The sequence below is a fragment of the Tinamus guttatus genome, unplaced genomic scaffold (assembly GCF_059628265.1).
Source record: "Tinamus guttatus ecotype Peru unplaced genomic scaffold, ASM5962826v1 Tinamus_guttatus_pri_ptg000809l, whole genome shotgun sequence".
NCBI classification, from domain to species: Eukaryota; Metazoa; Chordata; class Aves; order Tinamiformes; family Tinamidae; genus Tinamus; species Tinamus guttatus.
Genome location: NW_028289343.1, coordinates 735 through 72823, shown reverse-complemented (window position 1 = coordinate 72823; position 72089 = coordinate 735). Strand labels below are relative to the sequence as shown.

The window sequence follows — 72089 nt, the reverse complement described above, 5'->3', positions numbered from 1 at the left end:
TGCTGTGTTGTCAGAAAATATTTGATTTGATGTGAAAATGGATGAAACATTTTATTGCATTAAATTACAAGAACATTTCAATTCCTGTGATTTGATTCTGGTCTCCTCCTGGAGGCTGTAATTCATGATTCATTAACTATCAAGCTTCCTATAAACTACTCATTTCAAATAATCTGCTTATGTGTGATCTTATTGCTTTTGGAAGATAACATAAGGTGTCACATGTAGCACTTTGCAGGCTTAAGCCTCATTTTTTTTAAAAGATCTACAGACATATATTAAATGTATTTGGCCAGTTTGGGGGCAGTAGGTGGGTTTATCAGTATCTGAAATTGAATTGTTCCAAGGTGGCAACATTGATCTGAGAAAGCTGTATTTCTTTAAAGCATATAAACAATTAAGTAAGAAAAAGAAAAGCAATGTGAATTAGTAGCATTGTAGTTCTTTCATTGACATCATAAATGTCTCCTTTGAATGTTTTGATGTTGTTTTGACATAGGAATTTTACTACACATTGACACATTTTTCTATTTGCAGTTGCTTTGTGTAGTATTCTTTGTGTGCCAAATCATGGTAAAAGGTTGACATTATAAAAGCTAAAAATTTGTATCTTCTCTTGCTATTACCTATCCATATCCATTAGGGCCTGGTGTTACAGATGCTTTCAAATAAGAACTACTCTGTTATTCTCTGGCTCACATATGTAAATGTAAGTGACTGGGGATTGAAGACTGAGCCTGAATATTAATGATAAAATTGGCTTCCAATTTTTAAGGTCTGACATCTACCAAATACTGTAAATTAATTATGATTTATTTGGCTTATAAATTATCTTTCTTAATTGAAAACACTTCACATGAAAAATTCATCCTTTTACATATGTATATCATGTAACAACATTACAATTCTGAATTGCTAAAGAAGGAGTGATAATTACAGCACTAGAGCTCTATTGCCAAGTTTTCGTATTCAATGCGATTCAATTCGATACTTAATATTTAGTATTTGGACACAGTTTTACTAAAAAGAAAACTAGACTTCAGTCTTCAATTATTTATAAGTATTCCCACAAACTATGATATATTTGTGGCTGTACATCACCTATTTAGAGCAGTACTACATTAATGCCTGATATTTTACTCTCCTGCTTTGAATACCATCAGGCAATCCCTCAGATATCAGATTTTCAAAGAAAAGATAAATCAATCACATAAATGTAGCTTAGAAAGAACAGCTGAAGGTTCAGCCTCCAATGTGGAGAAGGACTCCTGCCAATGGTAGATCAGATCAGTCACAGTTTTCTCTAGCTGAGGCTTGAGAAGCTTCAGGAGGGAGATGTCACTACCTATCTGGGTAATCTTGCTGAAAAATTTTTACTGAATGTCAATTTTAAACCTCCTAAACTGCAGCTTTATCATTTGTTCTGCTAGCTGCTGCTACAAAAGATCTTAGTTCCTTCATTCTTGTTAATCTCCTTCAGATAACTAAATCTATTAGATTTTTCCCTTATAGAACTGGATACTCTATTTTCTTGACATCCTTCTTGAACTGGGAGGTCCAAAACTGGAAGCAGTATTACAGCCATGTCCTCATCAGTGTTGGGCAGACAGGGACAACAACTTCCTTCAGTTTGCTAACCACACTCCTAGTAAAACCCAGTAAGCAGTTTTCCTTTTGTGCATAGTTTGCATGTGATTATAGGACAATAGAGATTTGTACTATCAGACCTGTGGAAAGGGGTTCCAAGAACTACCTAACAATTTCTCCTGACTTCACATTTTAGGCCTAATTTAAATTAATTAACTGACTAAAACCCCCAAAGGATCAGGAAAAGTATGAAAGCTTGAGGCTTATTGAGGCTTATTTATAATTTGTGTTAAAATAATAGACTTATAAACCTTAATTCCAGGGGGACTGGAATCATTTGGACTGACCTGTATGTCGGAGGCTAATAATTTTCATTCTGGTATTTCATCTCCAGCCACTACTACAGAAATTTCCCTGTTGTCAGGGAATGGCACCCTTGCAAGCCTATAGCTGGCTAATGAAGAAGGGTTAAAAAATATGCACTTAGAAACAGGAAAGAAATGCTGCTGGGAAAAGGAAAAAGCTAAAAAGAATAGGAGGATCAGTGGGGAAGTGAAGTCTCTCAAGTAGACAGCCAAAATTTCTGCTGAGAGAGACTTGGAGACTTTTTCCTTTCCTTGCTCTCCCTCTGAGGAAAGAGGATCTGGAGAGGATAAAGAGCAACTGTAAGGTCAGAAAGTTGCAAAGTAGAAACTGAGTGGAAAACTCAGCTGATGGCTGGAGAATGCAAAAGGAGTAATTATCCCTGTTTGCTGTGATACTAGATATTAGCCTAAAATTTTTATTCAGCCGAAGCATAAATTTTAATTTACAATTGCTTATACCAGTGAAAAGGAAATGAAAGGAATTGTATGTTATTTCGTTAAAACTGCAGCAAGATAACAGGGTCAAAATCAAGGAGAAATTCTACAGAGAAGTAAAAAAAAATGGTATGGTTTATTTCTATTTCTAGAAATAATACTGATTTCCTTGTTCTTAATAGAAAAGCTCTATTTTGTTACCAGAAATAGGTATTTTCCATCTCTGCCATGTGGTAGAATGCCCACTGGGGGAAGTCCAATTGTAGAACTAAAAAGTGTCAGAAATGATAAGGAATGCTCATTTAACTGGACTCAGGTGAATTTATAATAAAGCATGTTCCTAGCTTATAAATATAGCTTTATTTTCCTCTAAATTGAAACGCCACTTGGTGCAAAAGACAGAAAATCATGCAGGAAGGACCGAGAGAGGTGACAAAATAAATGTTACCTGTCTCTTTTTCCAACCCCACTTTATGAAATAACTTTTCATCATTATCTTAAAATGACTAAATTTCACACAACCACTTTCCTTCCCCATTTCAGGTGCATAGTATATAACAAACTATAACTGCTTTCTTATATTGATATTTGCCTGAGTCCAAATCTCACCTTGGTTGAGAGCTGCCCTGAGTATCTAAGGTGCACTTGCTGTCAGCACATTTTACAAAAAATAAACTATTCTGAAAGATCAAATTTGTGATCTTTTAATATATATCAGTTTTTTAGAACAACACTTGTGTCTTTGAACAGAAGTGTCTTTGAACTTGTGTCCTAGAATATTCTCTTTTTTTCCCATGTTCTAAGTATAAATATATTTGCTAGAACGTGTGTCTGTCTCTAAAGATACACACAACTCTATGCACGAATTCTTAAAGCAAATAGATGCACTTATTATCTTTTCCATGCACAGACTAATCAGCTTGGCTGTTCTAAGAGACTGGCAGTGTTGGGTCCGGTTTTCGAATCGACAGAGAAAGAGGCAAGCACCATCGATATTTTGTGCTTTTAATAATAGAAGAAAGATAATAAGTATTACCAGCTAGCTGGGGTCCGGGCTTTCCCACGCAGGGGTCACACCACGGACCCCGACTACTTCGGTCGTCCCTCTTTTATACCGTTTTCACCCCAAAAATGTTCCCCCCTCCCGTTTCTCTGTTCTTCTTTCATGTTAATGTTATCTATATTTTATTGCTGACTGGGACCCCTCTGGATAAGCAACCCCTCCATGGAGATCATCCCCTCTTGCCATATATCAGGAGTCCTTGTAGATAGGCAACCCCTTCATGCAGAACGTCCTGACCTGCCATATATCAGGAGTCCTTGTAGATAGGCAACCCCTTCATGCAGAACGTCCTGACCTGCCATATATCAGGAGTCCTTGCAGATAGGCAACCCCTCCATGCAGAGCCACCTGTCTTGCCATTTATCAAGAATTCTTGCACTCTGAGACTAAGTATCGACTAACTTATTAGTACACTCTACATTAACTATTTAACCCCTACATTCCCTACACTCTACATTAACTATTTAATCCCTACAGCAGTCCTTACAACCAGTCGTGGTACTGCCTTGATTTTCACTGGTGCACAGCTGTCTTTAAAAAGTGATTGTGATGCAGTATGACATGTCGCAGTCGCTGCACTCCTCCATGCTGGTTGCGCTGCAGATCTTCTCCTGCGCTTCCTCGCGCTGCAGCTTCTGATCTCGGCCAGAACCCTCAGGGCCACGTCCACCAGCTCCGCCTCGGTCATGCAGTAAATGGTTGCTGCCCTAGCCAGCACCTGCCCCTGCCTCCGGCGCCGCCGGGCTGCCGTGGGGGGAGGCCCGGCCGGTGCTGCAGGCTGTTCCGCCGCTGCCATCCAGGCGGGCCGCAGCCGCCGGCTGCCGGCCGCCATCTTGTGTACCCGCCCGGAGAGAGGGGGCGGTCTGCGCAGGGCTCCGGGCATGCGCTCCGCCCCGCAGAGGTCATGGCCGCCTCCGGGGACGCCAGCCCCCGAGCCCACCGGCAGACCAGCCGCAATCCCCGACAATGACAGATTTGAAAGCTTGAAGGAAGATATTCTAATTGAAATTTCCTGAAAATTTAAAGCTTAAAAGAGAGAAAGGGAAAGATAGCTCTGTGATTCAACACTGGTAATGGACAGATGTACTATTCTGGCTACAGCTTCAGCTTTTGTTAGAAGGCTATTGGTAGAAAAACGGCTAGTGACTACAGTGTTAGATTGCCAGGTGAATATTTTCCTCTTTTAATGAACTATTGTACTGAAAAGAAATAAAATTCTTCAAGTCAGAAAACAGTCGTTTTCATTGAGAAACCAAGTATTTTGTATTTAAGAATACTACTTAGTGATCAGAAGACTGGAAATGGGTCATCCCTTAAGGACAAGACTGAAAGGTTGTTCACTCCAAACTCATTGTGATCCTAAATTCCTAAGAATATTGTTATCACTCAAGGAAGAGGCAGCAAAGAAATACAAGTGTCCACACTTCACTCATTTATAAATTATGGTTGACAATGCATGTCTAAACTGTAAGGTTCAGAGTTTAAGTTTCCACATTTTATATATAGTTTAATGGCCACAGAACAGATATTCCATGTAGATCATAAGTTCATAAGGTGCACCAACATTTTCACACTGCCTTACTTTGGGAACCATCAGAAGGACTGATCCTTATGCATCAGTCAAATGCAGATGTCTGCTTCCAGCCTGGCAGATGTAAATTAGCATTTCCAGAGCGGTTAGGGCAATTAATAGTCAAACAGCTCTTGGGTACTTGAACAATGACCTTTTTGGGGTGAGCAGGGGAAAAAAAAGGGGAGATTTTCACATGAATAACTTCCTACTGCCAAAATACCACAAATGAGCATAAAGGCTTATATCTAGCCAGTGCCTGTCAGAAATGACCTCAAGATGTCAGCTGCATGCCAAGACAGAGTTGTGAATGGTAGGGCAGGGAGGCAGATAAATCCTCTAAATTTTGCATAAGCAGATGGAATGCAATTTCCTTCTTCTGCCACCTGTGTTTATCTGAACATGGTAAGAGTAATCTGTTTTGGATGTTGTAAGTTAACAGGTTAGTTTATTTTTGCATTGGTGTTAAAAGTAAACTTAAGGTAGCTAAGAGGTCAGTGCTTAGTAATGAATGCTATTTCCAGTCCACAGTTCTCTGGAATGTGGATTCAGACATTGGAGTGTATCTCTAGCTCTTCATGTCTCGAAAGGTGGTAATGTAGGCATCAGAAAGTGTGTTTTTCTACAACTTTTGCCTTACACGTAAATGTACCATAGGTCTGTTTTGGAGTTCTGTCTCTCAAGCATTACTTTGTAGGATTTTAAAATTTCAGAAATTCCTTTCTGATAATTGTCAAAATGATATGTCAAACCAAATATTTGAGAATGTTATAAATGCACTAAATAACATTAGCCCTGTAATTCTTTCAGACAAGATTACATTTTATCTGTATCAAAATAATAAAGTTTACTTTTGTCTTTGTCATTGTCTTTGTCTTTTGTCATTGTCACTATGGCAAGTCACTACAAGAACTCTACAATTCTGCACATCCTGAACAGCTTCAAATGATTCTTGAATATTTTGAATCAACTTAAAAAAAAAAAAGAAATTAATTTCTCTCCCTTTCTTCAGCTATGAAATCCTCTTTTATTCCCTAAATGAAAAAATCTAAGAAATACTAACCCATCTCTTCCACTAATTCATTTGAGAGACATATTTCAGAGATGGTCAAAAAGTTTTTTTTTTTCCCTGCTTTTATGAATTATGATATGAATCAACATTGGACTTTCAGTAAAATTCCATAAAATTAGAATTTTAGGAGACTCAGCAAATGGTAGTTATAATCCAAAATAGATTTCCTATAGTAATCAATCTGCAGCTTTGGCAAAGTCTGAGTGGCAGATCTGCTTTAAAATCCCTGATCTCAGAAATGCTGGATATTTGGTCTGGACAGAACTGCCAATAGCATTGCTTGAGAACCATGCTTGAGATTTGGAAAATGATCAGTGAACCCAAGATAAGAGCAGAGCATCAGTGTATCCCCTTTATTTGATTAATTATTTCAAAAGGAAACTTCTGATAAGCTTTACATTTATATCATTACAATGAAAAATATTCTTGCTTTAAGCAAATGAACTTATAGCAAAAATCAACCCATAACACAACAGTATGTTTTTATGTGTAGCAAAGCTATTTTTGGCCATGCATCCACTTTAAAACATTTCTTTTTATTTTTCTTTTCCTCAGTCTCTGCATAGCTACATTCATGACAATTAATGCACTTGACATTACAGATGGAGACAAACAAAAATAGGCATATTAACATTATAGTATTTCCCTGAAATATTTCTGAGAGGATCACAATAATACATGTCAATACATATATAAAATACATGATTGCATGGGGTGCTAGAAAGGTTTTCCTGCCATGAGTATGCAGTGACCTACATAATTCATGAATGGTAAAGAATAGGACCATTATGTGCAGCAAAATGAAGACAGCAATGAATGCTACCAAACATCATAATGTGTCTGTATCAAGCTTAGCTTTTCAGTGAGTCAAATAGATTTTATTCAAAGCTCAGAAAGTACAAGGTCAACCAGATTATTAAAATGAATTTGCAGTAAACGGATTCATATCCTGTACTGAAATTCATACAAAGCTTCATAGGGTTAAGTGGTAGGTCCAGCTGTGTAAAAAATGTCAACGTTTGGCCCCTTGCCACAAATGATTTTGGAAACATCTCTATTATTTTTCCAAAGTCTGCCAGGGTAGTCCACAATAAAGCGTCAAATGATCCATCTTTTCCACTCAATGTTGTGCACCAAATGTTGATACTTTTACGGACACTAAGTACCCTTTATTCCATAAGGATATAGTTTCACTGCCATGTGGCCCTTAGTGATCTTTCCTCTTGTTCATCCAAATAATGTCTAAAGAATCGAACTTTCTAATTAACTTCTCAAATAACAAATTGCTGTATTTTGATGTCTGTAACTGAAGAATATGCTTGTTCTAAGGCCATAGTAATATATCAGTAAAGAACCTAAATTGATTACTTTTTTAAAAAAAGAACAAGGTCCAGCTATATTTCTGTTTAGTGCATCTTTATTGTGTCTTAGAAAGAAGGTGATTATTACAGCATGTCTCTGAAGAAAATTTGAGGATCAACCATCCCAAGCCAGGTGTCACCCCAAGGTTTTTGACTGTCAACATGTATGGTCTCAACTTAAAATCATGATAAACTATATTAAATTAGTTCGTTTAGAGGTTTGTCTCACATATGATTTTAATGTACAGGTTACTGTAATAGTTATATATATTTAGTGATACCTATATTATAAACCAAAGAATGCCAAGATGCCATTCTTGGAGGATAGGGTTTTTTTTATTTTTACAATTTTACTATGTTTTACACGTTGTCTAAATACTGACATTACACGTTGTCTAAATACTAACGTTGTCTAAATACTGACATTACTAACTGGTTAAGTACAGTAAGAGACAGCTACCCAACTATGGAAAGGAAAGAACCTTTATTATAATTAAGAGACTGTCTCCTAAAGTGAATTCAGAGGAAAAGATAAAACAGGCCTTACACATCCTAACAAAACTGAAAAGATCTAAGATGCTCTGCTAAGTCACTTTGCCAAGGTGGACAGGCTGCACAAAGGTTATTGCCATGCTTGTCAGAAAGAAAGCAGCAAGTCAGCCGAGAGATGGAAAAAAAGGACCTTTCTGATCTAATCTTTGTGTAAGTAGTTTATGCGCAATTTCCCTTTTATACCTTCACTTATATAATTGAAATATATTTTAAGCCTATTCGGAATATGATGGATAGTTTTATCTTTAACTGGAATTCAAGGTAAATGAATAGCAGCAAGGCATTCTTTGACAAAAATGCATCAAATTCAGGTTCTGGGATACCTGAAACACCATAGCAAGAGCCCAAGTCCTCTGTACACAATGCACTCGGAGATTAGCAAGAGTGCCTCTTGAGATGCATGGCCAAGCGAAGGGAATGTATTACCAAAATTAGACGAAAAGCAGAAATGTCTTCCAGCGATTGCTGGTGAAATTAAAGGCTCTTTGGCATGTAGTTAGATACTGGGATACATGATTGAAGAGTCACAGGGAGAATATCACAATAACAACATTTACAATAATTTTACCATTTCTAAACAATGCATGTTTTGTTTCACTAGTAATATGATCAAGGTTCATTCAAAATCTAAGGCAATCAATAGAAGGTTTGCCATTGACTGTACTGTACTTTAATCCACACCAATAGAAGTAGTAAAATGTATGACATAAAATGAGAGATAACTTCACAAGGTAATAGATAGCAAGACATGAGAGAGCAAAAATATTACTTAATCTAATGATATACCACAGAATGCTCACAGAGTTGAACTGTGAGCGGTTCAGCAGAAAAATGGATCTTCTGGAATGGAAGATGTCAAGAGATGGAGATTTTGCCATGAGTTAGTGAAGGTAATAATCACTACTGAATTTATCTAATTTACCATTCACCTTGTGAGCAGTTCATGGCAACTTCCATAAAGATCTTTCTCAGTAATGTCAAAATCATCATCAAAAATAAATATTTATTTTAGAAATATGGGTCTTAATTTAGAAATGTGCCCCCTGTTCATAGGCACACGAACAAAGCATATACTTCATACCTTTGGAAATAGGGTTTCCCAGCTTATAAACTTGCTGCACTTATTAGTTTAAGCAAAATGACAGTTAAGTATAGTTTGTGAGTAGAAATAAAATGTTCCCTATTAATAATGAAAATATCTGTCCCTGAATAGTGAATGGTATCTTAGATTCTTTAATAAAATGCTCCATTATTACATGGATGCATAGAGATGATTTTTTAAAGTGATGAGGTCAGAAGATCCTACATTCTAAAGGTGATACATGTTTAACAAGCCTTCTAACATGATCACAAGACTATTTTCTTTCTAACCCAAACTTGTTTTGTTTATTATCAAAGCAGGTATTTTATAACAATTAGAGCTCCTGATGCAACCTTATCTTAGAGAGGTAAGCAAATAGAGCAAGTACACTATCAATTCACAGAGGATATTTTTTTCTCTCTTAGGAGGACTATCTGGTAACATAGCTGAGTGCTTCATATTTTTCTCTGAATAGAGTGGCAGAATTATTGCCAGCCCTCTGGAAGTATTAGTGTCTGATTAAGTGGTTTTTCTGTACCTTTGTTTCTTTTGTGAATCTGGAAGAGCACTTTGACATTTCACCATATGCACAGTGTATTATGTATCAAGGAACCAGTGGATATTACTGAAGGGCTTTAGTTGGTTTTGTTTTTGGAAAGAGAAGGTAGTTTTGCTGATGTTGGTTCCTTTCACACAGATTTACCAATATGTTCTTTTATTCTCTTGTCTGGGAACTAAATCTTAATTTCATATTTCAGTGTGAATTAATTCTTTGGCTTCACTAGCCTAGAAAGCCCTCTGGGGCCAACTATTCACAGCAGTGCCATTTTATAAGCATTGCACTCATGGATATATGAGTAGATAAGCTGATGGTGATAGCTGTAAGAAGATTGACATTTTTTACTGTTTACCTGGCACATATGTTTTTGCACAAACATTGCCTTACTTTTCTCTATTTTTACTGTTTTTAATCTCAGAACCAATTAATTAACTGATTGACTTGTGCCAATTCAGAACAGTTTTAGGAAACATATGCCTAGTTTACTGCACTCTCCTACCAGAAACAAGCAGAAGTCTAAAAGTAAGAAATTCAGTCAGGTACTTTGTGCAGAATTCTTGAGATACTGGTGGGTGCCTTTGTGGGATTTCTTTGTGGGAAGATGGCAGAGTTGTAAAATCTTTCAGGCTGGAAAGGACCTTGGGAGGAGATCTGACATAGCCTCTTGCCTAAAGCAGGGTCAGCACTGAATTCAGACCAGGTTATTTAGGGCTACGCATAATCTGGTACTGAACATTGCAAGGATGGAGCAAGGATAGTTCAACAGCCTTCCTGTCAGAATTTATTCCAATGTGAAAGGTGGTAGGACATGAACATGATCTTCCATGGTGGGATTCCTCTAGAAATACAAATTCATCCATTCAGACATCATTTGCTGTCTCTTGGAAAGCAGGCACTCCAGGAGACTGATTAAGACCGGTAAGTTACACTCCTATGACACTCCATAAGAATAACAGTGAACTCTACAGGGATGAGCAGTTTCATCCTTAAAATTATACTGATTTTCTATTATATGATATCAGGACTTCCAAAAAGAATAATTGTTTTTGTTTGTTTTTGTTTTTCATACAGACCTATTTCTTCCTCATATAGAAAATAGTATATATTTACAAGTTTAAATAATTTCTCTTTCCTACCCTTAAAGAATATATGATCTCAGAATTTACTCATACCAGATCGGTCTTTCTCTATCCCTCTGAAAAATATGTGTGCCTTATAACTGAGCTTGAACAGACATTATCCTCTGTGTCTGAACATCCAGGTGATTCTGCCGACCTCGATTTTATTTAGTCTTTATGCAGGTGGAACACAATTCAGCTAGAATTTATCTTGAAAGGAGACAAGAATAGAAAACAGTGAAAACTTCAGGATTTGCATGTGCAATCCTGATTCATTCCACATTATGCTAGGAATTAGCTGTCTGACTAAAGAACCTGCACATCCTGATCTCCATCTATAGGCGATGGAGAGATGTGAAAACCACTAGAGGATGATTCACGTTATATGCAGGTTTAAAAACACCATACGGAAGGTAAAGATTATTACTGTTCTAAACTACGCACTCCTGTTAAGTGTGTTGAATGTATATTGCCTTTTGAATAAGTTTGAACCTTGTGCTCTCAACTCAAAAGTTGTCTCCTATGAGGCACCTACAGGGACATGAGCAGAAAATGCATACTCATTATTCAGAAGAAAACCTGCTTTTGGCAGAAGATATAAGAAAAGAACTCAGCCTGTAAACTCAGCCTACAATTTCCTTAACACCATGTGCTCAGTTAACTGTGAAGTTAATATCCTATCGTCAATATCCTATTGACAGTAAACAAAAATGATTGATTTATTTAGACACCTGATTGAAAAAGCCTTCAGCTTGTTCTTGGAGCAATGTTATGTCTTCTGTTCTATTGTAAGCCCTCCTCACTGTTATAAGCCAGATCTAAGTCTCTATCTAACAAATCTCAGGTACATACAGAAAAACAAGGGTATGCCCAGCAGCCAGACATGACCATGTGCCTGCTTCCTGCACAGTACAGCTACCTGCCAGCAACAGCAACTGGCTACAGCTATCCGGAGGAGCGTTTACCTCAAAGACCATCCTTTCTCTGTGTCACGGAACGAGTGGTGGTGGGGGGTGAGTGACACAATGCACTTCACTCGTGGGAAAGAAATAGGAATAGGTTTTATTGGTAATGACAATGCTTTCACGAGATTCTATGGCAAGGTCACTTATTAGTTACTGCATGGAGGTTCAAGATATACACAGAATTATCAAGGACACCCTCCCGTTGGGTCACGAGGTTCAGACTGGACCCCCTTGCTTTCCAAACTCCTTCTGAGAGGAGTCTGGGTGCGGCTGAATCCAGTCCTAGTCCCAGACCTGGTCAACGGTTTATGTCTAAGGGATTTGTGCACAAAGTAAGGTTTACAAGTTCAAAAAGAGAAAGGCGTGCTATAGTCACTTACCACGAATCTGTAGTGGGAAGGATCTCTTAACCTCGAGGAGTATCCTTGAGAGGCGTCCCTGCTCAAGGGGAGATCCCAGCGTGCGGCCCGCTGCCGTGCAAGGAGAGCTCAATGGGCTCTTGGGCTGTCTCCGTATTTATGGGATAAGATGATTGACTGATAGTCATTCTTTCAATTCAGAAATGACTGTTGGCTGATGTACTCACAGTTAGCCTTATCTCCCCATCAGGATAGGGCCATCAGGACTGTTATTGATGGTTGATGTCTGGGTGGGGGAAGAAATCAGGGAGGCAACTACCAGGATCAGATAATGTGGTAGTTAATACCTGAACAGGGCTACGTGTGAGAAGTCAGGATGAGCTGGGGAAGGAGCATATCCGTCACACTCTGCTATATTTCTCTATCTCCTTTATAACATAACTTCCAAGCTGTATAACAGAAGTGGTGGTCTAAAGGCAGCAGCTTTATTTCACTGAAAGCCTACTCTGTGGCATATATGCCAGAAGTCCTTTGCAATGTGTGCTCAGTATATGATCATGTATAATAAACTGCAGAGCAGAACAAAGGAAGGGAAGGGAAGGGAAGGGAAGGGGAGGGGAGGGGAGGGGAGGGGAGGGGAGGGGAGGAGATATTGCTGTTGTTGGCATTTGTCTAATATGATGAGAAAAGTTAGGAGCATATTTAAGCAAAGATGGGGCAGAAATTCTCAAGGGAAAACTGTCATATATGTCTTGATATTGGGTTCTTTTCCTGGAAGATAAACCAGTAAAATTAAGATTACATATTCCTTTTTGCAACACTTGTGAGTCTGGTCCTCTCTAACTTGGTGTTCTTAATGTACAAAATGGTGCAAATTAATTTCTTATTCCTTTTTACAGCCAGAGATGTAGTGGTCTTTATTTTTATCATAAATGTATAATTTTGTCTTGTTAAAATAGTTGTTTAAAAGAGGACAAGTCAGATTTTAACCAGAATTAAAAAGAAATCTCTCTCACATTTTGCAAGAAAAAAGAGGAAAAGGGGTCTTAGAAGCCCCAACCTAGTAAATTCCCTTTCCTTAACTATGATGCACTGCTGGTTTTCTGTATTGTGATTCTCCTGAAAATAGAAATTTTATGTTTAATCAATTTATTTGTAATGATTCTGGCTTAGGGAAGAGACTCTTTGAAGCTGATTGATTACCGCAACAAGCTTAAGATTTCATACCACAACAAACCTTTTTGTACTGATAAACAGGGGGATAATAAAGCTCTGGGGCATGGTGTTTCCCTTCACATTAAAGTGAGGATTTGCAACATAAGTATATGAGGGACATAGTTTATGTGCTCCCAAGAAGCAGACATAATGAACTATTTCTTTTAATGGCAGATTATCCCTGTTTCTATTTCCTGGAGTAAAGATCTCGCAAATTGATGTATCTGTCCTCTGAGATTTTCAGAGAGGCATTATGGCATTTTAAATTATTAATATGAGAGTACATTTAGCTGAAAGTAGCTAGTCTGGTAGTCTCTTGTGGCTGCCATACAGGTCACCAGAGACCTCCTGTCTCTCAAGGCAAATGATTTACTCTAAGTGTATCATTAAGATATACTTTTTTGGAATTTATGATGGAGCTTTCTTACAAAGTTATACCTTTTCTATAAAAACTTAAGCATTTTTATGCTATTTTCTATCTTCACTCACTGTTCCTTAAAAACCTGGTCAGTGTCACGGGCAAATTGAAAGTGCTAATGTTTGTTTTGTGTTTTCTTCCAGATGACAGATGATATCAAGGGTTAGCCTGTGACCTTCAGATCTTCAAGAGGAGTGTCATCAGCTCAGCTAAGTATTATTCAAAAAGTCAAGAAGGGAGACAGATCTCATTTCTATCTACTGAACAGTATTGGATTTGGCACTTTGATTCATATTCAAGCACATGCACATTGTCTTTTACTTCTTTTCAGAGTGCATGGTTCTTTCTGCAGATATGATATTTGGAAATCATGGAAATAGTTAAAAAGAGGAAGTCTTCTCAATCAGCTTGTTTTCTGGAGGCCAAACTTCACCAGTGCAGGATCATGGAAGGCTGAAGGAGCTGGCTTAAATGCTAGTCTTGTTTTCTATCTTGAATTATTTAAGTATAAACAGATCTAAAGCAAAATAGTACTACAAGTTTCAACTGAAGTGCCATCTTTTATATTTATAGTACAATGTTTGAAGCATACCTGGCAGATTTGACCTTCATTTCATTAGTCCATTTTGGTTTAGTCGTACACAGAAAGACAGAAGGAGACAGTTTACAGCAACAAACTGAAGCCTCAGAGATGATGCAGAGTTCAGTGGTACATAGGAGCATTTGCACTTATAATGCATCTCCAAGAAAATCATCAAAATATTAATTAAATATATATATTTTTAATCTTTCCATGTCTACTATATTTTAAAACCATGTTCATAGCCTGGGACAGATCCTAAAATGGTGAGAGAGACCACAGTCCTTTTAGCTCTAACTGGTTTCTGTCACCTGGTATTTTGGCCCCAAGTATGTGTTTCATGGTTTTATTGCCCATTTCGTTAAGCACTAGTATCCTCTTCAGCATGTGCAGTGGAGAGCAGCAGATGGGCCTGTTTTAAAGTCAGAAGACCCTGGGGTGTCTGTGCAGGAGAAATGCATCCATGTGGCTTCATAGCAAGGCATTAGACAGCTGCCACCTGCTCCTTTGTACCAGCACAAGGGTTAGCGATACGCTGGAAAAGATGGTGGGCAGGCAAATGGGGAATAGTGAAAGATAGCCATTCTAGATGATGTTTTCTCTTCAAAAGCTGCGGGATTTTAGATAGCTGTACAGTTCATGCCAAGTCAACACTAACTTCAAAAGCATCGAACCACACTGGGGATACTCATGGTGGGCACAGCTGTAGCCATACATCCGTCAGCAGTGCAGCACCAGTGACAGCCGCAGCCACCGAGTGAGCCGCCCGACGTCTCTCAGAAGGGCAGCGTGGGGAGCTACTACTGGCTTCCCTTTTGTTTTCTCAAGCAGAAAACCCACTTGTACTCAGTTTTGTGCTCTTTCTCCTGGATACATAAGACAGAGTATGTGGCCTTTCACATCTGTGGAGGGAACTTCAATAAAATGTTTATACTAACTGTTTTGAGATTTAAAATGATGTTGATCTTAAGCTGATCTACAGTTAATTAATTCCTATTATCAGTTATCAACTTTACATGTGAGAAAGATGAGCCATAGTTCACACACTTCAAATAATTAACTAGATTTTTTTCCTTAATAACTTTAAACTTGGTGGTGTCAAAATGTTTATGAGAAATGGAATAGCATCTAAAACATGGATGTCCATGGATGAAGAGAGAAAATGAGTATGATATTTGAAAACTAGGCTTTAGGTCTGAGGTTTTAAATTTATGAGATTTTCTAATTTTTAAGGAGCCTGGATGGTCTTTTTACTTTTAGCTTTCCTTTACACTGACCTTTCTATCTTTCTAAGAAGCAATGATATTCATTTTTTTCTGCAACAAAGCATATTAAAAGAGAAAAAATAACTTTGAAGAAATAAAGGGGAAAAAGAGAAAGACAAAAAATATAAAAGTTGCAAAAACTCAAAAAAGGCTGGTAAACTGTATAATGACCAACACCACAGTGAACATAGGCAAAATTTTCACAGTAACAATCAGATAAAACAAAAACAATGAACTCAGTAAACTTGGAAGAAATGATTTGTCATCTTTCTAATTTTTGAGCAATTCCATTGATACAAAAGTATTTCAGGTGACTAAATAGCATTTCACGCAATAGTGTTTTAGAATGTCTTTTTAGGAGCAGTAAGAGACAGAGTATTTAATTTCTAAGGTTATTTTATTCTTAATATCATTTGCATAGACACATCTGTACTTCTGAGTTAAGTCAAATGGCTGCAAGAGACCAGGAAGCACTGTAATTGTAGTAGAAAATCCTGAAAAATATAGACATCTCCACTCATTCATTTACCCTTGTTCAGTTGTATGTCAGCTTCATTTATGAAAATAACATTATTAAATATTTTCTAAGCATAATTTCTAAGTATAATTCCATTCTCTATGTCCACATCCTAAAAAGCATAAAGGCTGTCAGGTGATTGTGATTCTTTTCTTGCAATGTTCATGTGTATGTATTTTTCACAAGCATTTTGGATTATGGAAAGGAATGTTCTATTGCAAATTTGCTAATGTCACATATAGTGAGTATATAAAACCTGGTGGTAGTGTTACTGTGAAGCACATGGCAAAGAGGTTCCTGAAACAAACATTACAAATCATTTTATCTTTCTCTACTTTCTCTATATCACTTTTGCATACAAATAACCACATTTAACTCCCCATTTAAATTGGGGTGAGGGTAGGAGAAGGATATCTTAAGTTGTCGTCTTAAACATGATATGGGGGAAAGTAACAGTGTCAGCTCCTGCAATGATAAGTGTGAGTGCTCCACTTATGGAATAGATAATACAGGGATCTTGTCAACTGTAGCGTGTGGGACAGCAATATCAGAATGCGTTCAGCCCCTTCATGGTACAGTGAGGGAGTACTTGTATCTTCCCCTGCTCATCAAATGTTTAGAGTTCATACTAAGTGATGTTGAAGGGATTGTTATCAGAAATCAGTTTGAATAAGTACTTTACTTTCCTAAAAACTAATCTTAAATCCATCTTTAAATTTAACTTTAAGAGAAAGTTGAACACCAGCCTTTAAAAAAAGTAAATACTACAGAGCTATGAGAATTAAAGGGACTCTTAAAACTTCTTTTGTTGTTGTTGTTGTTGTTGATTTTCATTAGATTCCCTGTATATTAGCAATAAAATTAGTTATACCTGAGGATAATTTTCTTTTCTTTAGGACCATATCTGTTATTCAATAAGTAACAGTAAGCAAATAACTTTTTATTTACTTATAGTGTAAACTATGCCCATGTACATATCGAAACTGTTTGGTCTTCATTAAATCCTTGTCAGTGACTATGGTAAATCTAGAGAAGGGAGGTGTTTAACACCTTTAAAAACATCAGTCCTGTCTTACATATGCCTCTGCAGACCTGGTACTTGTTTAGTCAAAAAAGGATGGTGTGGCTGCAGGAATGGGAGCGTGGGTTGTCGGAGAGAGGGAGACTGCAGACACCCGTTGGTCATCAACAGAACTCGTTTATTGTCCCACAAGCAAGTATATTTATACAGTAGATAATTAGCCTCATACATATTGCAAAACTTGAGCTCATGATTGGTTGCTAACGGTATTTGATTGTTTATTCGACGGTATTTGGTTGTTTATTCGAAAGATAACTTCTGTCTGGCCAGCCCAGATTACGATCGATAAGCAAGCAGCTTCTTCATTCTTCCTGCCTTATCCCCTCAGGGTTGTTTACGAAACTCGCCAAGGACAGAGTGTCCTTGCCTTACCAGCACGTAGTCAGCACTTCTCTCCTGAGGCCTAATCTCCCAGAAGCCCCTGCTTGCTCAGTTGCAGGCCTGAACCAAAGTCAGTAGAACCATACTCATGTCCACGCTCTCGTAGCCAATTCCCAACAATTCCCCCTTTTTCTTTTTGCGCGAGCAGGACATCCCCCATGCTCTTATTTATCATGCGTTTTACATAGGATAAGATACAGCTTAAACATAACAATACAATTATAGCTACTACTAAAAACATTAGCAAGCTCTGCAAAACATTGCGGGGCCCTCCAGTAACTCCCATTACAGCAAAGCAGGTCGTCAGGTGACAGATTACATGGACTACCTTTTTCCCCGCCTGGGGAGTTGCCCATATGAAGTGGCTGAATGTGTCAATAGTGACATGAAGGTACTTCAAGTGGCCAAACTCTGGAACATGGGTAACATCCATTTGCCAGAGCCCACAAGGGCCTTGACCACGCGGATTTACCCCAATGCCCAACCCCGGTCCATGATGGCTACATTCGGGGCAGGCGCGCACGATTCCCCTGGCCTCTTTCATTGTTATATTAAACTGACTTTTAAGGCCTTTAGCATTCTGGTGGAACATGTGATGGGCTTCCCTAGCCTTAATGAAGTCATTGAGAGGTACAGCCGCGGCCACCAATTGATCAGCCCTGTGATTACCCTCGCCCAGACCCTGAGTCCACATGTGACTCCTGATGTGTATCACAGCATACGGGCACAACCGTTGTTGCAAAGCGGTTTGCAACCTGCGTAAGAGCTCATTCAACCGCGGATTTTTAACATCCCGGACCCTCGCCCCCTCTATGCGCGTAACAATTCCAGCAACATATAAAGAGTCCGTGACCAGATTGAGCCGCTCATTTTGCCATCTAAGTACCGCCCAAACCACCGCAGCCAGTTCCAGCGTTTGTAGTGAGTCCCCTGCTGCTGCTTCTAGCAGGTGGTGATGCCATTCCACTCCTTCCATCCAGGTGATAGCTGCTCGTCGTGATTTCTTCCCTGCATCCATGAAGGCGGTGACTGCGTCCGCTAATGGTACTTCACTTCTTTTATGTGGCATAATCCACTCATTTCGGCTCACCCATTGTAGTTTCGGTGACTTTATAGAGTCTACTTTGATATCAGCAGCTGTTGATAATAGACTCGTTTGTAATTCTCCAGAATGCTGCAGGTACCATTCAAGCAGATCTCTTTTTATTGGAATTCTAATTACACCTGGTTCCATTCCCGTGATCTGCACCACTCGTGTTTTCCCTTTCATAATCAGTTCCGCCAAATTTTCTACTTTCTGCTGAATAGTTGTGTGTGGTTGCAGTGATGTATACAACCATTCGAGATGGCATTTCAGCGTTTGGTTCTTCATTCTTACTTCCTGTGCTGAAGTATTTCCCTAGTCTCTTTCCAGGGATACAAGTCAGAGTACAACTCCCAGTCCTCCACTGGTGGGGGTGGGGTGGAGTACACCGTAGTCTGAGTTACTCCTGGCTTTCCCGCTTTCAAATTCTGCACTTTCTTGTTGTACTTAGTCAGCCCTCTCTGCTGATATATATTATACAATAAAGATCTAAAGACTACACACACAAACAGCAAAAACATAGTTTCTATCTAGTGGCACGACCACGTAGCTGTGCACTTCACTAGTGAGTTCCACTGTCTCAATTGCCAAAGCCCATCCTTGTCGCCAATTAGGTGCGAATGGGCTTGGGATTTGGCAATAATCACCCAAAACAATGTGGCTACTGCGAGCCTCTATTCAGGTGAAAGCACCTTTAATAAGCAATGTATGAATAACTACTCTTGAGGTAATACTTGTCGGCAGGATACTGAGACTGAACATCTTCTCGAGTTGGCAGATTAGAGGGTTGCTGACAGGCTCCCAACTCAGCGGGCGTCCCCGCAGAGACAACGTGGGTCTCAGTGCTAGGAGTCTCACCCCCCCCTCTCTCTGCACTGTCTGTTTAAGCCCGGTGCATCCTGCCACGTAGGGCCAGTACGTGCCAGCAGGCAGACCGGGGGGCGGACAAACTCCGCCTCCAGTCACATAACCTTCCCTCCTGGGTGCGCAAGTGCACATACCAGTAAGTGGTCTCAGCCATCAGTCTGAGGCTCCTGCCTTCCTCATCTTCCTCCCGCTCGGATGTTTGACCTTCAAACTAGTTTAGAGGATGTTTGCAGTTCCCGGGCAGGCAAACATCTTCTTTCTCAAGATCCCATTATGACTCTACAGATCATACAAATTTCCTCCTTTCAACCATACCTCGTGTCAGCATCATTATACAAAGGACACAACACATAATACAGACGAACATAGCAAACAGAAATAATAGCCCTAATAACAGTTTCTGCCCTTACTTAAAGCATTACAATTCTTCAACCCCCACTTTAAAAGACAGATCAAATTCCCCTGCACCTCCCCCCTGGCTGTTGTCAAGCCATCAGCAACGTAAGTTTCCTTGATCTCATTCGCCTTCTCTTCCCCGGCCCCCCTTTCTCCCTTTTTTTTTTTCAAGGCGATCTAACAAGTCCTGGACGTAGCCGGGCCGTTCTTCAGGTGCCACGGGGTGGGGTCCGGAAGCGGGGGCGCAGACGTTGTAGGCGCCGCAGGTGCAGGCACAGAGGCAGGCACGGGCAGGGGGGTTAGCGATGGATCTCCAAACACCAGCCGTTGTCGGTGGCGTGGCGGTCCCGGTCCTGAAGTGCTCGCAAAGGCTGCCGTGACTCCGGCGGCCACTTTGCTTTTTGTTTTCACATCGGATTTGAATACTAGGTGGGGCTCGGCTTTGAACCCATTCTCTCTGCACCAGATCAAAAGCTTGCAGAGGGCCTGTTCATCAGTAGCTTGCTCCAGGGATTGCACGAGCCTATTCACCAAATTTCCGTAGGACTTCCACAATCCCGGCTTCACCATGAAGCAACCTTTTGCGTACCCCCATGCTAATAATCCTGGTAATTCTTTCTTTAAGTCAATTCCCTGTACGTTACATTCTTGTAAGGTACGGGTAAATAATTCATACGCCACTTGCCTATCCATTCCTTATCGCTAGCAGTTACTTTTTCTCCAGGCTTCGGTGGCGCGTACGGCCCCTTACTCACCGATGTGGCCAAGGGGGGTGTCGTTCCTCTCCGCTCCAATGGCGGCTTCGGCACCGTCCCGGCTGCGCTGCGGAACCCGACTCTCTAATACTTCTCTCCTTCGTGGTGCGTCCTTCTCCCGATTTCTTTTCTGTCCGAGAGAGGATTGCCCTTCGTTGCATCACGTCGGGGTCACCATTTGGCGGAGAGAGGGAGACTGCAGACACCCGTTGGTCATCAACAGAACTCGTTTATTGTCCCACAAGCAAGTATATTTATACAGTAGATAATTAGCCTCATACATATTGCAAAACTTGAGCTCATGATTGGTTGCTAACGGTATTTGATTGTTTATTCGACGGTATTTGGTTGTTTATTCGAAAGATAACTTCTGTCTGGCCAGCCCAGATTACGATCGATAAGCAAGCAGCTTCTTCATTCTTCCTGCCTTATCCCCTCAGGGTTGTTTACGAAACTCGCCAAGGACAGAGTGTCCTTGCCTTACCAGCACGTAGTCAGCACTTCTCTCCTGAGGCCTAATCTCCCAGAAGCCCCTGCTTGCTCAGTTGCAGGCCTGAACCAAAGTCAGTAGAACCATACTCATGTCCACGCTCTCGTAGCCAATTCCCAACAGTGGGTCACTCCTCAGACAGAGTGGACAATTTCCTCTGGGCTTGAAAGGAGTTCTGCACATCTACTTATCAATGATGAGGGCTGGTTTTCAGATGAGATCAAAGAATCAAATCTTTATTTCTAGACTTAGAGTTTTATAATGGAAATATTGTGATGTTTGAAAAGTTGTCTTTAGTTGAACCACAAGTTATGGGTTAATGCTCACTCATCTAAGAGAAAAATTCCCTCCACTGGAAGAATAAATGTGTGAAATTTCAGAGATTTAGTATTCAAGACCTCAGAGTGGGGCATTCAGTTACCTTAAAGGGTAGATAATTAGTCTAAAATATCTTGTACATATCTTGGGAGAGATTCAAGCATCCAGAGGATAGTCCATCCCACCTCCCATCTTTGTCACTGATCTATCTGAGCATGCTGGTTTCTATGGTGACTATAGTAGAAAGCTGGAGACTTAGTTACTGTCCAGCAATTCAAGTTAGGTGAGATTAATTTCAGGCTTGGCAATGGTCATGATGTCTTTTGACTTTACACCTCTGCTAATGGGTTTTTATCAGTACAATTTGGCTGTCAGTTTTGCTTCCTTAGAAAAATCCCTCTGAAATATAAATTAACAGTCCATATTCAGGTGAGACTCCTATTGACTTCAATAAAGAGAAGGCTATGACTATGTATGATTTACTGTTGCAATAGTCAACAGATGAATTTTAAAAACTATGCATTGAAACATCCTTTAAGAATAAGGAGATATTAAATATATGGCTTATGAGGCCTTTCCAAAAATATATATGGTCTTGGAAATCAATTTTCAAATGCTGAGTCTTACATTTCAAATATATCAGTCATCTAAACTCAGTTGTGGTTAGTTCAATTACTTTTATTGTACACCAAAACATCACATAAGAACCAGTCAATCTAGCTGTTATATGCCTGCATTTTTTTACATTGTACAGCGTGGAATTTTCCAGTACAGCTACTTAAACTTGGTTCTTATTTATAACATGAGCATTTTTCTCATTATATATTGAAAAATATTTTTAATATTATAATGTAATCTGTGATGTGAACTGAATACAGATACCTTCACACTTTTGCACTTGACATATCTTTTCTATGTAAAATGCCTGAAAGGGACATAAGTCTTTTTTAATAAATCTGGGGTAAAGGTCTGAGGTGAAATGAGGTTGGTGATCCGAACTCAGATTCTAATAAGATAAATTAATGCTACCTACTCAGCTAGTTGCCTGTACCCACTCGGTGCAGTTGTCAGCAGTCTTAGATTTAAAAAGAAAGGAAGATCAAAGATTTAAAGATGAACAAAACATGTAGGCTAAAATACTCTCTTCTTTCAGTAGGCAGATATTCTACTGGATCAACGTTGAGGAGTGATGAGAAAAGAATAAAGAAACGGCAGTTTAAAATTTAGATATTTGCTCACTGGCATCTTTGGAAGATATAAACTGTCATTTGAAAGGGCTACTTTTGTGGATTTTAGCTTTAGCCTGATTTCTCAACTCAATTATGAATTTTCACAATTTTCAATTTTCAAATTTCCAATCAGTTTCTAAGTTTCTGTAGAGGGCAATTATTCTTTAGAACCCTGTAATCTCTTCTCACACAGACCTCCACATCACCTCGGAGACTTACATGTGTGAAAGGACCACAGAATTGGGGCTTTAATTTTCAGACAGCATATTTGATAAATTATGCTGCTTGAATCCATAGTGTTAATTCTCAACAACGATGTTTATAGAATAGCTGTTATCACATACATAGAGAACTGTAAATAGGTCAGGTTTTATTGTTTATTTTAACAAATGGATAGGGTTGCATTAGCATTGGGGAAAATGTATAAATATTGATTTGAAAACTTGGTGTACACAATAAAAGTGCAACCTTTGTAACCCTTTTAGAGAAACTCAGCCATAAATAAAGTTCATCTCCAGTTTTCACCAAAACAATTAATACATAATTCATCCAGAAAGTATTATCATCACTATCATTACCAATAGCAACTGAGGAATTGTAACACTGCTAACACTACGCTGTGAAGATTATATTTATTTCTACATTTGAAAGGGGGATGTAATGATATATACTGCAACAACATTTTATTTGTGGTGGAATCTATAGGGCAATTTTTAATAGTTCTATGTGAGCTGAATGCTAAAGGGTGCAGCTGACATGTTTGTATATTCTGGCCATGTTGAAAACAAAATCAATAAATGCATTTTTGGAACTAAGGAAACAGTTATGTATCGTCTTAGGTCATGTCTTGTTCATTTACTTTATATCTTCCTGTATGCAGAAAGCTTTGTCCAAGAATATTAACGGTATACAGCTGTATATAATTAAAGCCTTTTTTTTTATTAAGTAAACTTTGTTTAAGAAGGATATTAACTGGTTGACTATGGCACATTTATATTCACTATGAACAAAGCTATTCAAAGCTTTAGGAGATTCATTTCATTCTGGATGGACACCAGATGTTATCTAGCCTTTCTGCTCTGGGAATCAGGTTTGAAATCTCACAAGTAAGGCTTCTAGTTAAATCCCCAATACTGCTCCAGTTGGATTGGAGGCAAGAAAAAAACAGCTAGCACCACATCATATACATGGAAGGTAAATATACCCAGAAGAAAAAGGGCTCGTGGAATTTTTTCCAACGACCACCTCAACCACAAACAGCAAATTGTTTAGATGGGTCATGGGTAGCTGATGTCTCACAGACCAAGGAACAATGACTACATGAAGGACAGCAACTACATTTAATATGTCTTCAGGCCATCAGCTGATTATTACATAGATGGCAGTAAATGCTGGCTGGAAGACAAGAAGCCAATGAAGGGATACCTAAGATAAAAAGATAAATGGGAGATAAAGATAAGCTAAAGGCAAAGCTTTGCAATGATTAGCTGCTCTAACATAATTTGAGTAGTTGATAATATTTTTAAAATAGTAAACTGTTGATGAAAAAAGTTACTAAAGCTTATGAATGTAAAAGGAAAAGCTTCTTCTCTAAAAGCCTTTTGTTGTTGTTTTAATGAAATATATTTGGAAAATAGTTCTTTGGCAAAACCTTTCAGCTTCAGTAGGTGATTGAATTTTATCTTCTGGTTATTTTATAACTAGAAGTTCAGATTCAAAACAAATAAATTTGCTTCTCAGCTGTCACAAAACAGATGAGAGCAACATTTGCTACTCAGTGAACCTCAAAATGTCAAACAAGGTATAATAGGAGGTTTTCCATCTATGCATTCACCAAACTAAAAACAGATGATTCCCTTGGGAAAAGCTTTACATTTAATAAAACAAGTAACATTTTGACATTTTAGGGTGAGGAATTGCTAGCACACTTCTGTGAAAGCACATATCTCAATATCTCAAATTCTCAATAGTTGACTAAAAAGAAGTAACCATTAAGGGTGTTAACAACAAATGTGATAAACTTATAGCTTTAATAAGATCTCTTCTTAAACTTTACCATAACAGCACAATTGGAATGTTGAAAAATTGGCGCAGAAATGTGCATTAATGTTTGGAACTCAACCTTGACTGCATTCCTTTCAATTGCAACCTCTTTCATGGTTCTATAAATATAAACATAAGACTTGACTTGTTTTACAGAATTCTGCATATCTGAAGAATATTATTTCAATAGAACAATCTGTGTGAATATTTTAAATATAGCTGTCTGAAGTCAGAGATAATCCTAAGTCCAGGTAATAAAAACTTTTAAGTGACACAGGGGATTTTATTTTAAATTAGTTTGTTTATTCTTATCTCTAATACTTGAAGTTAAGTGGTTTGTAGCATAAAATAAATAGTGCATTTCCTGGCATATGTATCCCATATCCTAAGCAAAGATAAAAAAAATCCTGAAAGTTCTACTTTTATTAATGTTATAATTTAATTTTTGAGCTATTTTGAACAGAATACTGAATGGAATATAGAAAGCAAATACTTTTTTTACCTGCAATCAGGTTATGCATCTAGTTCCAATTCATGCTTTTGAAAATCACCTCTGGAGTGGAATTACATTGTTTGTCTCTTAGCTTATGGGGAAATTAATATTAAATAAAACATCCTTCTGAAACATGGAAAAAAAGTCTTTTTTATGTACATTAAGATTGCAGAATGTCACCCAAAATTACTTTATTTCAGAAAGAAATGAACTAAGACAGAACTGAAAATTGAAATGCCCATAAAATCCATGATAAAATAGAGTACTTGAATCAAGATGAATGGATTTCAAGAGTTTGAAAGATTCTTTTTTATCTCAAGCATCTGAAGAAGACTGCTTATAAACATGAGAGCTCTTAAAGAGATACCTGAACTCTCACCACCCCATATGCTTCTTGTTTTTGGAAGAGTTTTCTGCAGTCATGTTTTAAAGGAAAGATATGTAAGTAAAATACAATACCATCCTTCTTACCACCATGTGATCTTTCCTCTAAAAAATTCTCCTTTTATTTTTTTTAAAGTTTTTATTTTCCATTAAAACAAAGTAATTCTCTATGAGGTCCTGTACTTGCAGCCTTATGACCTTTGCTGGCTAAACAGTGATATGAGAGACATACTTTTAAAAAACTGTATTTCTTCCCTACCAGGACACAAGGTATCTCCATGATCATTTTGCATCTTCATCTTCCTTCTATCTAGAGCAACGTAGTAACCATGTTCTCTATCCTTCTTTTGGTTGTATATGGAGGACTTGAACATTCCCCACCAAAAATGCCCAGTTAAGGCAATCTCATGCCTTAGACAAAGGGAAGAATACATATTCTCCACCAAAGCTTTAATATCAGCGCCATGATTCATCTTCCTTGAAATGGCTGGATAGTCTTCTCTCTGAAAAAAGTGTAATTCCTCCATACCCTTTGCAGAAAAGTTCAGTAAACTTAGGTGAAATCTCAGAGCGTTGCATTTACCTTCCCACTGCAATTTTACTTCTCTTTAGTTCGCTGCATTTTTTTGTACTTAAATTTCTAATTTTTAGACGTATTTTTAAGAAGAAGCCAAATATTCAGAATTGCTTTTTCCTTCTTATTGGGATGCCATACTGCACACATCTCCAGAATATTCTGCAAGTATTCTTTATTTAGTCTTGTATGTTTGAATAATATGCACAGTTTGCACCAGAAGAAAACGTGATCCTCTCCCTGCTTTTGTAACAGAAATATTGTTATAAATTCAGTTGAAAAGGAGAAGGATAGAACTGGGGAAAATATAATTACAACATAGAGACATGCTTAGGATGCAAGATCTGTCAAATACAAAAAAAATCTCTCGAGTTATATGATGAAATCATCTGAATCATTTAAAGCCGATCTGGAGGCCACATTGGAAAATTATAACACAGAAAATGATGCAAGGAGATAGCTAAATGATATTATACATCTTCTCATTTCAGATTTCATATTAATTGAGCAATTCTTATAAAATCATTTCTGTGAGAATTTTGCATGATTAAAGTCAAAATTTATCCCTGTATTAAAAAAAAAAAAATGAAAGAGAAACTGAAACTGAAAGTTAGTTAGAAATTTTCATAGGTAAATTTGACTGATCTAGCACATGGAAGAACCAAAACTAAATATGAACGCTATAGTAATTATGCATACAATTATAATTAGATACCAACTCTTCAGGAAATTTCATACTACAGTTTGACTTCAATTTTGAAGATTTTTGTAAGCAAATGATCTGCTTCCTCCACTCCCTTATTTTTTATTGTTGGTGTTCTATAGCAATAAATAATAAAAGGTATTTTTTAACATAACTGTGTTTATTCATATCAGTATGTATGTGATTTCTTTGAGCAATCTTAGCTTTTCCAAAGCAGGAAATTGAAAGAAATAAATCAAAAAATCCTAAAGCTACAATAGTTAGATGTATCACATGAAACCATCAAACATTAAAGAAATGTTAATTTAATTGCTCGATGGTTCCTGTTCAGTCCTGTTCTGTCTCAGGACAGAAGACATTTTAAGTACTAGTCTTCTCTCTCAAAACATGTCTTGAATCGGAGTTAAAGCAACAGATGGTCCTGGTATCATTTGAGATATATTATTTAATACCTTGACCACCTACTTAAGAACAATTAACAAAGCTTTATTATATTATTCACATAAAATGAATATGTATATACACTAGCTGCATGATATAAATATCATATATATGGGAAAGTATGAAAGGAACAATCTATTTTTAATATTTTAACTCTCTGAAAAGTTTCTTAATTTTCACTGACTGCATTCTTTCATAATTTAGAAATTCCTAAAGATTTAGCCTGTCATCTTCAATGTTCCTTTTTAAGCATTGCCATCATAACCTAAGACAGCACTTCTTCAGCAATTTTCTCTAGCAGGAGACTATGTCCTTGTCAAATAAAATATGTCAAAGCAGTTTTCCATAGGATAAATACCAGTTGTTTTCAGGTTCTCAGAAAAGGTACTAATACCTGCTTTGCTTTTACTAATGTATTTCAGAAATGAAAATAGAAATAAGGCCATAAAGATCTTTTAAATGTTACACAAAACATGAACAAGAGAATGTATTTTTTCTTTCATAGAATCATAGAATGCTTAAGGTTGGAAGGGACCTCTAGAGGTCATCTAGTCCAACCCCCCTGCACACGCAGGGTCACCTAGAGCACGTGGCACAGGACTGTGTCCAAGAGGGTTTTGAAGATCTCCAGAGAAGGAGACTCCACAACCTCACTGGGCAGCCTGTTCCAGCGCTCTGTCACCCTCACTGTTAAAAAATTTTTCCTTAAGTTCATGCGGAACTTTTGATGCTTCAGTTTGTGGCCATTACTATAGAAGAATGGCTAGAGAGCCGAGGACATGCCCTCCCAGAAGGCCTGCACAATCCAGGCCTTGAGATGGAGGCGTGCCCTTGAGCTGTCCTTGACTAGGCAAGAATAGAGAACTTGGCTATCCGATTCAGGTAAACAGGATGCCCGAGGAGGAACTGGCCGACCACAAAGCAGGAGGAGCGCTGACGTAGTTAATAGTGCGCAGATATGACGGTGACCAACAGTAGCTATCGCAGCCGCGCATGTAGCCAATGAGAAGGCAATATGAGTGCATGGACACTGCATGGGAAGTGCTGCGCTGTATAAATGTAACACGTTTGAGCCAAATAAACGAGCAAGATTCTTAACTCACATTGAGTCTGTCTTGACTCCGGCTGACTTCCAACACATTACCTCTAGTTCTGCCGGTGGCCACCAGTGAAAAGAGGCCAGCACCATTCTCCTCACTGCCTCCCTTGAGGTACTTGTAGACACTGATTAGATCCCCTCTCAGCCTTCTCTTCTCCAGGCTGAACAGGCCCAGCTCCCTCAGCTTCTCCTCATAGGGCAGATGTTCCAGGCCCCTGATCATCCTTGTGGCCCTGCACTGGACTCTCTCCAGCAGCTCCACATCCCTCTTGTACTGTGGAGCCCAGACCTGGACACAATACTCCAGATGCGGCCTCACCAGGGCTGAGTAGAGGGGCAGGATCACCTCCCTCGACCTGCTGGAGATGCTCTTCTTAATGCAGCCCAGGATCCCATTGGCCTTCTTGGCCACGAGGGCACACTGCTGCCTCATGGTCAACTTGTCATCCACCATGACACCCAGATCTTTCTCCGCAGAGCTGCTCTCCAGAAGGTTGGTCCCCAGCCTGTACTGGTGTCTGGGGTTATTCCTCCCCAGGTGCAGGACCTTGCACTTGGCCTTGTTGAATTGCATGAGGTTTTTCACCGCCCAGTTGTCCAGTCTGTCCAGGTCCCTCTGGATGGCAGCGCAGCCCTCTGGGGCATCAGCTACTCCTCCCAGTTTCGTGTCATCAGCAAACTTGCTGAGGGAGCACTCTGTGCCTTCATCCAGGTCATTGATGAATAAATTGAACAGGACTGGACCGAGGACTGACCCCTGGGGGACACCACTAGCTACAGGCCTCCAACTAGACTCGGCGCCGCTGATCACCACCCTCTGAGCTCTGCCATCCAGCCAGTTCCTAATCCACCTCACTGTCCACTCATCTATCCCACACTTCCGAAGCTTGCCCAGGAGGATGTTGTGAGGGACGGTGTCAAAAGCCTTGGTGAAGTCGAGATAGATGACATCCACTGCTCTCCCCTCATCTATCCAGCCGGTCATTCCATCATAGAAGACTATCAGGTTAGTCAAGCAAGATTTCCCCTTGGTGAATGCATGCTGACTACTCTTGAGCATCTTCTTGTCCTCCATGTGCCTGGAGACAATGGCCAGTATGAGCCATTCCATCACTTTTCTGGGGACGGAGGTGAGGCTCACTGGCCTGTAGTTGCCTGGGTCCTCCTTCTTGCCTTTTTTGAGGACTGGCGTGACATTGGCCTTCTTCCAGTCCTCTGGCACCTCCCCCCTTCTCCAGGATCTTTCAAAGATGATGGAGAGCGGCTTAGCTATGACATCTGCCAGCTCTCGCAGCACTCTGGGGTGCATCCCATCAGGGCCCATGGATTTGCGGGTATCGAGTTTCCTTAGGTGCTCTCTGACCCAATCTTCCTCTACCCAGGGCGAGTCTTCCTCTCTCCAGCAGGCTTCTTCTCTTGTCCCTAGAGCCTGGGGACAAGGAAAAGTTTCATCTACACATACGGGTAGTGAGTGCAATGACTAGGTATTAATTTAGAAAACAACATTAATATCTTGAACACATAAAAGTTGGAATATATAATTAAACATCAAAAGAGTGGATGCTAGAAGTTAGAAGAAAAGAGAATTATTGCTACTTTAGGGAAGACTTAGCTGAATATATGAATTCAATCCTGCTCCAACGAAAGTCAATAGGGATTTCACCACTGACTTTCAAAGTCTCCAAATTAACCTGCAGTTTAGAAAAAGAAAGCAAGAAAAAGGAAATGAGCTAATTAAAATAATATACATTGGTAAATTTAAAAGGCAATTCACAAGTTAAGCATCAACCATTTGAATTTCTTCTGAAATTGTGATGATGCTCGAGCATAATTCTGAGCAAGAAAACCATTTTCATATCTTATTGCAAGCCCTCGCATTGTGTAGAGCAACACATATGCTGTTGCGTTATGCATTCCTGATCCTTTGCTTACTCCACTGAAAGTGTCTTTCATTGACTTTCCTAAATCATGACCGTTCCATGTAGAACTCAATATGTCTGAAGACTTCACTTCAAATCCTGAAACATAACCTAAAATGATCATAAATTTAAAATGTATAGTATAGACTTGAAAGTCTTCAGAAACAGTACTGAATAAAGTATTACTTGAAGGTTCTTGTGGAGCACAAAGCATATGATCTTCTGAGCTGTCTTGTTTCACAATGTGAATATTGAATAATCCGACTCTTCTTTGTTTGGGTCATGAAGTTTGAATAATTAAACAATGGGTCATTTGAGCTCTGTTGTATCATCAACTAATTACTACACTCATGTTTGTCAATAGCAAAGCCACAGTAGTATTTACATTTATTATGCTTTGGCTTAATGCTTATTGTTACTTTTCCTCTGCATTTTTTTCCCGTCATGAAAATTAACCCACAATATATCTTTCTGGAAAGAAAATAAACAGCTCCCTTGCCAAGCCTTTCATTACACTGCTTCTTTCCACCATGAATTGTAACATAACAGTAGCCTAGTAAAAAGCCAGGGCCTTTGAAGTGTTGTGCTAATTTGATTAATACGTAGTTACATCCTGTTATGATGCACTTTGCCTTATGCATTTTAAATGGAAAATGCAGAGTGCATTACATTTGTGTTAAAAACACAGCATACTAAATGAACAGCACTGAATGTGGGCTATAATAACAAGCACTACAACCACTTTAAACATGTAAAAGGTTATTGCTTGTGGGATTTCTGAAGGCCAGTGGTCATGTTGTGAGCAAGCCAGATAAGGGCAGAAGGGCGCCAGACCTAGATAAAAGGGCAGAAGGCCGCCAGGCCTAGCCGAAAGGGCAAAAGGACTGCTAACTAAGAGATAAGGAGATCAGCAGAGAGTCAGATAAGGAGTCAAAGAGTTGAGACAAACAGGAAGAGGGGGACGGTCGTTAAAAGTAAGGACACGTGGACACTGTTAGTTAGCCTATCACACTGTATAGTTAGACGCGTGGATGCGGGGTCTTAACCAATCATTGTAAAGAAGCGCTCGCGTGTTCGGGGAAGTCTTGCATATAAGCGCACTTGGAACCCTGAATAAACTGGCACTGCTTGATCACATTGATCATGTCCGTGGTGCCCGAGACCCCCGCGTCGACAATTGCTTGCAGGTTAATGGAAATTGTACCAAAATGCATATTTTTATAACAATTAAGAGGTCAATATAAATCCTAGTGAGATTCATACAGCTGGAATGGGAAATACCTGATTTCAACTCCTTGATCAAAAGCAAAACAAGGGAAATATTTAAATTCACGTTCTTGTACCCATTCCCACAAGTGCCTTGGGGCTCAAAATCACTTCTAACACAGCTTCCATGAAACTTGGAAAGAATTTAATGTGTTTTCCCTTTCTGTTTATATACAGAGTTAAACTTACATGTTTGCACTAAGTATAAGCCTTTCTGTGCATGGTGCAGAATGCATGATTATGCAGCAGATCATGTATAGATATATTTTGGATTCTTTTGTTCCCCCCTATTTCTTTTAATAAAATGCATTATTTTATTGCAATTGTTTGAGATATTATAACACTGCAGGATAAGAAATATATCACCATAGTATTTTATTTTTCAGGTTTACTGTGTGCAAAAAGATATAGCAAAATTGAAATTTGGGTATTAGTATGTTTCAAATTTGCTAGCAATAAAATTCAGTAAATTTATTCCCATTGACTTGTGCAAGCACTTGATCAGAACATAGTCTTTCCTTACTTGCACTTAAACAGTTCTCATTATTAATGGTGAACCCTAAATCCAAATATATATATATATATATTTATATATATTTCAGGTTTTGATCATGATTTGCACAGAAACAGCTCACTGATTGTGTTTTGCATCTTATAGCTCTGCTGGAAAACAGAAAGATGACATACTATTAGCAGATCAGATGTTCATATCTTTCAGTCTTTAGCGTCATTATGTTTCTGACTTGCGGTTAGCAGCTTATCTGATGCTGTTTTCACTTGATTTTAGCTGAAAAAAGATGGATTGGGCAATGTGGTATTATTTTATTGAAGTGGAAATACAGAAAAGGGAACATAAAATTAGGTTAAAAAGCATTATATTACTAAACAGCACAATAAAGTGTAAGACCTATTTCTGCCTATTGCATGAATTCATTGCCAAATTCAAGGTGGCAGAAGCTTGTTATTCCATCCATTTCCCTCCAGTGCAAGACAGCATGTCTGCATTTGTTTCTAATTTTAAACAACTCCATTAATAATGTTTCTAGCTATTCCTTTGCAAAACTACAACCATAGACTTTATTTTCATTTGTATTCCGGAAATTAAGTTTAAATGCTTTCTTTCCTCAGGAGAGACATCTTAGTTCTGCTTTTATTCATTCATTAAATAATGCATTCCAAACTTTTTGCTTATTCCTTTCACATGTTCACAGTTTACTTACAGTTTATTCTTACTCTTTTGTTAGTCAATAATAATATTAACTCTTAACTATTCTCAAGGTGTATCTTCACTGTCACTTTTTGTATCTTTCTCTAAAATATGTCCTTTTTAATATGTCAGTGATTTATCATTTAATGCTGGTGGAAATCCTTTTCTATGTGTTTGACCAAGGACATACTTCAATCATTGCGGGGGAAAAATCCTATAATTTCAATACTTTTGTATCAGATCACCATGATTGGATCATACTGCAGCAACTGCAGTAAAAGCACAGTGAGGTCAGTTATTAGATCTTTCCTTGGACCATCATGGTCTTTTGCATCAGAATCTCCAAGTTCTATTATTTCCTTCCTGAGCATCTACCATACAATACTGCACTGACTATGGCACATGAAAGAACAAACCCTCATCTGTCTTCTGAAAAGTTTGGATCAAATTCCACCTTGGGAAATTGAACTTTGTCATTTTTTCTAGACCTTCTTGTTGTATTACACTCCAAATTTATAGATGATTTAATGATCCAAATTTTTAGATGATTTTGTATACTGATGTTTTGATCATTTCTCTGAGGTGTTGGATGTTTCTATCAATAAATCTAATCTTTAATCCTCATTTTTCTTGATCTATTTTCTGATTAATATATTGACCCCATGTTTACAATTCTTGATATTTCTGTCTTTAAAAATAGCTACTCCTTCAGATATAGTCAGGTTTTAACCTACAGTTTTACATTTATATGATTCCACATTTTTTGTGGCTATTAGAATAGGCTTAACATGTGAAATGTTGCAGTCTGAAAGCCATAGTGGTGGGGGTCAGGGGGGAAGGAGATATCAAATCAGTATCGGATTCACAAACAGTCGGTGGACCGTAGGTCTGATCGCCTTCCTAGGAGCGAATCAAGTTCCCAGATAGTGTGATCAACTATAAGCTCGACTCTGGCAGTGTCGGATTCACAAACAGTCCGTCAACTGTAGGTCCGATCGCCTCTCCCCAAACAAGTAGTCGAGTTCACAAACAGCATGATTTATTCAAATGCAACATTTACAAAGCAGGTTTCGGATGTCAGTACAGGAAATTCTCTACTAGAGCGTGGGGTTTTTAGCTAGCTCTGATGTACAAATGTGCAATCATCACTCACCTCAGAAGATGGGAGAGGGCTCTCAGTTTTGAGTCTCCTCAGGTGGCGTCCCAGTCTTAGGGGAGGAAAGGCGCATCAGTCCGTCAACTGACCCAAGAGTTACGATGGTTTCTTCCCTCCACCTTTTCATCCTAAGTTCACCTTTTATGCTTTTCTTTACATTCAGGTGGAGCTTGAGTGACTAGAGTCATGCTTAATATTGTTATTGATTGGTGAAAAAGTTTCTTGCTTTCATTTAAAGGTACAGTCAATCGAAAATCTAGAGCGCATGCTCAGTGAGGAGTGGTCGTACCTCGGAGGCGGATGACTTTGGGGATGGAGGTGTGTTTTGACATTATAATGAGCTTATAATGAGCAAAGTTCAAGCAAAGTTCATCCAAAAGGAGTGATTTGTCACCCTTGCTGGCTCAGCACCGGACATGTTATTGTATATCTCCCATTGGACAGCTACTGTGCGGCTTATCAGCGGCCCAGCACAGGGAGTGCAACAGAGTTTGGCCGCGGTGTCTTCACTCCGCTCCAGCCTCCGCTACTCCCCTTTGCAACTGCGAGGAGGGCAGATTGTGTTGCCCAGGGAACCGTGGAGGAGCTGAGTCCGTGCGTACCAACCATCCTGGAAGTGGCAACTGTGTATCACCCCAAGCAAGCTTTTGCAATGCCAAAACTTCAGTTAGGCCCTAGTTTTTCTCTCAGTTCCTGCTTTCAAACAATTCTTCCACAACATGTCTTCCCTGTAGCTCCTGTAGTCTTCCCTCATAGCTATGTTGGCATCACACTTAAGAATTTATTTTATCATCACATAATAGCATCACCTAATGCTAATAACACTTACTGAAAATAAAGTGTGTCTGTCAGATTCCAGTCCTTAACAAGTAATTTTAAAAAGTAATACTCTGTGGAGACTCTGATTTTCAGTTTGAATGAATATCACACTTTTATAATAGATTAATACACTATAAATCACTGTAAGTCAAAGCCAGTGCATTTTAGAGTCTGAGTTTTTAATTTTTCATAGGACCTTCAAAAGTGATTTCAAGCAAGTTATCAAGAAAAATCATTCTAATAGGTGAAATATATGTTTAATTGTTATTATTACCAGAAAAGAGATCTTATCTGCAAGTGTTTATTGTTTTATAGGTTGAATCTTTATAATAGGAACTTAGCTTAGCAAAAGTAACACCGATTTTTGACCTTTAACCAGAGAGAATAATGAGCTGAATGTGACTTCTGTGCTGAGATAAGCCTCTTCTTCCCATGATCTCTTGTCCCTTCTCCAGCATGAATCAGAATATGCCTGAAGAAATAGATGCAGAGTTGCAAATAATCAGAGAATATTCAAAAATTGTCATTGAAAACCATGTTCTGAATTGGAGGAGGATGTTTCCCTGGACAATGAAATTTCCTACGCAGGGATCCTCATTCATTTCTTGACAAAACAGGTGAAAATTCACCCTGGAAGGACTTGATATCTTCTTTATTATTTGCCTATAGACAAAACTTACCAACTGACATGAGTCATTCCTATACTGAAGATCCTCAGAAACCCACACAGATTAGTGCAGCAATATTTTTCTCCCACCAATCAGACTCATCATGACTGTGTTTTCTTTTTTTTTTCAAGTTTTTAATTTTCCTCACGTTCTGAAAGACTTGAATGTCAGCTGGATCAGAATAATTTGTGTATCATGAGTGAACTGATGTAATTACAGTTGCTTACATATCAGAATTCCTCAGACCACAATCTTTAAGAACAAGTGACTTCTCTCTGCAAGGTTTGACCAATGAAAGCTTTTGATGAAGAGATATAATTATTCATTCTGAGACCAAACACAGACTTTTGTAACTAGATAAGATCTCAAAGGCAGGTTAATGTTATCCTTTCTAATCAGAGTGATCCTTATACAATGGAGCTTCCATTCTGAACTATTGAACTATTGAAACACAAACATAAACGGTGCACAAATGCATTACGTCCATTAAAGATTTATAGGCTCAGCCATCTCTGTCACCACACTAGCCATATATCTTAAGAGAAACTAAAACAAACCTGCACACATTGAAGTTTGCATATTATTTGATGCATCTGATGCATGGCCACCTTTGTCAGTGACTGTGTTCGATGCTGTTGCTGATATCCACACAACGGAGAAGGACTCTTGCATCCAACCTGAGTTGTGCTGCTTCAGTAAGGCTCTCCAGAGGTGATGCACAGGTGAAAGAGAGAGGTCTGGTTAGTTAGCTCAGTGTTTTGGGTTGGCAGTGCCCTGTGTGGAGTGCTCAGTACCAAATAGCACAACTAAACAGAAAGCATCAGAAAGGTAAACATGAAAAGGAACGGCTTTTTAAATCTGTTTAAAGACAGGAATATTTATAAGATGCATGGGAGCAATAAATGAATTATTGAATTTGATATCGAACATCTTCTGATCAGTTAAAATAATGGGGCAATACTGAAAGTTTTTTATTCCTATCATTGTAAGTACAAGCTTAACTATAATTATAACTGGCATTGCTAACAGGCAGGCTATGAAAGAACAAAGAATCGACCCTGCATATTGCTGATTTTATAAAGATTCCTTGGAAGTGGAAGCAGAAATCTTGTCAGCAGGACAAGAGACAAGAGGACATACTACTTGGTCTTCTAGTTTTTTCACTAGAGTGTAACAAGACTACTAACACAGTGCAAAATATCTGGAGAGGTCTACTGGATAAGAGTCTCCATCCAAGGCTATTTTGCTTTATCTCCATTATCTGTACCTGGAAAATAAACCTTGTCCTTACCAATGTCATGAGGTACCTCAGTGCTCAGCTGAACTATTCAGGGAGAGCACCATGGCATAAGATTTTAATCCAAAGCAGTAAACCCCTGACTATCTCTCTTATATATTCTTTGTGCCTGAATTTCTGACCTTGGTTCAAAGGAGGAAAAAATGCAGGATTGGGATCCTTTCATTTTAAGATTAATATTTGTAAATCATTAGACATACACTGTTGACTTACTTATTGCCATGAATATAGGAGAGGTTTATCCTGAACGTAAAATCAAATACATACCCTTAAATAATCTAATGTTTAAATCACACTGATTAATCACTAGAATACATTAGAAGATGTGGTTTCAGCATATTTTGAGCAGAAAAACATCTTTAGCCAAACTAGTTTCTATCTGGTCCATGTGTAATTCATGAACCTTTAAACATTATGGGATTATAGATAGCTAAACTGACATTTTTACTTTCACTTAGCAGCCTGAATAATTGGCACACTCCAAACATTTTAAATACTAAAGTAATAATTGCTTTGAATTCATCTTGTGATGTCATAGCAGCTGATGACTAACATAATAAATTTCAAGTATATGAAAGCTCCAAAAGAATGTTAGAAATATTTCTTATTTTAAATACATAACAATTAAATGATCTATAACTATCAGTACATTCTGATGTTATCTTTAATGAAATGCTCTTTAAATGTATGATATATTGTTATTGTTTTTTCACCTCTGGGCCAGAAGAGAATTCATTATTTTTTACTGCATTTTCCTCAATGTCAGAAAGAAATGTACCAGCAAAAATATGAAACCTATTCAATAACTTGAATAAAAGCGGAAGTTCAATTACGACATATAAAATTTCTACTTTCAGTGTAGGAAAGGGCAGGAATTGTGTTGTCTTTTCCTGCTCAGAAGATGTTCTGGAAGCCAAACATAGCCAAGTAAAAAGATGAAGACCATTACATTCTGCATTCGGTATAATTTTACCAATTATTTTTCTTTTACCTCCATTACCCCTTCTAACAGCAGTCAGAGAAGATCCACTGTGCTTGCCAGGATATACAATCTTGTAGTACATGCACTAATACTTCCAAAATGTAGAAAGACAGTATGTATGATCTTTGGGTATCATTCCCTCTTTACCTAGAGACTGCGCTGCCCTTCATATGGAAACAAGATATATACTGAATATTGACACATTTGGATGGGAAGAGAGGAGTCCCATTGCCTTACTCAATAAATCTTTAATTATTTTAGGAAAAAAAAAACACATCAAAGAGGCTACTTTTCCTAACTACATTACCACCTTCAGGTATGGATGGTCCAAACTGCTATTCCAGATCAGTGTTGTCACACGTTGGTCATTCTGGTGAATGTCAGAAATGACAATAGTTAGGGGTTTGGTTTGAGGGTTTTTTGCAGGTAAGAATGAAATCATAATGATTGTTTTGATTTAGTAGCCTTTCCTCGAGAGAGGATTTGTAGCTCTTAAAACCTCAGAAAGCTCAAAAAAAAAACTCAGAAGCTCAAACATCTTTTCAGTCTTTCTCTTGGCAGTTCATATTTCCTCCCTTCTTTCTGTGGATTCTTATATTTTAGGGCAGGAGCTCTATAAGATTAAGCAGGAGCTCTTTAAGATTACAAAGAATCTAAAAATTAAAAGTTAAAATATTTAGGATAGGACTACTACGATATCAAAAATCCCTTCCATCTAGCAATTTATCTGCATGTAAAGCAATTAATATATTGCTCACAATACATACACAATGATGGTAAAAGCTAATCAAATGTAATTAGTGTTTTTAGACAGAAAAAAAAAGCACAAGACATACCTGTGTGAGCAGCAGAATATATATTAATATGAAAATGAATTTCTCTTGCAGCAACACCTCACATCCAGAAGACTGGCACACTATTGGTTTAAACACATCATGTTCAATATTAACAGAAAGGACTTTCTTGGGAAATGGCATATTCCACGTTGGAAGAAATATTAATTTATCTCATAACTAAGGGTTAAGATAATCTGTAAAGCTTTTGAAGCTACATTACAGTAAGTAATGTAACTGTTGATCATGTAATGACCACAGTTTAGATTTTAACATAAAGAAACTAGGGTTAGTATTCCTCATAGATGATTCCAGCAGTCTAAAGTGAGGCATCTCTTTAAACTAGCTGTCTAACACCCTCTGCAGTCTGTGGAAAAACAAACCTTCACAGAACAATTCAATCTATCCCTAGGATAGATTCAATAAATCTCCCTCTAGAGATACTTGTATATGAATCTCTTAATTAAGAGTATCTGGAGACACTCTCTTTATTAACTACAGAACAAACTTTGACCACTGGTTTTGGTGGAAAAGTATCTCTTTTATGATGTATCAACAGCTCATGCAAATGCACTGCTTTTCATTGCTTGAGTTTTGCTTATCAAAATATAATCTTGGTCCAAATGCCTGTAATTTCACTTGTAACCCAGAAGAGGAAATGTTGGATATGAAAAGAAAGGAATTCAATGTCTGGAAAATTATTTAATACCCATGTTCACAACAAATACTTGACAAATGGACAAATTTATATCTTATTGGTTATATACCACATCTGTGTAGATGTGGTATACAGGCTCAGGCTTTAAAACATAGTAGCTGTCACAGTGAGAGGAAGAGATATAAGAGATTGAATGAGGTATGGTAAATATTCATGCCCATAGAGAGAATTCCAAATAAGTAAATCTGAGCTTATTTTGTTGAAGGAATTTTCTCTGAGACATCTGGTTGTTTAAGGTCTCAAATAATGGTTCTTGTTGCTCATAAAACATTGGAACCTGGATATGTAAACTTTACACGAAAATTTCTTCAACTACCAGTGAAATGAAAAGGATTACTCTGAAATGTATTTTAAGAATTCTCTTAGTCTCCCTAGAAGAACTGCAGTGAGGATTGTTCAGTGCACTTAATTAGCTGGTACTAAAAAATGGTTTTGTTCCATGTATTTCTCTTAGCTAACAAACTATACGGAAAACAGATCTGGTAAATATATGCCCAGTCCATAAGTACCCAGCAGTGATCAAGATCAAGAATGATGAAGCTGTAATGCTACGTAATCAGGGCAGTGACAAAAAATCCCATGACAATAGTCTATAAATGTCAAATTCTTTACTACAGAAGAAGCAGTCTTGCTTTTTCCATAATGACTGAATAAAGAATTCTATATGAATATTTGTCATATTTGTCATAGGGTTTATGCAAAATATATTGGTCAAATATTCATGCGACACTGTCAGATGAAAGACAACATGAAAATGGAATTAGTCATGGAAATAACTATCACAGAATCTATGAACAGAAGTATTAAATTCTTTTTAATTGTTAATTGTTTTTGTTGATTGCTTGAATAGTTAAGGAATTTAAAAACTCAGAAATTACAAGATGACTTCTACAGAAGCAACAGTGAACTCTCATTAACTATGACAGAAAATTAAATTGTTGTTTCCCAATTTTCACTTGTAACTAAAATGACTCATAAAAGTTTTCTATATTGCCATCTGTGTATTCATTCCTTCTATAATTGAGGAAACAATTAAAGAGTTGATTGAAAAGGACATATTTGTTTCCTGTCATCACTGAAGCTAGAAACCATAGAACTATAAAAACATTTATGAAAGCCCTTTGTTACTTCAGAGCCAAAAGGTCAATAATCCATTTCTGTGTGATTATTTTTAAGATAGCTATGAAATCTCATTAGAAATGTTAAAAAATGTAAAATGTATACTACAATAATACAGTTTGAACTTTAACCATATGTAATGACTTGCAAATTATATTGTTTGCTTTAGGAGATACCTCTCTCTAAATAGAAAATGAGAATGAATATTTATGTCTAGCTAATCGTTCAATTATGTCATTATTTCAAAATCAAATATTTCAGTTATTTTTATTTCAATCACTTTTATTCATCTGCCAAGAGAATTTCAGAACTAGAGATGGCATATCATTATGTCTGCCTTAAATGCATGTAAATTCTGAGACATGGCTCCAAAAAGCCATATGGTCTCTATACTTTTCAGTTAAGAAAATCCACAGAAATAAGACTTTAATCATTTTCCCCATGTATTAAGAGTTACTTTTATACTTTAGTTTCATATTGATCTGTTGAAATATCTTAATTCTTTAAGGATAAAGAAAGACAGACACTTTTCAGGGATGAATATTGCATCACTTTCATGATGCATTTTTCTCCTGTAATACAGTCTTAAAATTAGTCTGATCTGGTGCGTGATGCATTTTGCTGAAGAATAAATTACAAGAACGGATGACACTTTCCTTAGTCACAAATGTAAATCTTTTCTAAAAATGCATCAGAGTAAAGCAAAAAGTAGAAATGAATCAGTTACTACTCCTCATATATTTTCAATTTCTTTTTGAGCAAAAAAAAAAAAATCAAAGGCTTTTTTTTTGTCATTTCCTCTAAAAAAGTCTGGACTTTTCAGAAAAATTGTAACATTTGTGGAAGCTTAAAACATACCAAATATCTGGATTGGTTTTAGGATGAATATCAGGTATTGTTAAATTCCAAGCAGTGTTTGATCTTCTTTCTGCCATCATTATGTTTTGATCCACTTTCATACTGTAGTTCTCAAAGTTCCGTAAAACCTATAAAATATACCAGGTACATGTTTGTCTCATCTCTATCAACAAAGTGAATGTATTACTTTTGTAAATATACTTGGGTGAGTTAGAGAAACTTATGAATGCTGATTGTCTTCTGAATTTCCAACTAAAATCAGTTTAAATTGGGTATGTAAATAATTGCGTTAATCGACTTCTAAAAACAAGAAATATATTTAAAAACATTAAATGCAGTTTAAAATAGGAAACAGAGGAATCTGGCAGCTGAACTGTGTATTCAATAACTTTAGAAATGTACTTCGACAGTAGAGATACATCAAGGTTCGCTAACGTGTTCCTTTAAATTGTTGTGCCTGTTTATGTTGTCCTACTGATCAAACAATGAAAATGGCTGCTGAATTCTTTTCTCTTTCCTACCCACAATCTGCAGTGCTCATATCACAAAGACACATAAAAATGAGTAGATTTTAAAAGCAATCTTTTTTTTTCTTTTTTGGTGTCAGCATGACCAGTGATTTTGACTGCTGCCTCATGATCTGGATACCTATTTTTCTTCTCTTCTTCTTTGTGAAAAATGAGATGATCAGGTAGCAATATCTCCAATATCTGTTATTCCAAGTTTTGCCATATAATAGTAAAAGTGGCAACAATGCAGTACAAATACAGTCTAAGATTTTACAAAAGCTGAATCTTGATTGTGGAAGATATAAGTCATGAAAGAGCTCCCAAAGGACTGAACATTTTTCTGCAGACTTTTTTTTTTTATGTGGAATGAAATCCTGAAGCATTTGTTTCTAAAATCTCTGCTATAAACTCCTCACTATAATCTAGTCAACTCTGGGGCAGCAGAATCGCTAAGGTCAGACTTAAGGAACTCAGGAAGTGATTTTTTTTTTTTTTAGCTGATACAATTGCCAGTGATAGCATTGCTCACAGTAATATTAACTACATCTATAAACCTCAGCACTGCTTCTCTTGGCTCAGCAAAAGTCATATGTTCTTCAATTTTTCTTTCTGATATTTCAGGCTCTTTTTTCACAATTTATTGAGTAATGTGCAAGATAAACTGGCATGTGTTGTGACACCAGCACAGCATGCATGGGTGAACTAGCTAAATTATCAGTAAAAATGAAAAAAAAGTTTTTTGACCCTTAGCATATGCTTGGGTGAGAAGAAGGAAGAGATACAAGAGAAAGTAATAATAACATGATACTGTTATTCTATCTTAAAACAGATGTTTCTTTTAACAAAACAAGAGTGGTAATAACACCAACAATCTGTTTAGTGCTCAGCTTTCTTTTAAAATGTTCATTTCTTAGAGAAAATAAAACACTTAAGGGAGGATTCTTTTCTCCATTCCCAGACTGAGTGATTTCAATCGTGGCCTCCATTACCTGTTTAAATCTGCCCTGCACTGAGGGGGGAATTGATTCCACAGTATGAATATGAAAGCCCCTCTTTCTGCAAATAAATCTTCAAGCACAAAATAAAAATCTGTAAAACCAGCACCAGAACTGAGAAAATGGTGTGGTGAGTGCTTTAAGTGATGATACCATAAGGAGACCATTAGAAAGTTTTGTGAATCTACAGATAATTTTTACCATGCAGTTGCCTAAAATAATACTCCATAAAAAAGAAATAGAAAGTAAGCTTTACTGTCTATGAAAATCATTCTTTGAAAGGGTCTTTCAGTCACAATGTATAGAAGCATATCTGTAAATGCTGACAGCAGTAGTAAGTTAATTTTACAGCCAATACATGAGAGTCAGAAATGTTGATTCCAGTCAGTTCAAAATGGCAACACCGTTTGTTAAATGATCACCCAAGCACCTTTATGCTTTCTCTCTTGCTTCACACAGAACTGGAGTAAGGTTTGCATAAATAACCCTACACCCATTTTGTTACCGTTCTTGAAACCTCTTCTTACAGCTGCTGTTTGCTACAGTGCCTGCATGGGCCTCGAGAAGATGTGGCCTCTGTGGAGCTTTCCCTGTCTAAGGCTTGGGCTCCAGTGCAGTCTCACCTTCCCCGAGGGGCAGGCTTGGATGGAAAGATCCTTAAGGAATGCTCTTTTGCAATGTATTCACATTATTATTGCAAATAGAGAGTTCCTCTTGGTTTTGTTACTTAAGAGTAAGCTCTTTGAAAGTGAAGCCCTCTGCTTGCTTGGAGTTGGTTCAACCTGCAAGGATGAACCCTGGGAGCCAGGAGCAGGGCCAGTGCTCGTCGTGCCCTGGCGTTGCAGTGGTCAGAGACGCCATGTGGAAGAAGAGGCTGCAAAGAGGAAATACTGTTTTGTCTGGGGCAGATGCTGGCAATGGGTGAATTCCTGCAGTTGTTCGTTACTGGTAGTTTCCTAAAATCTACTTGACATTTCTTCATTTCCTTCTCCCAGGTCAGAGGTTTAAGAAAGTAAATAAGCTATAAATGACCAAAGAAAAGGCTGGGAGGCAAATACAGACTGCTTCTGATTCCAACTATTTTACATTTATATTAATAACTGAAAAGCGTAAGCTGTATTTGTGAAAAAAAAAAAAACAAAGAGTTGCTCTGTCTGAAAATTATTGTCCTAGCCAGCACTGTTTATATTATATTCTTTCTCTACATAATTTACCACATAATCCTAGCAGAATGTTTCCTCTATGAGGTAAGGAACTTATTTTTAGTTATTTTTATGGCACCAACGAAAGGAGAAAAGGAATATGCATCATAGTCATCAAATACAATTATATTGCCTTCCAGTCTCATTGAACAGCAGTACAGTCTATTCATATGTTAATTATTTAATTGAAAGACTCTATTATGTATGAATAAGAATTTATGAAAAAAATAGGTTAAAAATATTATTCATAGTTTAGCATCAAAATATCTGGCCTAATTTTTAGAGATAAGAAATATATTCACTATTGCTGACATGAAAAGTGAAAGCAAATTCTCCAGCCAGCAGACGTAAATGCTGGACAAGGTTTGATTCTGACATAGCAAGCCAAAAGCAGTAGAGCAGTGTCAGGGCCCAATTACAGTAAAATAGCTTTTTGGTTAACTGGATAATAAAATAACAATAATATATGTATTACTACATCAAAGAATTTGCATATCAAAGACTTTTTGGAGTCAAGAAGACACCTGAAAGACAGCTGTGAAATGCTCCCAATATTTGGGTATTTCTGTCAAAAACACCAGCCATTAAATAGTTAGCAGCTTCCTACTTAAATTCCTGATGTCAGACCAGATTTAATATCCACAGTAAAAAATAAATAAATAAATAAATAAATAAATAAATAAATAAGGATATTTAGCTAATCCAGTCCACATTCCAGAATGCCTGCTTACGCCTCGGAGACTTGCAGGCACAGAACCAGCCCTGTGCTGACAGTTCACCCTGGGTTTTCCTTCTGTCACAGAACGAGTGGTGGTGGAGGTGAGTGACACAATGCACTTCACTCGTGGGAAAGAAATAGGAATAGGTTTTATTGGTAATGACAATGGTTTCACGAGATTCTATGGCAAGATCACTTATTAGTTACTGCATGGAGATTCAAGACACACACAAAATTATCAAGGACACCCTCCCTTTGGGTCACGAAGTTCAGATTGGACCCAAACTCCTTCTGAGAGGAGTCTGGGTGCGGCTGGATCCAGTCCTGGTCCCAGACCTGGTCAACGGTTTATGTCTAAGGGATTTGTGCACAGTTACAAAGTAAGGTTTACAAATTCAGAAAGAGAAAGGCGTGCTATAGTCACTTACCACGAATCTGTAGTGGGAAGGATCTCTTAACCTCGAGGAGTATCCTTGAGAGGCGTCCCTGCTCAAGGGGAGATCCTGGCGTGCAGCCCGCTGCCATGCAAGGAGAGCTCAATGGGCTCTTGGGCTGTCCCCGTATTTATGGGATAAGATGATTGACTGATAGTCATTCTTTCAATTCAGAAATGACTGTTGGCTGGTGTACTCACAGTTAGCCTTATCTCCCCATCAGGATAGGGCCATCAGGACTGTTATTGATGGTTAATGTCTTGGGTGGGGGAAGAAATTAGGGAGGCAGCTACCACAATCAGATAATGTGGTAGTTAATACCTGAACAGGGCTATGTGTGAGAAGTCAGGATGAGCTGGGGAAGGAGCATATCTGTCACACCTTCTAGGCACAGGGATAAACAACAGACAGTTTAGGTGATCTGCCATTGAAGTTCTGATCTGAGCTGAGGCTAATTCTTCACGTGCAGGCATAATGTTTACTTACCTTAAGGGTACTTTTCCTGAAAGAAAGAATAGCTAGAGCAGGGCCAACATGTTTCATGTTTACTGCATTTAATATCTAGAAACTATCCCCTTAAAAAAAAAACAAAGAGATTTACCCCAATCTGAAAGCCCTCCTCATTTTAAAATAACACTAAGCTAGTTTACATAGAGACCTTACAATCACATTATTTTTCAATAACTTATTTTCATTGATCAGTCTCACAGTTTGACATGATATTTATGGGCTACTGTGATGAATCACATCCCTTTCTGTTGCAGCTTGGAGCGGGTCAGGAATGCCAGACAGCAACTTCATAGAAGCTGGAACTGACTTCCTTTATTTCTCGTTACGTATCACAATATATAGCAATTCGCATAGCAACATCTCGGTAGAGCATCAGTAATTGGTTACAAGCATTAACGTGCTAACATATCATAGGTTGCTAAGCCGTATCCAAGCGCCTAACCGCAAGATTTAAAAACAGCATCTCAGTCCTAGGAACTTCCTCAAGCACAGGAGACACTTCCTTAAAAGTTGTTTACCGAAATTCAGTGATTCTGCACGTCAGCCTTTTCAGTCCAGGTTAAGGACGGTCAAAGGCACCCCCCTGTACAACGTCCCCCTACATTTCCCCCTTTTTCTTTAGATCAAATGTCCCCGAGAAGCAAGCCAACCTTGAGGTGTCAGATTCGGATTACGTGACAAGGCAGTTAACAAACGTGATATTAAAGCGCGCAAACAGGTCCAAGCGATCATTAAACCAACTACAAGCAACAGTCCCCATAGTAACAACATTAATAGCGATTTCACCAGCGATTTTATCCATCCCTCGATTCCAAACAAGCCAGTTAACCCATCAAGTCCGAAAAACCCAACATCTTTTGTTACTTTCTCCGTATGTTTGATCAAGTCGTGGAGTTGTTGATGTACGGCCGCTGAGTGATCTTGCAGATCCATGCAGCACATTCCGTCGAAGTCCTGACACCCGTGTCCGTGAGCAAGAAGCAGGAAATCCATAGCGGCACGGTTTTGCAGTACAGTGTGTTGTACCTGGGTTAAATCATCTGACAATTCACTAAGCACAATACTGGTTGCGTTTGCCTGCTTAACTGCCCAGCATGCAAGACGTTCAATATTCCTGTGAGCTCGGGCGGCTGACACTCCCGGCACAAAAAGGGAGGCAAAAATTACTTCCCAATCATTCCATAAGCTGACATCATCATTGCAATCACTACCTACAGTAACCTTTGTACTCCTTTGTCGCCTAACTGCTATTTTCCGGCTCCCAGGAGGCCCATGTGGCCATATCATACTAAGGCGACCGATTGTGCAAGGTCCTCCCATAGGCTGGGCTGGAATGCCAGCCCAGGCTCGATTTCCGCATATAAGAAAATATCCGGGAGGAAGTTTACGAGGCAGGGCATTACCTTTAACCTCAGGGACGGACCCGGCACACCAGTTTTCCCAACTTAAACTGTTGCCAATCGGATCTACAGGGGTGGTATTATTAGATAAACGCATTGGCCAAGGCAGTGGCACTGCCTCCGCGCTGGTATCCAAGAAAGCGCAAGCAGTAGCATTAAGAGAATCTAGCAACTCTAACTCCTGTGGCGGGTTATCCATATCCAGCTGGCTGTTAACCCACCGGTTGAACTGCGACATCACGACAGACATGTTCTTATAGTCACACTAGTTGCTACTTGCATTCTTACAATTGTCATCATAGTGAGCCGCAAAAACCACAGCTTCACTGTCATCAAGTGGGACCCCTACCAGACAGGTCACAAAAGGTGTGCTGGGTGTTGCCAAGCTGGCACAAAATTGTGTATTATTTAGCTCTCTGGCTAATGTTACCCATATATTTTGACGTGATTGGCCCGCACACAGTCCTCTATCCTGCACTGATAAGCTTGTTTACAGGTTCTTCCTTTCCTACTTCTGGTGGTGACTTTCCCACCATCTTTTCGCCTTGGTCTTAGTCTGGCTCATTGTATTCATCTTCTATTGGGAAGCCTCCGTTACTTAGATACGCTCCCACTATTCCCCCTTTTTTACACTGACATGATGTACTGAGTAGGCTATATGGATTCAGGTCTGTCCAGTTGCTTAGAGGAATACCTAACACCAGTGCATCAAATTGATCTGCTGTCCCACAAAACCAACAACTCTTGATTTGGGTATAATTAACAATATGCCCAAGAAGCATAACATACACATTAGCGTTAAAAGTAGCATCAGCTTCTATAATAGCATTGAAAGTAACATTACCTCCTAACAGCCACAATATACAGCTAATAATGACAGTAACACTTCTTCCTCCCATGTTATTCTTCTGCAGGCTCACACTTTCCACAGCTAGGGTACCGGCTGCTTGCCTGCTACATCTGATGTATGCGAGTTTGCTTCCAGCCAAGGTCTCACCCATTTTTTCTGGCACCCATCTGGTTCCAGCATCTGTAACGACACAAGCATACCCTTTTCCCCAGGTTATTAAGTCCAAGGGTCCCGTCCAGTTTCCCGTGTCCCAGTCTCTCAGCATCACCTTACACGGACCCGACTTTACTTCTGTCAGGGCTCCCTTTAGCCCAGCCCTGTATTTGACCATCAGAGGGACTAGGCTATCCTGGGGTAATCTCAAAAAGTTTAAAACATATTGGCTCTTGCCAATTTTTCTGCAGGCATAATTCCCAATTCCCCTCCCTTTTTTTTTTTTTTTTTTTTTGTAGCTGGCATTTCAGCGTTTGGTTCATACGTTCCACTATGTCGTGGTCCTCAGGATGCAATAGTATGGTGAAAAAACAATCTTTCAAATCGATTATTAAGATGTCCCAATCATTTTGAAAGGTTCTCGTTTTCCATTTCTATTTATGTTTGCACAGCTTCAATTTGGTTTCCTCCCCAGAAATTGCTTGGGATTTCCATACATTAAGGAGGCCTCCGCTCCAGTAGCATTGAGGCTTTTACAATTTGTAAGGACTGTTGCAGGTCCTTCCGTGCCAGTTGCACTGGAGCTTGGCCGTCGCTTCATTCTTGTTTCCCATGCTAAAGTATTTCCCTAGTCTCTTTCCAAGGATACAAGTCAGAGTACGGCTCCCAGTCCTCCACTGGTGGGGCGTGGGGACGCCATAGTCTGAGTTATTTCTGGCTTTCCTGCTTTCGAATTCTGCACTTTCCTGTTGTGCTTATTCAGCCCTCTCTGCTGATATATATTACACAATAAAGATCTAAAGACCACGCACACAAACAGCACAAAGACAATTTCTATCCAGTGGCACGACCTCACGTAGCTGTGCACTCCACTAGTGAGTTCCACTGTCTCAATTGCCAAGTCCCATCCTCGTTGCCAATTAGGTTGCGAATGGGTTTGGGATTAGGCAATAATCACACAGAACAAAGTGGCTACGGCTATTCAGGTGAAAGCACGTTAAAGAAGCAAAGTATGCCTAATTACTCCTGAGGTAATACTTGTCGGCAGAACACTGAGACTGAACATTCTCTCGAGTTGGCAGATTAGAGGGTTGCTGACAGGCTCCTAACTCAGCGGGCGTCCTCACAGAGACAACGTGGGCCTCAGTGTTAGGAGTCTCACCCCCCCACTTTTCTCTCTGCACTGTCTGTTTATGCCCGGTGCATCCTGCCACGTAGGGCCAGTACGTGCCAGCAGGCAGACCGGGGGCGGGGGGGGGGGGGCGGGGGGGGGGCGGACAAACTCCGCCTTCAGTCATCTAACCTTCCCTCCTGGGTGCGCAGGTGCGCATCCCAGTAAATTGTCCCAGTCGTCAGTCTGAGGGTCCTGCCTTTCTCATCTTCCTCCCTCTCGGGTGTTTTGACCTTCAAATTAGTTTAGAGGATGTTTGCAGTTAAGTTGGCTACAAGCCCGTTCGAGCAGCCGCCTTCAACTGCTTTTGGAGGAGGTCGGCTCTGAGCCTGGCTGAGCAGCTGCCTCCGTGCTCCTTATCGCTCAGCCCGGGCAGGCAACATCTTCTTTCTCAAGGTCTGGATTCTATTTCGCACAATAATTTTATGACTCTATGGATCATACAAATTTCCACCTTTCAACCATACCTCGTGTCAGCATCGATATACAAAGGGTACAACACATAATAGAGATGAACATAGCAAATAGAAAGAATAGCCCTAATAACGGTTTCTGTTCTCACTTAAAGCATTACAATTCTTCAACCCCCCACTTTAAAAGACAGATCAAATCCCCCTGCACCTCCCCCCTGGCTGTTGTCAAGCCCTCAGCAACATAAGTCTCCTTGATCTCATTTGCCTTTTCTTCCCTGGCCCCCCTTCTCCTTTTTTTCAAGGCGATCTAACAAGTTCTGGACCCAGCCGGGCCGTTCTTCAGGCACGACGGGGCGGTCCGGGAGCGGGAGCACAGACGGTGCAGGCGCCACGGGCACAGATGAGGACGTGGGCGGGGGGGGTTGGCAATGGATCTCCAGACACCAGCGGTTTTCGGTGGCGTGGCGGTCCCGGTCCTGAAGTGCTCGCAAAGGCCTTTACAGGTACACTGCTCGCAGCTTCGGGAGGCTCACGATCTGGCGGTGGCCCTGTGATGTCCTTTGGGCGATGGTGGGGCTCAGAACCCCCTCGCTTCAGCTTGGGGCTTTGCAAGTGTCCCTTGTCTGTAGCCCATTTATAAAGCTCATACAGCTTCTTCGTGCTCACTGCTGCCTCCCTTTTTGCTAATAAGTCCAGCAGCAGTTGTACAGCAGCTTCTCGCTCCATTTTGTACGTACACTGGGGTCTCTGCTTCTAGCCCTTCCCTGACGCCGTCTTTCCGTCCCGGGCCCTGGCTTCTTGCCCCGCAACGCCATCTTTTCCGTGTGCGCAATCACGGCCGGCTTACCCGCTCCGGTCCACCTTCTTGGTCGGATCACTCGGCCGCACCCGTACGTCGTCCTCCGGAATCCCGCACCATTGTGCCAAGTCCCTGTACCGGTCAATTGGGTTGTCCCTGTGGTCCCTGTTCGGAATCGTGTCCCTGTTCGGAATCTTGTCCCTGTACGGGCGCCACTTGTTGCAGCTTGGAGCGGGTCAGGAATGCCAGACAGCAACTTCATAGAAGCTGGAACTGACTTCCTTTATTTCTCGTTACGTATCACAATATATAGCAATTCGCATAGCAACATCTCGGTAGAGCATCAGTAATTGGTTACAAGCATTAACGTGCTAACATATCATAGGTTGCTAAGCCGTATCCAAGCGCCTAACCGCAAGATTTAAAAACAGCATCTCAGTCCTAGGAACTTCCTCAAGCACAGGAGACACTTCCTTAAAAGTTGTTTACCGAAATTCAGTGATTCTGCACGTCAGCCTTTTCAGTCCAGGTTAAGGACGGTCAAAGGCACCCCCCTGTACAACGTCCCCCTACACCTTTCCAAGGTAAAGTAAGCAAATTCTCTGTTTATAGGATTAAAGTTGAAGGTCAAACTTTGATTATATATTCTATTCTACTACAGCAATATAAAGCAAGGCCTTTAGACTTCAGAATTGGCAACCAGTCATATGAGATGCTTTTATACTTAAAAATTGACCACAAATCTTGAGTAAATCATAATTAACATCCAAGAGGCAGGAAACCTAGTAGTTGACTGCAGTGGAGTTTAAAAGACATTTATTTTTTGTTTTGAATATGTATTTTAATTTTTTTTTGCACTACAGAGAGAATTTATATTTAATCTGTTTTAAGGAAAGAGTTTATGTCTACCGGGTGTGAGAGCTGGGAAAACACTAACCTCCAATCCTTATGGTGTCATGTGGTATTTATCTAACTCACTGGCCTGTCGCAGTCGTGGCGGCCAAAAACACAAACAACTGGGGTAGATGCAACGCAAACTACGCTTTATTGTTTTCCAAGTACATTTGGGCCCTGATGGGATGCACCCCAGAGTGCTGCGTGAGCTGGCAGATGCCATAGCTAAGCCGCTCTCCATCATCTTTGAAAGATCCTGGAGAAGGGGGGAGGTGCCGGAAGACTGGAAGAAGGCCAATGTCACGCCAGTCTTCAAAAAAGGCAAGAAGGAGGACCCAGGCAACTACAGGCCAGTGAGCCTCACCTCCGTCCCCGGAAAAGTGATGGAACGGCTCATGCTGGCCGTTGTCTCCAAGCACATGGAGGACAAGAAGGTGCTCAAGAGTAGTCAGCATGGATTCACCAAGGGGAAATCTTGCTTGACTAACCTGATAGCCTTCTATGATGAAATGACCGGCTGGATAGACGAGGGGAGAGCGGTGGATGTCGTCTATCTCGACTTCACCAAGGCTTTTGACACCGTCCCTCACAACATCCTCCTGGGCAAGCTTCGGAAGTGTGGGATAGATGAGTGGACAGTGAGGTGGATTAGGAACTGGCTGGATGGCAGGGCCCAGAGAGTGGTGATCAGTGGTGCAGAGTCTAGTTGGAGGCCTGTAGCTAGCGGTGTCCCCCAGGGGTCAGTCCTCGGTCCAGTCCTGTTCAATTTATTCATCAATGACCTGGATGAAGGCACAGAGTGCTCCCTCAGCAAGTTTGCTGATGACACGAAACTGGGAGGAGTAGCCGATACCCAGAGGGCTGCGCTGCCATCCAGAGGGACCTGGACACACTGGACAACTGGGCGGTGAAAAACCTCATGCAATTCAACAAGGCCAAATGCAAGGTCCTGCACCTGGGGAGGAATAACCCCAGACACCAGTACAGGCTGGAGACTGACCTTCTGGAGAGCAGCTCTGCGGAGAAAGACCTGGGTGTCGTGGTGGATGACAAGTTGACCATGAGGCAGCAGTGTGCCCTCGTGGCCAAGAAGGCCAATGGGATCCTGGGGTGCATTAAGAAGAGCGTCTCCAGCAGATCGAGGGAGGTGATCCTGCCCCTCTACTCAGCCCTGGTGAGGCTGCATCTGGAGTACTGTGTCCAGTTCTGGGCTCCACAGTACAAGAGGGATGTGGAGCTGCTGGAGAGAGTCCAGCGCAGGGCCACAAGGATGATCAGGGGCCTGGAACATCTGCCCTATGAGGAGAGGCTGAGGGAGCTGGGCCTGTTCAGCCTGGAGAAGAGAAGGCTGAGAGGGGATCTAATAAGTGTCTATAAGTACCTCAAGGGAGGGAGTGCAGAGGACGGTGCTGGTCTCTTTTCAGTGGTGGCCACTGATAGGACTAGAGGAAATCGCCGGAAACTGAAACACCAAAAATTCCATAGGAACTTAAGGAAAAATTTCTTAACAGTGAGGGTGACAGAGCACTGGAACAGGCTGCCCGGAGAGGTTGTGGAGTCTCCTTCTCTGGAGATCTTCAAAACCCGCTTGGATGCAGTCCTGTGCCACGTGCTCTAGGTGACCCTGCGTATGCAGGGGGATTGGACTAGATGATCTCTAGAGGTCCCTTCCAACCCTAAGCATTCTATGATTCTATGATTCTATGATTCTACATTATTTATACCGAGCTCTCCTCGTCGTGGCTGCTGCTTATTGGTGAGGACTACAAAGGACAGTAGCTAGTAACAGATTTATGATTGGATGATTCTTAGCTTGGCCAGTTTCTGCTCCGTGGCCAAACCTCCTTAAACTTGTTAACAACTGTCTGCTGTCTTGGTGTGAACTCCGTATCTCACAGATACATTCTAATCTTCTCAAGGTTAACATTCTCTGCTAAGGGAGTCAGGGATCTCACAGACCAGCTGCAATCCCTGACAATTCCCCCTTTTTGTATTTGTGCTACAAAAATGGCACTAACGGTTTGCTGCAGGGCCATTTGCAGCAAACCGATCAAACAAGGTACCATTAATAACACAACTACAATAATTACTTCTTTCTTCACTTCTTTACTTTCTTTACTTTCTTTACTTTCTTTACGTCTTTACGTCTTTACTTTCTTTACGTCTTTACTTTCTTTACGTCTTTACTTTCTTTACGTCTTTACGTCTTTACTTTCTTTACTTCTTTAAACCACCCAGACAAACCCCAGTTTCCAAACAACTTATTTAACTACTTCCATCCATCATCCACTTGCAACTTGCATACTCTGTCAGTTGGAGCAACTGTAGTCTTTACCCTCACCCCGAGTCTGGATCTCTGATCTCATTGATCCATTGTCAGCATATTAGGCAGCAGTTGAAGCCCTGAAAGAGGATTTCGAGGATCGCTGGTAGCCAGGCATACGGTGCTTTGATTGATTGATGGTGTTGGCTAAGGTTACCCAGATGTTGCTGCCAGTTGTTCAGGGAGGGACTGGACACCAATCTCCTCCTCCATAACCTCCGAGGATGAGGAGGGCAGCGACTGCAACGCAGGTCGCACACACCGTGCTGGAACCCATCGCGGTCCACTTTCTGTGGAGACACAAGCATATCCCCTTCCCCAAGTTATGAGCTCATGTGGCCCAGACCATTGGCCAGTAACCAGATCACGAGCTTGCACCGGTACCTGCTGTGGTACCTTTTCTGTTATAGTCAAAGAGGAAAAATGTGAAAAAATGGGTGACAGAGTAGAGTTGTTAGGGAAGGAAAGAAAGTTAAGCACATATACAGCTTTATCTAGTCTTGCCTGTGGGGACTCCCCCTGCATTCCCCCTTTTTGTTTTTGCACGAGGCGCTTTAGAGTGCCATGTAAACGTTCAACAATGGCTTGGCCTGTAGGGGAATGGGGAATCCCAGTCATGTGCTGAACACCCATGTAGTGGTAATAATAACAGTCTGGAAATTGCTGCCGAACAGGAGATAAAGCTTGAGCAACAAACCATTGGCAAATTGTTGGCGAATTTTTCATACCTTGAGGTAACACCTTCCATTGATATCTTTTGGCTGGCTCAGAATGATTTATAGGTAATACAGTAAAAGCAAATTTTTCCCTATCCTCGGGTGCTAATGGAATGGTAAAGAAACAGTCCTTCAGGTCTATTACCACAATATTCCAGTCCATAGGGATCATTGAGGGTGCAGGAAGGCCGGGCTGTAAAGCTCCCATGGTGGCCATGGCAGCATTTACCTGTCGTAGGTCATGTAAAAGTCGCCATTTGCCAGATTTCTTCTTAATTACAAATACAGGGGTATTCCAAGGACTGTGAGAGGGTTCAATGTGCCCAGTCACAAGCTGTTTTGACACCAATTCTTGCAGGGCTTGCAACTTTTCCTCTGCTAGGGGCCACTGATCCACCCACACAGGCCTGTCAGTTAACCAGGTTAAAGCAAGTGTGGGTCGATGAACACCCTGCAACACAGTGGCCCCCGTCAAAAAATCCGTCATAATCCTAACGCCCCATTGTCCTAAACAATCTCTTCCCCACAAGTTCAGGGGTGCAGAGGTTATGTATGGTTTGATTGTTGCTATTTGCCCTTCAGGATTGGTGATCAGCACAGGTACAAGGGACATGCCCCCTTGAGTGGATCCCCCCAGCCCTACTACACCCATCCCAGTGTTCACAATGGGCCAAGATGACGGCCAGGAATGTTGAGAGATAATAGTCACATCAGCCCCAGTGTCCAACAAACCCGTAATCTTCAACGCTGATGGTGAATAGCCTTTGTTGGAGATGGTACACGTCATTTGTGGCCTCTGCGCTGATACAGTTTGCGACCAGAAAACTTGAGGTGGACCTGTAGAACCGAAGCCTCCTTCTCGTCGTTCCTTAAGTTCTGTGCGAGGAACACAACTCAAAAAAGGCACAAGTTGAGCAACACGGGTACCTTTAGGAATGGTTACTGGGGGATAGGGAGTAGACATCATAGCACAAATTTGCCCAGTATAATCCGAATCAATAACACCTACATGAACAATTAATCCACTTAAAATACTGCTAGACCGTCCAATTAATAATGCACTGAGTCCTTGACCTATAGGCCCCTTTGCATCCAGAGGCACTTTAACAATATCCGTAGTTGACAGAGTTACTGTGTCGGCGATGGATACATCCATGCCTGCTGATCCACGGGTTTTCCCTGTGAGGTGGTCGCAGAGGGATAAGCCGTCGGAGGTGTTCTCATGCATGGAATCGCTGTGTGAGGTACTTGTGTCCCGGCGCGCCTCCTCGCGCTTGCTTCCTCGTTTCCCGTCAAAAAATAGCCATTAATATGGAATTTAGATCGACATTGTCTGGCAAAATGCCCTACCTTACCACATCGATTACAAGTATTGTCCACAGGCTTGGCAAAAATGCCTTGCCGCTTTGCCTTTTCGCTTAGCGGCTGCACTCTGAAACGGGCAAGCAGCCTTGATATGCCCCTCCTGACCGCACCCAAAGCACTTGGGATTGGGACGAAGAGCTGCAGCTAGAGCAGTCATTTTATGTGTTATTGTTCCCACTCCTGAGCAAGCTGTTATCATATCAGGAATAGTTGGATTCCCTGGCATTGCTTCAATTATTTTCTGACAATCTTCGTTAGCATTATCTTTAGCTAGCTGAGTGCACAGTCTCTGTCTCAAATCATCGTCCTCTACTTGTTTTTCTAATGATGTAGCAATCCGTTCAACAAATTGTAAGAATGGCTCTTTAACCCCTTGCTTGATTGTTGTATATGTAGGACGGGGCGAGGCCAGCTCCATAGTTCGTGTCAGAGCTGACATACCTAAGTGTTGTGCCTGTTGAAGAATACTAGGGTCCCATTGAGCCTGAAGATCAGGGTTAGCAAAAAGGCCTGTTCCCATCAAAGCGTCAACGCCAACTCCCTGCCGCGGATCTCCTTGCGGCAATCGCATGTTGTCTAGTGCAGCCCGCTCAGCTAATCTCCTCCAGTGTTCCATAAACACTTGATTCTCTACAGGCTGGAACAGAATCTGAGCAAGATGGGTTATATCATACGGGGCTAAAAGATCCGCATTAATAATTCGGATCAGCCGCATTACCTCTGAAGAGTTAATACCATATTTTGATGTACATGTCTGCAGGTCTTGCACTACTTTCCAGGCAATCGTGCTATGTTCATCCCTTCTTCCCGAGTTAGGGGCCGCCTTAAACACAGGAAAAGCTTCCAAACCACAGCCGACAACTTGAGTGGAGGCCTCTGAGGGGTAACTGATCTTATCCAACAAATCCCATTGCCCCATTTCGGCTGCCTTTTTTCTAACCTGATCCCAGAATTTGCCAGGCTGCCGCGGCAACACAGTCACCGTGACGGGGGGGAGAGTCCAGGGTTCAGCTGCTAATCTCAAGGTCCAACACTGAGAACTCCCTATAGTCTCTTTCACAGAAGGACGAACAGCAGAAACCGCCTACTCCTCCTCCTCATCCGAGGAGTCATGGGGGAGGGGGGGTGGGAAACGTTTTTTACTGCGGATTTCTTCATCATTTTCCTTCTCCCCCTCTTCAGGAGGAGCAGAGGGAAGCACAGGTTTATTTAAAGCGTTCCACTCGGCCAACTGTTGCGCAGGTGTCTTATAGAGGGGGGGCAAAAACTCACTGGGAGACTTCCCCCGTCGCCGCATCTTAACCAGCTCATCAGGCGAGGGGTACTTACGACTCAAGTTGGTTTCATGTTTCAACGACCCAGAGGTGCCCGTGGAGCACTGCAAAGCGTCCATTTGCTCCGTAACAGACTCTATAGGAGAAGGATGCTTCTCCTGGTCCTCTCTGTCTTCCCCCAATAAAGGGGTACTTTCCAGCATCACAGGAATGCTCTCCTGGTTGTGCTCCGCTGCCCAATCCTCCAAAGTGTCCTGCAGCAGTCGCCAAGTAGTAGGTAAACCCTCTACCTCTTTAGAGCCTCTAGAAAGGGCATTCCACAGCTTATCACCGACCTTCTGCCAAGCGCTCACACTAAATGCAACGGCTGAAGTGGCTTCAAACCCCTGTCCTCGGCACCAGAGCAACAGGCGGCGTAACTCATAGTCAGTAACTTTAATAGCTCTCTGAGCAAGTAAGGTCTTCCATGTAGATAAAACTAGGGCTTCCTGCTTTGTCAGGTTTTGCCCCATATCTGTGTATTTCCGCTCTCTGCAATACACCTTCGAGAGGTGTCAGTCCCGCTTGCACCTTCAAGAGGTGACAGTCCCACTCGCACCTTCAAGAGGCGTCAATCCCGTTCCCGGCAGCTCACCTTCACAAGGAGTCAAATCACAGGTCCGGACCACGCAGCTTCCCTGCTGCTCTCAAGTTCCGCCGGGCTCCGCCACCACCGCCAGTCGCCAGGCGGTCCACTTCTTATTATCACGTCGGGGTCACCAGTTGTCGCAGTCGTGGCGGCCAAAAACACAAACAACTGGGGTAGATGCAACGCAAACTACGCTTTATTGTTTTCCAAGTACATTATTTATACCGAGCTCTCCTCGTCGTGGCTGCTGCTTATTGGTGAGGACTACAAAGGACAGTAGCTAGTAACAGATTTATGATTGGATGATTCTTAGCTTGGCCAGTTTCTGCTCCGTGGCCAAACCTCCTTAAACTTGTTAACAACTGTCTGCTGTCTTGGTGTGAACTCCGTATCTCACAGATACATTCTAATCTTCTCAAGGTTAACATTCTCTGCTAAGGGAGTCAGGGATCTCACAGACCAGCTGCAATCCCTGACACTGGCCCACTGCTGTTGAACTTCTACCAGTGTATATTTATCAGTAAGACATTGACAGGTGCAAGTGAAATTTGCAGCATCCAGAAATGTAATGTATAAACAACATTTAACCCCCTTTTTTAGCAACACATTATTAAACTCCGAGTTGGGATCTCAGAGCTGCCAAAGCACTGGCAATCTTAAATTGTAAAAGATGTTGTTGTGCAATGCAATAATGAAAAGTAATTACCCAAATACCCTCCACTGGAAGCGCACACAATGTCGTGCAAGCTCAGACACTCCAAGGGAGGGGGAAGAGATGGAAGAATCATTTGTATAAAAAGATAAACATATGCCAATGAGAATCTCATCCAAATACTCCCACTAAATTATTTAACAAAGGAAGCATAAAAGGGAAGACTGTGAAGTGTATGATTTCAGTGAGCCGTGGAATGGTTGCTTAGGAGGGTTCTTATTATGTGACGCAAGAATTGTTGCATTTAGATTAGAGGTACTGACCTTGCTTCATCACCCAGCTTTATAAACCTGTCTCCTTTGCGTATGCTTTTTTCGTCTTGGAAGGATTTATGTCAAATCATTTGTTATCACGTACATTGTTGTGCCAAGACTTTGCAAACCCTGGCTTGCAGCTGAGGCAATCCTTTTAGGTAAGGATTAAGGAAAATTTTCGGAGCGTTTGGAGGAAACAGGCAGGATTTTTCCTTCATATTAGGACTTGTCTTTAGAGGAGGTCTGAACTATGTTTAAGATCTTTACACAGGGGAGGTTTGCTATGATCGGAGTCCCTCTCCTATGAACATGGGAAGGGGAAGAAACAGCCGTTCATGCAGGAGCATTCCCAATCCACTGGACTTTGTGCCTAGCTGGTGTCAGGTATGCCCAGGGACCCATCCCGGGCCTAAAGGGGACTGGGCTAAAGAAGAAGTGCAGGAATGGCATCAAGAACGAGTGAGGCTGCACAATCTTTGTTCTCTTCAGTAACCATTAATGCAAATCAAGGAATTCTTTCTAGTTCTAAGAACTAGGCCATTTGGGCTTTTTTAGCTATCCTGTCTTTCTCAGATTGAAGAAGATTGAACGGACTGTGAAGACTGTTCTACCTTTCTGGTCTTAAAGCCCTAGCTACACCCAGGTGGGGATGTGGCAGACCAGAGAACATGCTAGGGAAGTCTAACAAAGCTGACTGCCCTTAGCAGGGCTACATCGTTCTTATGCAGTTCATGCCATCTGGCTAATGATATGCGTTTGTGTTTTCATAGCTCTAGAGTCCCAAAGTTTGCATTTTGAGCAAAAGACAGTGCATAAATGTCCCAGGAAGCACATCCCCAAAACACTCCTTATCTCAGAGTCATAATTTGTGCCATAGTACATGCCTACAAATTACTCCATCCCTCTATGCAGGTGACAGCTGAAACAGCTGAAATGGCTAATTCACCATAGACAGGATAAAGATTATATCCAGTTCCTTCCCTGATCTTTTGCTGCCGTAGGCAGGGGCAAACTAGTATCCTGTAGCAAAACCAAAAGTGAATTTTGCAGCAGGGGACCAGCTGGACCTCATGTAGCTCCTGCCAGCACCCTGTGCCTGCCTCCTGCCATCAGCTGCACACTCAGTGCAGAGTTTATGTGGCCTAAACAAGAACTTAAATGGAGCTTTTACTCTCTATTATTCTTAGATACAGATATGGAGATTCACCTACAGCCTAGTCCTTATTGAATTCAAGTGTGCATTTGCTTCAACTGTTTGCTCTTTAATATCTAAGTTAATGACCCCCCCCAACCCAACAGCTAAATTATTACACCTTTGATTTGATCGCAAAAAGCATTTCTCTTGGAAAGAAGGTCTTCAGCTTTGAAGTTGAATGTGGTTAAAATTAAATACTGCTAATTAGGAACCCAGTGCTGGTGCTGAAGTGAATTCTGTCAGCATGACTTAGGGCTACTCCTATGAGAAAGAATTTTCAGGATTGGGCTCAGCATTCATTAAGGAAAAAGACTTCAATTTCTGAAGTTGCAAAGGGCATATGGATCACCCCAGGACCCTTATGCAGCAAGTTAAGCAAATAGATAATGATTTACAGGATCAGAATCTTCCTGGATGTATTACTTGCTCTTCACTTGTTTCTGCTAACAAGAATGAAACTGTTACATGGTCTTCTTGTGTGCTGTGGCTTCTGACAATAATAAAATGCTCACTATTGCCATATGACACAGCCGAGTCCAGATGTGCTATTTTGGGTTGAGATGGTTAAACTTTTTTTTTTGTTACTATGGAGATTATCTACTGAATGGTTTACTTACTGCCCCTAAGCTGTCATCACAGACTGTTTAAAAAAGTCACCAATATTTCTCACAACTTTCTTTGATTTATTTTTCAGTTTCAGCCAAGATATAACATTTATTATGATTCACCTTAGCATGATGACATTTCATTTTTCTTACTGAAGAAGATGTTCCTGAAAAAGGAGATCAAAATCTCCTTAGCCTTCTGGATATCACATAATAAATGAGGGGTTCTGCTTTTCCTCAGTGCCTCAATAGGAAGAAGTGTTTATGTTTCAGGACCAAGCCCCCACAGAATATTTACAAAATTTGTTGCAAGGTGTTGAGTCATAAATCTGAAGTTCGAAACCTACATCAAATAGAAATGAAGACCTATAAAACACAGCATAAAACAAAAAGTCAGGAGAAAAAAATGTAAATATTTTAGAGAATTATTGAAATCCTTAAGTGTCTTCCCCATAAATAACATATAAAATTAATTTTATCAAATGGACTTTGGTGCTAACATTCTAAATATTATAAATGAATTAAATATTTTCACTGCAGTGTGCTAAAAAGGGTTGCTATAGATAGCCAATGCATAAGAGAGAAAGACTTAAAATAGCATCTGCTTCACATAAGAAATTGTTATCAGAAGCTAAAGCCCTAAACTGAAAGTTGCTTTGAATTTCATCATGATAAATGAACATAAGCTTGTTTTATTACAGAGGAAAATGTCTTACAAAAAGCTCATGGGAGGAACCCACGGCAAGATATCATAGAAAAGAAATAACCAGATGATCTTACTATTAAATAATGAGACTACAGTCCCTTAGAAAGCCCCATCACCCTAACGATCATTTTATAATAACACTCACTCTGTCTCACACCACAACCTGTAAGGCACAGTAGGATTTTACTGCCTTTGGAAAGACTACGAAAATCATCCTGCTATGTTTGCAGATAACTGGTGCTTGTTGAAGTGTGCATGCTTACTTTTTTGGTATTTTTATTTATTAATATTATAAACTTGACACTGTTTAAATTTATACTGAAACAGAATGAGTATCATCTCGCATTAAGCATGTCATATAGCTCCTTATTCCCCTGTTTTTTTAACTAGAGACAGGGGCTCTTGTCAACTACAGTCCCACTGTACTGGCTATTTGGTGACATTGTGGAACTGGGATATTTATGCACAGATGTGAGGGGTTGTTCCCCCTCTCCTCTGGCATCACTTTTAGACAGGTTGGCCCCTGGCACATGAAGGTGAGGACGGGAGGCTGGAAAATGGTAGGGCAGGAACTTGCAGCAGTAGCAGCATCAACTCACATCCCACTACGGCCTCAGTCGTCCTCCCGGCACAGCATCTTACTCAGCTGCACATGCCTCCAGCTGCAGCTTCTATTGTTTCCAGCTATTTCACAGTAAGATATTTAATTGTGCCTTTCATTTCACCTGAAAGAGGAAGATTTAACACATCTGTTGGCTTTAGCCTGCTCCATGGTTTTCCCTCAGTACAAAGGTTCAGGTGGTGGCCACCTTAACTACTGCCAGCCCAGCAATACAAAAGCTCTACAGTGAGCGGTGGGATTGGTTTTAATTAAAGAAAAATGTATTTCATGGTCTCAGCTGATCCTCAGGGTCCGTGTCAGCAGACAACCTTTCAGGAGCCCAGGACATCATTGCATCAGCAGCATAAATCACAGGTTAGGGCCCCTACACGGGTCCTGCTATGTCCAGGAGGACAGGATGGAAATGGGGAGTGCGTCCGAGAGCTGGGGTGGACAGCAGGTCAGGCTGGGATCGCTGATAGATTAGGAGGATTAGAGCAATGCAGAGAAAGGGAATCGGAAATAAGCATCAGAAGACAGCAAGTAGATCCTGAAGAAGGAAAAAACATCTGTGTGAGGGATGGCCATAGCAGCACAGGGAAGCAGGAATGCTGCTCTCTCCAGAGATGCTGCTCTCCACAGGGCTCCTGGCAGCAAAGCTACCGGGCCAGAGCCCCCTGCTCCCTGGCATGGGGCTGCCTCGCTGCTCCAAGCTCCGGCCACAGCGCAGCCATCCCTGCACCTAACTCCATGGCAGGAGCAGATTGGCCCTAAGGCTTTTATATCACACTGGAAATGAAGTACAAATGCATCCAGATTAAAGCCTGTTTATGCTCCCAGCGTGGGATGCAGCTTCCCTTTCTCTGTTACAACAAAGCACACACACAGTCCTCCCACCAGCTCGGGTTACCCTCTCTTATGCACGGACTGAGAGCCACCTGGTACCAGTTACTGTACTGAAACCAGGTGCACTTCATCCTTCTGCCTGTGATCAACACATATCCTGCATGCAACATATGTCACCGTTCATGCCATTGCTGAATTTGGCCCAGATATTTCACTAGTATTAGGTTGTATTTACATTCTGCATCTGTCCAAAGATCTCTGGTAACGGTATAAATCACAGCCAAAACTGAATGCTAATCTCCTGAATTTTGAAAGCACAACAGGCAAAGTCAACCACTGACTGCATTCGAAACACAGGCACTCAGAATACAAACAGTTGCAGGAAATAAAAAAGAAAGCTCTGCCATTTGTTCAGTTGAATAATAGCACTGGTGCTGAACAGAGAACGATTTTAGAGAACAAAAAGTAGCAAGATTAAAAATACACCTGATTAGAGGGAACTTTTTGTTTTGCCAGATGCTTGGGGTTTTGATAGAAACGGAGAATTCCTTTCAGTTGTGTGAGTCAAAATTTATGGGGATAAAATCAACAGAAAAGTGTAGGACATGATTTTCTGCGACAGGTGGCCTAGTAATTCTTTATCTGCAGTGCCGTGACAATGGAGATTGATTTCTATTTGTTGATGACTGAATTACAAGCTGAGGGAAAAAAAAAAAAGCAATAATCTCACCTGGGTGCACCTCACTTGGCTGCCAAAACAGAGGAATACCTAAAACACAATTTATTTACAAACAGGTCCTTCCTTTGTGCACAGTTCTTGCTGTTCCAAGGGAATGGCTGTGTCCTACTGCTAAGGCTGATGTCACATCTCTAGTTACCCCTTCACCATTTCATCAAATGGTGAAATGAGAAGCACATGGAGACCAGTGCAGGCATAACCAACCACTGTTTTAGAATTACTGCCCCAAATTAAAAAACTTCTGTTGTTTGTCATAGGAAACTTCTAAGCATTATTTATTTTTATTTTCAGTCAATGAGGATATTTTCACCCATACAAAGTAAAAATGTACCTAAACAATCATCACTCCCAGGAAACAGAACTGAAGAGGCTGTCCCTGGTGACAAGTGACAGTAAGCAGGGAAGGAGCGTTCAGACAAGAAGGGGAATATCATGCTTTCAGCTAATCTGACCATCTTAAAACACTGACATATCTTTTCACTTGGTAAATGTGGGAAATCATGGAGTTCACGTACCTTGCCTGGCTAGGAGCTAAACCATGGAAAAATGCTGTCTAGAGTCCCAAGCTGTTGCTGCAGTCTCCAACCTGTTTTCCACCTGCGCCATGCCGGAACTGCTAGATGTGACTTGCAATACTGAACCTGGATCCTGTCCTTTTCTCTCCCCTCTTTGCTGTATGTAGACACTACTGTATGTGGCACAATATGCAATAGTTTCCAAAAGCACTGTGGCCCAGACCTGCCAGAAATGGCAGCTGAACAGTCCACATTCAAATTAGTCCTTTGCAAATGAAGCTGAACTAAGACTTAATTCTCACTTCACTTAGTCTCACACTGGTAGAGCTCCTTGGGCTTTTACTGAGCTATTATTGATTTACCCCAGTGTAATCAGAAACTGACTCTTCTCAGTCACCTTCCACATTTGGGGCTGTGCTGTCACAACTTGTAGGTGATGGTGCTTCAGCTGCTTGAGGGTCCTATGCTTATGGCAGAGCTAAATGACTTCCACCAGCAGAGTTAGCAGTTTTGTATTTTTCCTAAGCAATTAACCATATTTTAAAAAGGAAACAAAAAGACGCAAAAAAAAAAAAAAGTACTGTCTTTCCAGTTCTTCACTCTCTTATGCCCACCAGTCAGGATCACAAGCACTTATATGCTGTGGGATGTAAAAACAACACCTCTGAGGTTTATCTGGCTTATAGGCAATGTAATACAAACATCAGTGACTTCCCACCATTGCCATATGTGGCAGGAGGGGCCTGCATACATAAATATGCATGCGTAAGAAGCAGAGAAAGGTGGATTTACATAAGTGAAAATATGAATCAGTTCACTATTGCTTGAAACTGTACTTTACTCTCTGTGCATTGAGCCTTTCCTAGTTTTCTCCTTCCTCAGCATAGTGCCCTAGGCAGCCTGGGAAATCCACGTAGACTTAAGAGGTCAGAGGATATGGCAGGACAGAGAATGATATTTTCCGAAGATCTGCTAGAAAATATTGTTTGATAAAAGAAAATCCATCACATTAAGATGCCCTGGCTGCTTTCTGGGCAGTGCTCTTCATTGTTCCCAATTTTTTGTTTATGATATCACAAGATCTCCCTTTCTCTTCTTTCCCATTTCTCTGTTTCTTTCTGAGCTTTGAGCTCTCACATCCTCCGTGAAGTTTTAGCTAATCCCCCTCTTTGCTGCGCTGAAAGCTGCACAGTGGTGCTTTTGACACCGGAGAGACAACCAAACAAACCAAAATAGGCAGAAGGGTTTCCTTCTCACAAAAGAAACTCTTTGGGGCAGGGACAATCTCTCGGATAGTGTCTGCCACAACAGGGTTCGGCCTCTGGCGAGATCAGCAGGAGCAACTGCAATAATATTGAAAGCACAAATGACCTATCAGTTAATTATTTCCTGAAAGCCGCTGAACTTGTCCATGACCACTCTAGAAATCTTGTATGGAGCCAATCCTAAACTAGCATGAATGAAAATAACTTTCTTCTTTCACAATGACAAATCCGTACCAGGATCTAGATCAAGACTTTACCCCATCTGCAGGCAATTGTGCCCAGATATTTCCTTTTTTTTCTTGGTTCATAGGCACAGTTATAGATACCAATGAATCAGTAGTTTAAAATATAGACACTTTAAAGCAGTAGGATCCACTCTTTGTATTTAGATATTCCTTATCGTATTCATATCATGTCCAATTCAGAGTAGCTGCATTTGGGAATCTAACACATGACTATCTGGTGCATCTTGGATACATTTTTCAAAGATTTCAATATGTAAATAAAGCATAAAAATAATTAAAGACAGAAAATTGCTTGCTGCTCATTGCATGGTAAAATCCAGAAGATTTTATATAGTCACAGATTTATATTTTCATCTTTTCTTGCAGACTGAATCTATTATCATTTCTATTTGGTTTTAATTTCACTATGTATAAAAGATGCTAAAAGATAGTAGATAATAATTTAGTAGATAATAATTTTAAAAGTTAAAAAGCTCCAATAAAAAATAAAGAAACTTTAAAATAGAGAAAAACAATTTAAGGCAATCAATACTTTCTTTCTTTCCAGATTACTTTATTTCATAAGCAGGAGAAATAAATTGGGAGTCTAGAAAATAGCCCCCCAATTAAATTATTATTCAAGATATTCTTCATCATTATCATCCCAAGGCACATACTAATGTAGAATCTAAATTTCTATAGTGCTCTGACCTGCATGTGCACACAGCAAAAAGGCACCTTGACCCCAAAGCTGTTACTGTCTCCTACTGGTCAGCCTGTGAATACTGTTGGCACCCCTCTAGAAGAGCCACTATTTCAGAACAAAGAATGACCGGAGTGATGGTAGCTATTTATTTTGTTGCAAGCATCAGAGATTTAACAGGAAAATAATAACTCAAGAACTTACTGGGAGGGAAACATAACACTTAGAAGAAACAGTGCAATAAAACTGAAAGTCAGGAATGAACAGAATATAGGACATACTGGTGGGAAGAGGCTTTGTCTGATGAGATTCCTGGGCTTCATATTTCAAATTTATGAACCTTTGATCTGAAAATGACCTCTCAAAATTTTTGAAAATGAAGGTTGCTTGGGAACTGTGGGGATAGGGGGAGTTGTGGTCATTATTTGTTTGTGGTTTTGTTTGTTTATCTGAATTCTGCAAATTCAAGAGTAATTATAAAGTTGTCAAGCAAAGATTTTTTACATGTTTTCTGAGATATCTTCTTCACCTGTGATATCACCAGTGCTACCCTGGACTCCTTGTGCTGGTTTATGTCAGCTGCATCTGATGAAGTGCCCATGCAAACTAGACCGTGACCATTAAAATTAGTTCTTTCTGCTATAGTAGCAACTTTGGTGTCTGCTCTGGAGAAATGAAAGACTGGCAAAACTAACCCACCTACCACTTTAAGAGAAAAGGTTTTATTGGCTATAAAACCTGTTTAGTTTCTCAGAGACAGATATTGTGTCCTGACACGCTATAAATCACGAAAGCGGCACACAACCCTGCGGTGTGTGATGTGTCTGTGTGTGAGCGAGAGACTTCTTGGCCTTTGCCTTGCTGTTCTCACACCGGTATGGGGGGAAGCTCAGGAGCAGTGAGACGTTATCTCCCGGTACGACTGTCAAGTAAAAATGCTAACACTACAAATTCACTGCTGTGAATTTTAAGCAGGGCGTCAAAGTCTGTAATTCATGAGCTGGATGCTAGTCAGCCCTTGAGTCATGCTTCAGGTAGCTGCTACCAGCTGGGAAAAGAGCTTGTGGATGAGGCAGGCACAAGGCTGGAGCTGAGAGTGCTCGAGAGCCAAGCGCCAGCCGCTGGCAGTGTCCCTGGAAGAGCTGAAAGCGGTGACATCCTCTGCGGCCAGCTGCAGGGCTGCTCTCAGCCCATGCTGCGCCGTGTCGTAGTGCCTCAAGGTACAAACTGCAGGCGTTTTCCCCGCATGGGAGAGCTAGGGAGACGCGCTTGGCTTTAGAGGCTGTGGGCACACTCAAGCAAGGCGAGTGTAGGGGCAGGGGGTGTCTGTTCATCAATATATCTGTGAATTTCTGTGCAACTTGTCTGCCATCAATCAAAGGGGAAAATATCTGCCAAGTGAAGCAATAAATAAATAAATAAATAAGATAAAAATTAAAAAAGCGGAGGGATGAAAACCCGGCATCACGGTGCCTCGCAGCTGCTCGGCGTGTTCGTGCGCAGTGGCGCTGCGCGGTCTGCGGCTCTGCTCCGCAGCGGCGCAACCCGACGCCAGCGGGGAGTTACAACCACCCATTGACGCGCTCCGCTCCGCACTTGCCCGCATGGGTGTGATGCCTAAAATTATGCAGGCTGAGATTTTTTTTTTTTTTATAATATCTTAAATGACTGATAAAACGGAACGGGGAGGAGGGAATAATAGGACTTTGTGCTGCAGTATGATACGCGGTGGAATGGGATTAAGGAGGCCAATAATTATATGGAAGAATCTTGTTTCCTAACCTCCTACTTGATGGAGTGTAAAGCGTAGTTGTAAATTGCAATTAGCCAGAGAATGAAGGTTTCCTTGGGAGTGGGGTGGAATTTCACCGCGCCGCATCAATGAATATTAAAGTGGAGCACGCCAGCCCTTTACCGGGAACCACAGAGCCTGGGGCCTCGGGCACCGCTCCGAGTCCCCGCACCGAGGCTGTGGGGTCCCGCCCTGGCAGGAGAGGAGCAGCTGCTAATCGGATTGGGAAGGCTGCAGTAATTCCAGCCCGAGCTGCAGCGGGGTCTCCCTCTCTCCAATATCACTAATGTCACTTCTATTGGCTGCATTATAGACAGATATTCAAAAATCTCCCTCTCTCTCTCTCTCTTGATAAATCTGATCCCCCTGTAATACTTTCACTGCTATTAAATCCACATGCACCCACTTCCCCCCCACCGCCCCTCCACCCTGTTCCCCTTTTACTTTCCCGAGTGGACCCTGACTGCGTTTGATCGCCTTTTCCAGGGCAAAATGAGATCTTCTTGAGAGCAGACAATGAGATTGCCCTCCCGCTCCATCTGCTTGTTTCCACTGAACCCTGCCTCCCCCAATGACCAAAACAAAAACAAAAACACTAACAAAAACAAACAAAAAAGCACAAAATCCAGCCAAACAATACTGCCAAGGAAGTTACTACAGCTGGCTATTCAAGGGATTTGTTTCTCCACTCAGAAAAGACAGAATTATGAGACTTATCTCTTCGGTGCATGATTGAAATTTTACAATTTTAAATGTATAGGTGGATACACACACATGTCTCTGCAGATAGATCAGATACACATTTTCGGCAGGTGCGTCTTCCCAGTTTGTTTATCCAGACTGAGCTTTCTTTCCCTATCTCTCCTTTTAAAGAAGTCTAGGGATCATACAGCAGGACGGGCTTTAACTTCTTGACCAGTTTCCCCTGACATTCTCTCCTGCTTCGTTTCTACTGCCCTTCCATACTTTTTGCAGTCTTTTTTGTTGTACTCGCCTTTCCCTCGTCCAGGGTCACCATCCCCTTTGTAACTGTGTGTTTTATCCCCCCTTCCCAGCTGTCCTTTTGTTGTTTTCTCTAACCTGCAGAAATGAAACACACATGCAATTCTGTCTCCTTGCATTTTCAGATGTTTCTCTCACTATTGTCTGCTACAGCTCATTGAAAGTGCAAAGTGAAAACAGATGTATCAAAGATAAAAATATACGCATACACACTCCAAGCCCATGGCGCAGAGAATAAATATGGTAAATCTCATCAGAAAAAAATAATAAAGGGGGAGGGTGGAGAGAAAGAGAGAGACGGAAAAGAAGAAAAAAGAAAAAAGAAAAAAGAAAGAAAGAGAGAAAGAGAAAGCCTCGGTAAATAGGATGTTAATATATAAAGTGCATCTCGGATTCATAATTAGCACAAAAGGGTATTTTCATGAGATTTGATCATTTCCCTCTGCCCGGACAAGAGGAAATCAATGGGTAGGAATCTATAAATCAGCCCTCATGTCAGGACAAATCAAAATAATGCTTTTACTATTTCAATCAATAAACCATTTTTATACCTAACATCTGATCTACGCAATTTGTTTGTGTTGGAAATTTGCAGAGCCGCTCTGCACAAAAACAAACCATTAGCATACGTGTCAATCACCTCGGAAAGCGTTTGGAAATGGCCAGACTTGGGAAAAAATATAATAAATAAATAAATGCCAGGAGACGCACGGACGTGCCAGGGGTTGGATGCACTGCAAAGTTTGCCATCCCTGTGTCCACGAGTGTGGTGGCAGGGGTCGAGGAGGGCGCAGAATTGCGCAGGACTGAGCATGATTGTGCAGGGCGCTGCACTCCGGCAGGTGACCCGCGGAGCAGCTGCCACGCAGCCCGGGCCGCCCGGCAGGTGTAGCCGCCAAACTTGGGCAGGCGGAAGGGAAGGAGGGAGGGATGGAGGGAAGGAGTGATGAAGGGAGCATCCCCAGCGGCCGGAGGGACAGAGGAGTAGCCTGATGCCCCTGGAGCCGCTTCCTCCGCGGCAGCTCCACGCTCGGCCGCCAATCCGGCTCCAGCGGGGGTGCAGAGACTGCAGAGGGACCAGATGGGTTTCCCCCCACATCTTGCTGCACAGCTCTGAGCCCTGCTTGTTTGCAAATCCACCAAATAATTCATGCCAAACCACCATTTAGGAACCATTTTCTTTGTTTCTTTGAAGCCCTACTGTACATCTCCATCTGTCTGATATAAATGAATAACCCTTCTTGATACTATTCCTAATCCATTTCTTTACAGTCGAATTGGAAAGGGGGGGCAGAGGTGAGATTAATCATCTTTAAAAATGGAAACCCCCAAACAGCCACAGATCTGGCGTATTTATTGCTTCAAATTAAACAGATGTCCCCCCATGTTTGTTAGGACAAACACGGGCATTTCTCAGAAGAAAAATCTAATGTAAAAATACTTTAGACTTTAGAATCTCGATTCATTTTTTCGAACGGCTAAAGATCACCAAGCATAACTCATATTTTTCAATCAGTCCTTCATTAGACAACAAGAAGAAAACCAAGGAAGGGATCTGAGTCCTCGTGGAGAGGCCAGTCCTGTGCTGCTCTCAATGTTCCTGCATCGTTTTGCTCTCCTCCTGTGACCAGTTCTTCCCATTTTTTGCTATATTTCGCCCTGTTACACTAAGCACGAGGTGATCATCTTTAGTACGTTGTTTGGGAGGGGGTGGAGGGAGAGGAAGAAGGAGTAGGAACTGAAAAGCCTGTAAATCCCCCTCCCCCCAAAAAAATTATAAACAGAGTGGGGAGGCTGTTTAGCTTATGATATACGTCCCCAAGGGTTCTGCTTTGCTATTTTTTTTCTTCTGTCAGTGCTAATATTTTTGGATGATAATGATGATTTTTTGGTGTGCCTTTGGCAAGGAGCCTCGGAACAAAGAACATTCGCACATCTCCTCTTGGGCAGTCAACGTCCGCAACAGTGGACACCTCTGCTCTGCCCTCTCCTTTTTTTCCTTTTTTATTTATTTTTTTCTTTTTTTAATTACCAAATCAAATGTTTTTTTTTCGATTCACTGCCATTTCCATAGATATTTTATTTCCCATTTCCCGCCCTACCTCCCCCAATTTCCAGATCAAATGAAAGCTTGCCAGTCTTCCCAGGGGGCCACTGTTATCTAATCCCAGATTCCCACAGTCAAAGCGAAAGCGAGAAATCTCGGTGTTTAGTGGAGACAGGACCCACCCCGTGGAGCGTGCGCGGCCGCCCGGAGGCCAGGGCCTGGTGAGGGGTGCACGGTCTCTGCGCCGCTGAGGTCCGTGGGTGCAGAGCAGCGGGAGAGGCGATCGCAGAGCCCCCGTGGAGGGCGCTCCTCGAGGTTCTCTCCTTGCCACAACAACAAAGGGGCGAGGGAAGATTCCTGGGGGATGCTCCTTAGGATTTATTTTATTTTATTTTTTATCTCAAATGGTATGAGAGTGAATTTTAGGCCAAAAAAAATCCATCGATAATTAATATATTAACTAAAACATTATTATCATCATCATCATCACCCTTATCACTGCTATTATTACAACAACCCTGTGGATGGACTGTCCCGTTCCGAGCTGAGACCTAAACATTTCTTTCCGTTTCATAATTTCAAGCCGACTTAAGTGTTGGATCATCTTTTTATTTTTCCTTTGTCTGCCCCAGTTGTAAATAATGGCTTTGAGATTAGCTAATTACAGCGCATTAATCACTGATAGAAAGGAAATAAATCAAAGCTGGGTTTGAATTTCAAACTCACTAGTAGAGACGTGCACAGCAACTCTATTTGCAGCAGATAGGTGCTGTTTAAATTACTGAGGCTACAGAGTAAAGCACATCCACGTCACTTCAAAAACTGAAGATTTTATTTATACATACCAGTTGTGTCGTTAAGTGGAGGTTTGGGGGATTTTTCTTTTTTTTAGTTCTATACCCCCAAAAATAGCTTCTATAGTAGTGCAGTCTGAAGGCAGCAACATTGAAATGTCGAATTAATAAACTTCTTGTAATAAAAGCAGAATATAGAGCAGACAAACAGAGATGAGAGAGATAGAAAGAGAGATGCAGAAAAAAAGTTTTGTCAAAATGACCCATTATAGATTTTTTTTTCCTGCGACTAAATGACACAGAGCTCTGTACAACAACATTCACGAGAAACTACATTTTAAGTGTTTCACCAGCCTTTGCATCATTCCAACTGTCCTCCCCACAGCACAACGCATTTGGCAGTAGGCTCTTCTCAGTATTTCAAATGCAGCATCTCTCCTTGGGGGGAGGGGAGGGGGGTTAGATAAGGACTA

At 40.7% G+C, this 72089-nt stretch overlaps 2 protein-coding genes across 2 annotated transcripts; both read right to left on the bottom strand.

Annotated features, from left to right (window-relative positions):
- Positions 1 to 46248: 46248 nt before the first annotated feature.
- LOC148591454 (uncharacterized) lies at positions 46249 to 47268 on the bottom strand. The gene has a single exon (XM_088537550.1). The coding sequence runs from the start codon at positions 47266 to 47268 to the stop codon at positions 46249 to 46251; it is 1020 nt and encodes a 339-aa protein (XP_088393676.1).
- An 8444-nt stretch (positions 47269 to 55712) lies between these two features.
- LOC148591453 (endogenous retrovirus group K member 5 Gag polyprotein-like) lies at positions 55713 to 56633 on the bottom strand. The gene has a single exon (XM_088537549.1). It carries the CDS (start codon positions 56631 to 56633, stop codon positions 55713 to 55715), a length of 921 nt encoding a protein of 306 aa, XP_088393675.1.
- Positions 56634 to 72089: the final 15456 nt, after the last annotated feature.

What these genes read in the sequence shown, in the direction of transcription:
- LOC148591454 (XM_088537550.1), bottom strand. Translation starts at nt 47,268, where the DNA reads ATGTCGCAGTTCAACCGGTGGGTTAACAGCCAGCTGGATATGGATAAC.
- LOC148591453 (XM_088537549.1), bottom strand. Translation starts at nt 56,633, where the DNA reads ATGGGGCAATGGGATTTGTTGGATAAGATCAGTTACCCCTCAGAGGCC.